General features: G+C 38.6%; 1 protein-coding gene across 2 annotated transcripts; it reads right to left on the minus strand.

Annotated features, from left to right (window-relative positions):
• Positions 1-384: 384 nt before the first annotated feature.
• On the minus strand, positions 385-59,617 carry P4HA2 (prolyl 4-hydroxylase subunit alpha 2). 2 transcript variants are annotated; one of them, XM_070933923.1, is made up of 16 exons: positions 59,544-59,617; positions 58,920-58,966; positions 40,352-40,442; positions 34,035-34,131; positions 32,540-32,691; positions 28,102-28,239; positions 25,987-26,226; positions 23,236-23,438; positions 21,467-21,643; positions 17,759-17,829; positions 17,191-17,290; positions 15,541-15,594; positions 6,475-6,540; positions 3,630-3,698; positions 2,147-2,243; positions 385-783 (listed from the first exon to the last, which is right to left on the minus strand). In XM_070933923.1, exons 3-16 carry the CDS (start codon positions 40,422-40,424, stop codon positions 713-715), a joined length of 1,608 nt encoding a protein of 535 aa, XP_070790024.1. In that variant the 5' UTR covers positions 40,425-40,442; positions 58,920-58,966; positions 59,544-59,617; the 3' UTR covers positions 385-712. The 2 variants fall into 2 exon arrangements, with proteins under 2 accessions (XP_070790024.1, XP_070790025.1); XM_070933924.1 differs by lacking the exon at positions 6,475-6,540 and adding an exon at positions 6,607-6,666.
• Positions 59,618-72,089: the final 12,472 nt, after the last annotated feature.

A 72,089-nucleotide genomic window follows, 5' to 3' on the forward strand; every position in this document is an offset into this window, starting at 1 on the left:
TGCTTGTTTCTCTGCTTGTTGCTGGTTGTATTTTTTCCCCCCACTATGAAATATAGTTCACATGGCTGAATTTTTATGTTTACCTTTAGTTTAGTCACAGAGGAAAAAACCAACAAATACATATACATATTTGTGATATTCGATATATTTTCCAAAGCATGATTTGAAGCCTGCTGACATGTTGCTGTGCACATTCATCTGAAGCCACGATTTTCAGGTTCTTCACCTACATGAGATTTCTTCTTCCCAATTCTGCAGCAAATGATATCTGTAGCTATTATGAAGCCTAAGTCACCTTTGGCTTCCTCTTCCCCGCCGAATAGCTAGTGACGTGGGAATGATCTCAACACTTGCCACAGATTAAGCACACATGACACACGTGGCTTCTTTTTAAAAAGGTTTAATGGAAGTTGCACTTCCTAGAAAATACAGTAACATTTTCAAAATATACATTTTGAAAAAATGTTCTATGACCAATGTGTAATGTATCACGTTGCTGGATGTTGCAGAAACTGAAAGGAGAAGAGAAATGACAGTGTCCACATATAAGCACATAGCACCAACTATCCAAAGAGCTGTCTTGTTTTCCTGTAAGATGCTGCCTTTCTTCAATAAATAATGCTCTCATTTTCATAGTAGAAGTCATTTCTTAGAAATGAACTGAACAACGCAGAAGGCTGACAGCAGAGGAAGAAAATATGGTTGGGCTGGTTCAGTCCACTTCTGTTGTACCACATGGTCTTAAAAATTCATTTCCTCTCTCATGAAACCATTTGTTTGATACTGTTAAAAAAACCAAGATTGTTACACTTATTCATTTATATTAAAAACTTATTTGCCATCTGTCATACAAAGCATCTTCAGCCATTGTATGACTCTAAAAATACACAAATACTTTAAATTATATAAAATGATAAATGCAATCGATATAGTAATAAAAGCAGAACTACCTATAACTTTCCTGCATCGCATTTTAGAGAATAGAATTTTATTTGACAACATACAATTCACATATAACATTGATAATAGTATTTCAGTCTGCTCTAAATCTAGTTTTTGAATGAAGATGCATATAATTGGATATATAATTTTTGGCCATTATATTCATATGATATGCTTGTGGGTGTGAAGCCTTGGAAGATAGCTTTATATACCACCTATCTACCTCTTCATGTTGAATCCTTGAGGAGTTGTGCACAAGTGATTTGTAGCAAAGAGCTTTATTTGACTTATCTTGTCCATTTTCTCCAGCTCCCAAAATGCAGAAGGAAAAATGATTTATTTTAGTCCCACTCAATTTATGAATGGTAAGGAAGGTTTCCAAAGGAGTGTCAATGGGCTACATGTGGCTAAAGAACAGTTTTCACCGACTTTGATAACTACAGATGTGTGAATTTCCAGAATTCTCAGCAATTGCACATCTGGAAAACACTCAACTTGAGGAAAACTCTCCTACAGCTGATGCAAATGAGAGTGTTTAATATCTAATATAACATCCCATGAGCAGAAAGGGAGATGGATCATGATGCTCCTATAAAACTTGAGTTTTAGAATCACCCTTAGTTCATTCTGGCATGATTATATACAAACCTTCCTGGCATCCCTCTCCCCTCGCCACCATTACTTTACGATGATTGCTCCCTGATAGGCACTTTATGGCCCTACGGCATGCATAAAGGTTTTCTTCCTGACAATGGTTGCACTGAACACAATATGCCCACTGAGAGCCAATGCCATCTGAGAAACGTCAATGAGCCTTGTGGGTGGGAATTAACAGGAGTGCTCATACGGGGAGTATTCCTTGTTAAATGATATATGACTGATGCTAAAGACAACTACATGGAACTCTGAATGTTCAAATGTTCTGTTGCTTAAAATTTCATTGAAATGCTACGTTCTTCCTAGCTAGTACTCACATCTTGTCAGTATTATAGCAGATAGCATTTTCTATTTTTCTTATCCTATAAGTGACCATCAAAGTTGTAGACATAAGCTAATAGCAAAGGAATCTTAATGTGGGAGTACATTGTCCAAGAATGTGTCATAGCAAGACAAAAATCCTATACCAAAAATAATCCAGTGTTCCTTAGCTGTTTGACAAACCTTAAATCTTGCTTCCCAAAACAAAGATATCATTTTTACTTACCCCATTTACAGCCTACTAACACTGGGCATGCTGCATGTCTCGTTCGATAATCACCTTCTCCACTTCGGAAGAGGTTATACCAGAAAACTGCAGTCCCCTGAAAACAACAACAAACTTTACTCCTTTAAATAAATTCAGTGTTGAGTGCATTTTCATCTAATTTAAGACTGCTATAAGAATAGAGAGTCCATAGGATATTCATACCTAGTTGTTGTTTTTAATATGTTGGAATTTATTTACAATATTTTCCATTTCCACTTTTAATGTCTTTGAATGTAGGAGGAAAGTGGAAAAAAAGGAAATGTGTGCTTTCAAGATAGCCTTAACTCCTGGTGACTGTCTAGAGAAGTCTCTGCAGTTGTCCTGGCATCCTTTTCAGAAGTGGTTTGCCATTATATCCCTCCCAGGGCTAAGAGAGTGACTGATCCAAAATCACCTAGACCAAAGTCTAAGGGGGTGTTAGAACTAACACTATACGAATTCATGCTCTCTAGAAATGAAGAAATACATAACCAACGATAAGAAAAATATTATTTGACACAGATTTTGCAGATTCTTTTATTAATTAGAATGAAAATTGCAGTTAATTTGTAAATACATTTTAAAGCTGCAAAAATATATGGTAGGAATAATGCAAATTACTGTTCATGTATTAAATCTATTAACTACAAATTAATAACCAAATTATTGGTTATTCTAAATTATTTTAGCAACAGAGTTAAGACAAAAAGCTCTCCGTTCCAAAAATTACACCAAAACATGATACTGACAACTGCAAAATTAAAAACAGGCTTTCTTTGGAGAAAAATTAATTAGGCCCTTTAAACCAACATAATATTAATACCCATATGAACTGGAACTTGGGAAACAGTACTGCTCTTCACTGAAGAGAAATGCATTTATAGCAAACACAAGTATTTCTTGGATGCAGGTTACATTTATTTCAGTGTGACAGAGATGGATCCCCTTAATTTTTTAATGAAAAGTGCCAAATTGGCTGGATTCACTTATTGCATTAAGCTGTGGAATATTATGGAAGACCCATTGCAAATATTAATTAATTTGATTCGTAAACTTCTAGTCTGCTTGAGAACTGAGGGGTTAGAATGGGCATGCAGCAAAGAGAAGAAGAAATCCTATTTTGTTATTAGAAAGTAAAATTATATGGAGCCCTTTAATTAAACAAAAGGATATAATGCTCCTTAAATACACGTTGTAAAACTCTTTCCGGCAAAGACAGATTTAAAATTCTGTTCAATACAGAGGAAGGCTGTCTGAGTAAGGATCAGCCTAAAATTTAATGACTGGTGCTGTCCCACTGGAATATTCTCACTTATGGATAGCAACCACAATTTTCTCATTGCAACAATCTTGTTATCCTGAATGACTAACTAAGTAGAAATTCTGTAGATCAATAGACTCCAAACTTAATTATCACCTTTCTAGTGGGAAAGCATTTGTTACAGAAAAGCACAATTGTTACCTTTTTGGGCCAAATTGCAGCTCCAAAATCTGGGAAAACTGTTGCACCTCCTGCTTCAACATCACTCATCTGAGAAAGAAAATGGGACATCCGTAAGATCTTCCACTGAGTCCACATCAACTCTTTTTTTTTCCTTATCTAGCAACAGTTTGCATCCTTTTGCAGGATGAAGGCCACATCCTAAGAAGTGGATGGAGCCAGGATAAAACCGAAATTTGATTTAATTTACACCCAAATGTAAATTGTACAGATAATACGATTACTGTACTCCTCATATATTTCATAATAAATTTCCCCTTCTGTCACATTAGAAATGTATGCAGCAACCTCTCGAGAGGTTCTGGGAGCCACATTCAAAGTTTTGAAGGCGCATCCATGACATCTTTTAACAGGGAGAGAGAAAAAGCCCATGGACGCAGATTTTTAGGAATAAAAAACCCAACATAAGCATTAAAAATAGTTATTTTAAAAAAATATAATAGAGAAATAAACTTACTTTTATTTGGTATAAAAACAGTTAGTGTTTGATCACAATTGGGACTAATAGCACAAACTTATCTGTACTTAATACAGGTAGAACTCAAGTTATAAATGTAATGGAACCTGCCAATTACATTCGTAACTTGAGGATACGTTGGAGTGAATCACATAAAATGAATGTGATCACTCCCTGCTTTCACTCGCGCGTTCACTAATCAAATGCACAGGTCGTTAAGTGCACATGAGGTATCTCAGGGCGGGGAAGGCCATGGGGTGGGGGGGTGGGCTAGTAATGGAACAGGCCACCTGCTTCAGACCACCCAAGGCCTGCCTGGAGCCACTGAGATATTACATGCTCCCTCCCCTGGGGTCCCCACAATTGCTCCTCCCCATCTTGCCGCTGTCACTTACCTTGTGAAGATCTATAAATTGTCTCCTCTCTAGCCTCTCTGCCTTGGTTTCTTTGCCAGATTGCAGTCTCAGCCCAAAAAGCATTTGCAAGCCGACAAGACTTTGGGGTAACAAAATTGGGTTGCTTCAAGCCTCCCATCAGCTTACAAATGCTTTTTGCACCTTTCCAGACAGAGGGAAGGCCTCTCTGTTTGCAAAGCCTTTTGCTGCAGATCTCGTGCAGGCCTTGGTTCGCAGAGAAAAGAGGCCTAAAGTACTGCAGTATGAGATCATGCAAGATCAGTAGCGTGAGACTTTGCGCTATTGATCTTGCATGATCTAGGACTACTTTAGGCCTCTGTTCTCTTGTGAATGCACCAAAGCAGGTGAAGGAACTGACGACTCGCTAGATTGTCACAAGGTGAGTTTCCACAGGCCCAGTGCCGGTGGCGGGGGGGAATAGGCAGGGGCAAATGTTGCAGTACCTCTGCCATCATTTGTAAATGTAAATGACTGCAGTGGTGCTGCAACATTCTTAACTTCAGGATTGTGTTTTAAGTATTTGGGAGGGTGTTGTTGTAACTTCGAACAGTTGCTAAGTGAACTGTCGTAACTAGAGGATTACCTGTATATGGCTTGAAGACTGCAGCCTTCATCTCTTCCTGATTTTGGGGAGATTACATTACTAATCAGAGAATAAAGACTACTGTCTTCTGGTCAATGCATTTGCTTAGTAAATTGAAAAATTGCCTTAGCTCTAACGATACTGCTTAATTCTGTGCTTCTCTGAGCAATCTATTTATGAATTTGAAACACTGCAATGAAACTAACACAGCTTTATTTTGGTTTAGCCACAGATGCCACAGAACACAAGCATTTGTATCTTACATAGTGCATTTACTTTAAACTAAGATGAGGAGTTACTATTTTTGTGTAATAGTTCTGAATCTAAATTGTGTAGAGTAGCACCTTCCTCCTCGATTTGTAGATCTACATAATGTAACTCTGTTTCTAGCACTAGTATTAACCTCAAAGTGATACAGGCAGCTGCAGCAGAAACAGAAGGGCAATCATATTCCATTCTGTAAATTTTGTTCAACTGATGGAACATATATTTGGATTCAAACTACCATGTTTTAATTTAGGGACAATAAGGCCCCTCTAAAGAGATGCAATCATCCTACAGGACATGGAATTTAGCAAATTTTAGGAAGAAACTGAAACGCTGAGATGGTAACTGAACGTGAAATACCCTAATCTTTCTGGTTCCATGCTACTTTGGAGATTCTACTGAATTGCTTTATCATTGTTATCTTTAAGCACATGTATCTTCCAGTTAAAACGGCAAAATATGACTAGAGCTGGATGTTGGCTACAGCAAGCAGAAAGATATCAGCAATTCTTTCTCTGGATCAATGATTTTAGAAGTCTAAGTCTGAATGAATGCCCACTAGGTTTAATGAATGCTCCATAATTGCTAGACTGCAGATTAGAAGTGATATTCTAATGAACTAGTAACAGTAATAATAACTACACTGCAGGCACATATCTGGAATAAATTAATGACTTTTATTAGTCATTTTCTAATTTCTAAATTTCTAATTCTAAATTTCTTTAAAAACTGAGATCCTGATTTAAATAACTGCAATATTTAACATTTTCAAGTCATGGGAAGTAAAATGAGAACAGATTCTGTGGCTGCACAAATAATAATGATCGAATGGGTTCCCAAATCAGTTCTCACAAAAGCTCCACTGTTAAAAATGTATTTTAGTCACTAATTTCCTTTGCACAATTAAGCCAAACTTCATAGTGTACATGAAGAAGAAGGTGGAAAACTAAATCTCCACAAATACTATGACTTCAATTAACACTGGGTCAACAATCTCTAAAAAAAATCATGCAATTAATTCCATTTAAGATGGTAGCATGAAAAAACAAGTCTTACTCTACTTTTCCAAGACTTTATACTTACATAGTTCAAAAAAGTGGCCAAACGGTTCCCAGTCCCTAAATGCTTGAAAACATCAGGTTCCTCTTTCTACAAAATTAAATAAAAGTAAACTGCAAATTTCAAGCACGGGGACAAGAATACAAAGATACTTACATAGTTAAGAAATGTTGCTAGCCTATTTCCTTCCGTTTTGAGTGTGAAGTCAAAGGGTCGCTGAAACAAACAACAACTTTAACCCAACTTCCAAATTGATTGCAGGTTTGTTGCTTTGGAAACAGGATGTGGAGGTTGCCTACAAATCTTAATAGAAGGAAGGCGCACCCAATTGTTCCAGGGACTTTTTCTCAGGTGTATATGAACAGGGTTGCAGGTTTAAGTCAAAGTCTCAGATGCAATAGCATATTAATTCAACATATTCAAAAAACATGTCTGCAAACGAACAGTTGTTTTAGTCCACACTCTGTGCTAGACCATAGTTTATTTACAATAGTGGCGAATATCTGTTGCTCGGGTATAGGATGAGAGGTGAAGGTTTGTTCTCTGATTTATTAGTCATTTTCTAAGAAATTTCCTAAAAATCTGAGATCCTGATAGAAAAAGCTGCAATATTTAACACTTTCACATCATGGTTGCCCACAAGCTCGGAGAACGAACCTTCACCCTCATACCATGGCTTTCTGAATAAGTCACAACTGAGATTATATGCTGAGACTGTACTGTATGTCAAAGTTACAAACCACCATGGGTGGCTTCACACAACATGCTTAGCCAAAAATAAACAAAACACATTTTGGTTTAGCACAATGAGATCTCTGTGAACCCTCTGTGACTGACAAGAGTTGTAATACATCAGATATGCTAATAGGTTCTTTTTTTCCACTATTGGATTAGTATATTTGGTAAACCTGTGGCTGAATGATCATTCCGTGCACTTTAAAAAGTGAAAAGTAAAGGGCACTTTTCAGCTAATAGAAATCAAAAGTGCCATTTCCCATTCATGACCAGCAGCCAAGAACGGAAAAATGCTGTGTTACTAAATCCCAACTAGCCATAGAGCAACTCTCCTTATCTTTGTACTTTGTACTTTGTACTTTGTGGGGGGGGGGGGGAAACAGATATAAGAGCAATGAACATTTTTCTATTAAAAGCAAGGTTCTTTCAGGCCTTTATTGATACTATGCTACAATGGATGACAAAAGTGGCAATGCTTTCAGCTAAGTGAATGCTGTTTTTTCTGGAACTACAACGAGGAATTGTTCCTGAAAAATACAGTTAGGATCAATAAATATGTGATATCATGGCACATTAATGCCACAGGAATCCCCAAACTTTCTGATCTGGTTATTACACCTGAAACTTTGAGATCATGTTACAGTAGTAGGACAGAGGAGAGCTAATAGGATAGATTTTTTAAAAAAAAACATTTAAATTTATAAATATAACATGTTAAAAACAGCATAACAGCTCTTTAAAAAAATGAAAACTGGTCTTCAGAATGATTTATGATCAGTACCAAAATATTTTTTATAAGCGTAGGAGAATCTATGATCAAATAAGCAAAGCTATGACTGCCTGTGAATGGCAGGTTAGTGTGTAATAAATCTGCCCGCATCCATAGTTTAATTGTGGATGAGAGAACAACCTGGCATGCATAATCTGGGTAGGGCTAGAGGAGGAGATCCTTCTCTGGAAATATGACCATCTAGGTTTCAGGTTTGGCACCAGCCACAATCCCAGGGAAAGAGATATAGCTCTGGTCATCTGCAACTCATTGAGGGCTCTTAGAAGCTCTGCCTAGTAGATATGTTGATATGAGATTCTCTAGCTTAAGCTCAGCTTTCAGGAACAAAGTTGCATTGATTGCCAGTTGGCTACCAACTGCAATTCAAGCTGCTGTTTATTATCTATAAAGCTCTATATGGCATAGGGCTTAGATACCTGTGAGACCATTTATCTCCAATTGTTTCCGTTCAGCCAATGCATTCCAACAGAGTGGTGTGCTTTAGGTCCTCTCCATTAAATGTTACCGTCTTGTGAGGCTGAGCAAGTATGCTCTCTCTGTTGTGGGTTCCTCTGGAACAGCATCTCCTCTGATATAAGGATGGCACCCTGTCTCCTGGGATTCTGGAAAGCTTTGAAAACTTGCCTCTAGTCCCAGGCCTGAAGTTGATGTCTGTCATTGTTTAATGAACCCAGTTTTCTTTTCTGGATTTTGTTAAGAGTATTTTAGTCTGAGCTGCCTGTTGACTTAATGTTTGTCGTTATTTTTATGTTTTTTAGTTTTGTATGCTGCCCAGAGTTGACCAGAATAGGACAGCTAATAAATTTCAACCAGTCAATCAATAAACAGTTATACAACTGCTTTGGAAACTTGAATTATCATAAAACAACAGCAAACAGATTCAAATTATAACCTGTGCTATATACAGAGCCTGGAGGACCAGTCCAAATCCCTAAGAAATCCAGCTGCTAACTTTCCTCAAATTTGGCTGCTGACAACTAAATTCCAAGCATGACATATCATCCAAGAATGAATATCTTGTTGATTGTTTCATTGCCTCCCTTACACAGATCAGTTTTAGTGAAGAAGCTTTAAGTATCCACTGATTTGATATAACAGATTTGTCCTGACACAGATGCAATCAGATAATAGCTTGTTTTATCATGTCTTTATATAGTAAGACATGATCCCAAGGCCCTAATATACACAAAGGGAAGAAAGGAAAGAAAAACAAAGTCAAAAAATAGTGCTACTCTAAGAAGTTAAAAGTATTGTGAGACTATTTTTTTAATTGAGTTGTTTCCATAATAATAGTTTGTGGAATGCAGCAAAAATAATCTTGACTTTAGCAAAGCATTTCACCAAAAAATTTAAAGATATCCTGATTGATAAGCTAATTAAATGTTTATTAAGTAGATAATTCAGATGGCTTGAAAATCATACTCCGTATTCATCAACAATTTATCATAAATTGGAAAGAGATATCAAGAAAGGTGCCATAAAATGAATCAGTTGGAGACTCACTTCAATTCTGTGTATCTAGAACCTACACACACGCCTCTTTGGATGTTCAGAGATGGGCATAGTTTGTTGCAGGGAATGCTAAATTGTAGTAATTGTTGACCATGTAAAAATTGGAACCACCTCAACAATCTTCAAACTCTATTACAGAACCACTGAGAAATAACATGACTATGATTTCAAAGATACCTCTCAGTTGGAACCTGAACAATGTATTAGATAGACAGATGGTTACCTCTTAATTAACTTCTTCTAGAGACAGCTGAAATAGAAATGTGATCTAATCTTACCAAGTGTTTCCTATCCCCATTTGACTTTATTGGCTAACATGTAGATGGTTGAAAATATACCATTGGAAGAAAAGCCACAGCATTGTTTCTTGATATTATTATTCTCCAAATCATGAGGGAGTTTTTCCAGGAAAAGATGGGCTGGTGAATGACATCTCTTTTTCAAAACACATGTATCTTAAAGTTCTCTGCCTAAACCTCAGACACAGTACAGCTGCCTACTAATCACATCCCTTAACACAATTACCTTCTTTAAAAATAACGATTGTCATTTTATGTTCATATAAGTTTGAGAAAACTACAAAAAATTTCCTGCCATGAGACAGATAATGTACATTTGCCAGGAAAGGGATGGGGGTGGGCATATCTTTTGGGGGGAGGGATGGTGGAGTTCTTTGACATTACACCCAATCTTGGACTAATCACTTACCATTTGGCTTATAATTGAAAGTACTTTATGGGAGGAAATCCTAATTTTTCTAATTGAGAGAAAGTAATTTAGAAAAAATACAGAAGTGCACACAGTGCTTTCCTTGCTCTCCGTGTTAAGTCCTCGACTTACGACGGGCGTCCCTGATTGGTTTAGACGCACGGGCTTGTCGGCGGGAGAATGTTGCCCTCCTATTGGTTGTTTAGTTTGACAGCTACAGTATAAATAGCTGTCAAACCCCTTGTTCTCCGTTCTGTTTATTCCAAGCCTCTACAGCTGTTGTTTAGAAATAAAGAGTTCCTGTTTGACTTAACCTGGTCTCGCCTCAGTTATTGGACCCCGGGTCGCTCTACAGAGCACTGGCGACGAGGATGGGATCCTGGGCGTGAAGAGACAGGTGGTCAACAGCTGAAGTCACTAGCGCTAAGCCAAGGCGCTAGCGAAGTCACTAAACGACGAGACGTCGTTTGAGAAGACAAGTTTCTCACAGAAACAGAACCGTCCTTATCAGGATGGCACCCCCAACATTCGCTCCTTTCAACCCAGCCACAGAAACCTGGAACTCATACGAGGCTAGATTCGAGTGCTTCCTGGAAGCGAACGACTATACAGGGCTGTCCAGCAGCCGGAAAAGGGCACACTTTTTAAATGCCTGCGGTCCCGAAATGTTTGCTGTCGCGCTAGCCCTGCTTGCCCCAGTCCCTGTCCAGACAGTGTCGTGGGAAGTCCTGAGGGACAAACTGAAGAGCCATTACGAACCCACGCCATCGCGGATAGCTCGAAGGTTCGCTTTCAGACAGATCCTTCAAGCTGAGGGGGAATCCATCAACCACTACATGGCCACCCTCAGGACTGCCGCCTTAAACTGCGAATTTGCCCAGCTAGAAGACTCTCTCCTGGAGCAGTTCGTTTGTGGCGTAAAAGACTTAAGAATACAACGCCACTTGTTAGAGAAGAAAGAAATTACCCTTGCGACTGCCATAGAGGAGGCCCAGGCGTGCGAACTATCTAGCAGATCTACCTTAGAAATTCGTAAATCGCAAGCCGCCGCTCCTGCCACCAAGCCCAACACCATCCATTCGGAAGAGGCAGACTCTGAGGTGATTGAGGAGGAGGAGGAGGAGGTTAGCCGTCTCAAAACCTCCAAGGGCAAAAGAAATACCTCAGACAAGGACTTCACAGGGTCTCCCTGTCAAGGCTGCGGTGAAATGCATCCCAGAGCGGCTTGCCGTTTTAAAACCACCATCTGCCGCAGATGTGGAAAAAAGGGGCACCTGGCAAGAGTCTGCCGGGCTAATCTGCAAGGAACGCAGCTGAACGCCTCCAGACGACCGTTTCAAAAAACACCCAAGCCAAGCGGTGACTGTTTTGCTGTTTCAAAGAGTAACAACGCTCCTGCAGTGTCTGCCCGCCAAGCCAGAGTTAGTGCCAACAAGAAAATCTACATGACGATCACCATAGAAGGAACCCCCTGCCAAATGGAAGTCGACACGGGGTCTTCCAAATCTCTAATCTCTTGGCACACTCTAAAACAAGTGACACCAAATATTCAAAAACGCGCCCTTCAACCATGCCAAGTACGCCTTCGGGACTATCAAGGGAATTACATTCCTGTCATGGGCGGCACCAAGCTCCTAGTGGAGCATAAGACCTTCACTGGCAAGCTTCCCGTGATCATCGTACGAGACCCGCTGCCCAGCCTACTGGGGCTTGACTGGTTTGGTGCTTTAGGACTTGGCATAACTGGCATCCATTCAGTACACCCTGATAACTTTGAGGATCTCATGGCCGAATTCGCAGACGTTTTCAACGACGACTTAGGTAAATATAAGGGATCTCCCATCTCCCTCAATTTAGACCCAAAAGTAGCCCCCGTTAGATTAAAGCCCAGGAGGGTGCCATTTGCACTCAAACCTCTGGTGGATAAAGAGTTAGATAAACTTATTGCACAGGGCATTCTAGAGCCCACCGACCACGCCCCCTGGGAGACCCCCATAGTCCTGCCCATCAAGCCAGATGGGTCTATCCGCATCTGCGCGGACTATAAAAATACAGTAAATAAGGCCCTCCAAGCCCACCCTTATCCTGTACCCGTAGTGCAACACTTGTTGCACTCATTGGGCAATGGCTCCATTTTTGCCAAGCTGGACATGGCACAAGCCTATCAGCAACTCCCCGTTGACTCTGCCACGGCTGCAGCCCAGACCATAGTTACCCACAGGGGGGCATTCAAATGCCACCGCCTCCAGTTTGGCATTAGTGTGGCTCCTGGCATTTTCCAGAGCCTTATGGAGCGACTCCTGCAGGGGCTGCCAGGAGTCGTTCCATATTTTGATGACATCATCATCTCTGCCTCCAGCCAGTCAGAACTTAAGGACAAGCTGAGGACAGTCCTACGCCGTTTCCAAACGGCTGGCCTTAAGCTTAAGAAGGCTAAGTGTAGACTTGGGGTGCCCCAGGTTGAATTCTTAGGGTATTTGATAGACGCCTCTGGCATACATCCCACCCCCTCAAAGATAGCTGCCATCAAACGGGCCCCCACCCCTGGCAACAAAACCGACTTACAAGCCTTCCTCGGGCTTTTAAATTTCTATAGCACCTTTTTGCCACACAAGGCCACTGTTGCCGAACCCCTGCACCGTCTGTTAGATAAGAAATCCCCCTGGCGCTGGGGCCCCCGGGAGGCATACTCTTTTGAGGCTGTCAAATCCCTCCTGTCATCTGATGCCGTTTTGGTGCAATACTCTGACAGCCTTCCCTTAGTTCTTACTGCCGACGCCTCCCCCTTCGGAATTGGGGCCGTCTTAAGCCACGCCCTCCCTAATGGCACTGAGGCCCCCATCGCCTTTTATTCCAGGACGCTCTCCTCCACGGAGCGCAATTATGGCCAAATCGACAAGGAGGCGCTGGCTGCTGTGGCAGCCGTCAAGCGTTTCCATGACTACCTTTATGGTCGGCACTTCACCCTAGTCACAGATCATAAACCCCTCTTAGGCATCCTGGCTGGCAACATCGCAACGCCCCAGGTCCTCTCCCCCCGCATGTCACGCTGGGTTGAATTCCTAGCCGCTTACTCGTATTCTCTCATCTATCGCCCTGGCAAACTTCTGGCGCATGCTGATGCCCTCAGCCGCTGCCCCTTGCCCATCTCTGTCTATGACCCCTCTCCTACTTCTCAGGTCCTCCTCCTTGAATCCCTACACCTGCCTCTCTCTGCCTCCGATATTGCTACCCACTCTACTAAGGACCCCATCCTCCGCAAGGTCTTAGACTGGGTGCGCAGGGGATGGCCTCCTGCAGAAGTAGGTCCTGAGTTCAAACCATACCACGTCAGACAGCATGAGTTGGCTGTACAGCGAGGGTGCTTGCTGTGGGGACATAGAGTAGTAGTGCCCGCCAAACTCCAGCAGCGAGTTTTGGAATCCCTGCATGAGGGACACCCGGGGATAGTTAGGATGAAGTCTCTAGGGCGCAGTTACGTCTGGTGGCCAAATTTTGATCAAGCGGCCGCTCTGTGGGTCGCAGGGTGCCAGCCTTGCCAAATGTCCCGGCCAGCAGCCCCCGCCGCTCCGGTCAAAGAGTGGGAGATGCCAAAGTCGCCCTGGTCACGAATCCATGTAGACTTTGCTGGACCTTTCCATGGGCAGACCTTCCTAGTGGTGGTCGATGCCTACTCAAAGTGGGTGGAGATAGTCGCCATGGCATCGACCACCTCGGCCGCCCTAATCAGGGCCTTGCAAAGACTTTTTGCCACCCACGGGTTGCCCGATGTCATCGTTTCGGACAACGGCCCGCAACTAGCATCTGCCGCCTTCCAGGTCTTCCTAGCAGGACATGGGATACGCCACGCCAGGGTGGCACCATTTTGCCCTGCCAGCAATGGTTTGGCAGAAAGGGCCGTGAGGTCAGCCAAAGAGACCCTCTCCCGTTTCACCCATGGGGACTGGCAAGAGAAAGTGGCCCGGTACCTGTTGGCACAGCACGTAACTCCATGCCCTTCTACCAACAGGAGCCCCGCAGAACTTCTAATGGGCCGACGTCTCCGCACCGACCTCGACCGCTTGCACCCAGCCTACTCTCCAGAGAAGCCCCCTGACTCAACCAGTCGCCACCGCAGCTTTAATGTTGGCGACTCTGTATATGCCCAAAACTTTGGGGGCGAACCCAAATGGCTACCAGGAACCATAGAGCAAAACACCGGCCCCTACTCCTACCAAATCCGGCTACCCGATGGCAGGCTCTGGCACCGCCATCTGAATCAAATCAGAGCCCGTTTAACATTCCATCCAGATAACTCGGCCGGCCTGGATGAGTCTGCAACAGTTCCACCCCCTAACTGTACACCAACTGTCCCTAGCTCAAACGCGCCCCCAGAGCCCAACTTACTTGATGAACCTGGCCAGCTATCCGACGACGAGGCCGACTCGGGTGTTCCTGACGAGTCGCCGGGAGTTCCGCCGGTGACACAAGCACCACCTACTACTCAAGCAGCCAACCCTGAACTGCGTAGATCTAGTCGAACGCGCAAGCGCCCTGCGTATCTGGCCGACTACGCCTGCTCCATCCAGGGGGGAAGGGGTGTTAAGTCCTCGACTTACGACGGGCGTCCCTGATTGGTTTAGACGCACGGGCTTGTCGGCGGGAGAATGTTGCCCTCCTATTGGTTGTTTAGTTTGACAGCTACAGTATAAATAGCTGTCAAACCCCTTGTTCTCCGTTCTGTTTATTCCAAGCCTCTACAGCTGTTGTTTAGAAATAAAGAGTTCCTGTTTGACTTAACCTGGTCTCGCCTCAGTTATTGGACCCCGGGTCGCTCTACAGAGCACTCCATTTGTTTCTTCCAAATATAAATGCTTAAATGCAATCCAAGACTAACAAACATAATTTCATACTTTGTAAGAAAAAAATGTCTCCATGAATATAATACTAATACTTGTTCAAAGTCACCCTGTGAGCCAAATACAAGATGACATGGATTCCCTAAAATCTTTTTCTTTACTAAAACCAGCAGCTTTAGAGGGAGGTTGAATAAATCAGTTATGACAGTGGAAACGGAAGGTTAACCCCACACCCAATGTCCTGTTTCAATGAACTTGTTTTTCTTGCTAATACTTTTGTGGGAAATGGAGCAATTTAACTCAGGGTGCTAGTAAGGGACAAATACAATTTCTTTAACTCAATGCTCTAATCAGGAACCATATCAATCCCACTCTGTTCTTGCTTGTATAAAGAAAAAAAAATCTGTTGAAACTAACTAGGCGTTTCCCTTATCTCTAGTTTAGCCTGTAAGGTATAAGATATCCTTAGCAATAATTGGGAAAAGTACCTAAAATATGAAATCTTACCCTCGAGAAGTCAAAATGTGGCTCATATTGTCCTCCCATGCCATAATTAGCAACCTAAAATGTACAAAAGGATAATATATTAGCAAAATTAAAGCAAAACCTTCTAAGCAAAATAAAATATGGTAAACTTCCAAAACACATTTTGCTTTTAAACATCAATATAATGTTACATGCTGAATGTGTATCAGTACACTGCACGTTTCTCTGAACTGGTGAGATGTGGGCAACACTAATTTGTAAGGAAGATTATAGCTTAGAGATCTTATCTTGATAAAATAGTGTGAATGTGAAGTCAGATTGGCTTTGTTGCATTAGTCGCATACTGGTCAAATTTCCTAAAACTGTTCTTACCCAGGGCAAGGAATTCGCCATGTGGTATATGTATATATGTATATATGCAATACAATATTAATATGTTTGGTGCTTTAATTATCACACCAAGGATTGTTTTTATCAATTTACAATTTAACATAGGATAAATCGAGGAAAACAAAATAGTTTTGAGAAGGCAGCGAATTGTCCACAGGGAATGAGACATGAGATAGAAAAAGTAACAAAGTTCTCTATAGAGAAACTGGCTTTTTTATTCTTGAATTGTTTCAATTTTTTTCTTAAGCTGTGTTAAAAATAATAATTGGAGGAGAGCTGATCACCATCTTTTTTGCAGTAGAAATTCTAGTTGTGCAGAAATCTAAAATCTCAGATCTTTGTCAAGCTCTGTCAGTCAAAAACTGCATTAATTTTAAATATAGTTCCTTAGACTAGGTGTTCGCCTGGAAACCAGGAGAACGAGACATCTAGGCCTCTCTAAGGCACGAAAGGCAGCTAGGTGGCTTTGGGCTAGTCACTCTTAGTTCAACCACTTCACAGGTTTGTTGTGGCGGTGAAAATAGGAGGCAAGAATATTAGGAATGATCACCACCTTCAGTTGACCATATTTTAAAAAACGTGGAATAAAAATCCAATAATAATAATATTAATATGTAACCACAACAGGTGCAAAACCGCAACTGGCATAAGTGGAGCAACAAAGTGCTTTGAGGGCAAAACCCGTGAAACTGGTGAACAAGCGAGTGAGCAAGTGGGCAAAACCGAGTGGCACAACCAACAAGACATTTTCCCAGGGCAACAAGACTCTCACTGAGAGCAAGCAATAATATACAGAAATGATGATTATGAGATCCTAGGTTCCTGGGAATAATTCAATGAGAATGGAGATCAACACCAGCTAAGGAATCGGCACCTGAGATTTCACTGTCATGTATAATAAATACTGAAGGGAACCTATTGGGATTTGAAAATGTAGTAGACCTTTTTTTGCTGTTCTAATTTTTAAAAAGCAGCTCTACTGGATTTTAAAAATGGGGCAATGATGGGCAGAGATGCTGTACATATAGTTGAAGCTTCCTTTTAAATGTTATTGGCAGCCATTACTGTTTGTAGAATTTTCAATTATAAAAATCTCAATCAAAATTTGAAGATGATCTCTCTCTTTTTGCAGGATGGGTAGGATGTGGGGTGGGGGGGGGGGTTTCCTGTTTTTTGTTTCAAAATATTCAGGGCATTACACATTCAACACATTTCATACCATCCTGCTTCAAGACAGAAGGCAGAGGCTTGCATAAAGGAGGTAAATGGTAACATGCTTACCTGCAACAATTCAGCTGTTTTGGTAGTTAATCCTGTAATCAGCTCCATTCGATGATTTACTTTGGCAACAACCAGATCGTCCTCTTCCTCCAGCCAGGAACTTGCAGAAAAAAGAGATTGTGTACAGGAATTTACAAGTCTCAACTCATGAAATTTAAAGGCAGGCATTCAGACTCACTTCCTTTCATATCTTCACTCAGCTTTGCAGATGAGTCAACATTTACAGCACTTCTTCAAAAATCAATTTTTAGTTTTTAATCATTAAGCAATAGTTTACATAATAACATATAGCAACTTGAAATTGTAGATTTTATAATTTTTTTTGTAAACAATGATACATAATAATACTGTACATAAAATCTATATCATAGTAGAAAATAGTAAGAACAGCAAAAATACTAAACATTTCAATAGTTCTTCATTCTACATAAGTACGCAATTAAAGGGTTTTACATAATTATTGGTCAAGTTTTGAATGATGTGCATTTCAAGGTTTTAATTTATTATCAATATGTTTTAAAATTATTTTACAAAAAAAGAGGATGAAATTCATTCTTACACAATTTACCTTTTGGAAACCCGGTAGTTGGCTACTGTAAGCACACCTGTTTTAGGGTCCCGGACTGTAGCTCTTGCCAACTGTATCAAAAGATATGCAAGATTTAGTAACTTCAATAATATATTAAAAAAACATGTCAACTTGCATTTTTATTCCCAAGCATTCCAAAAGATTCTTGTAAGAAATATTTTGTGCAGTATTGCAGCTGAAGTTTATTTTATATTCTGGTATTGCATTAGTGGTAAATAAATTCATCACTTTAAATATTGTTTTGACTCTTCGGGGTTTAGAAATAGGAAAAGCTGGCTTTTCCTTGGCACACAGCTCAAGCTCATACTAGAGGATTGTTTTGGTAGGTGGAGGAGGGGTTATAGATGTTACTCACTTATATCAGTCCTCAGTCAATGACTGCTTGTTTAGCAACCATTCAAAATTAATATGCCGCTGAACAAGGAAATTTACAATTGATCCTTGTAGATGTGGTCATCAGTGTCCACACAGTCACATGATTGTCATTTTCCACCTTCCTGCTGGCTTCCCATATTATTATTTCATAATAATAATTATACGTTGGTGGTCCCAATTAACGTTATTAAGTGAGAATTTGTAATTCTGTAAAGTGCTGGTATATGCTATAGGATTCCTATCTGTTCTTCCTGCTAGAGTTAAGTACACTTAACCCTATATGGATTAGTAATGACAGTGAAAGTAATGCAAAAGCACTGTTCCAACACTGGAAAGCAGGCCATAAAGTATGGAACTCAGAAGATTTTAGGGAGAAATGGGCAAAGCCCAGTACAACAAGCTGCTCTATATAAAGAGCCAACAACACTCACTTCTTGTGTCAGCACTGATAATGATACCTAACCTTGTAATGAAACATCTGCAGGAGGAAAACCAAGATCAGACAATATCAACAAAGCTGTGTCGAACTTTGATGATGACATCTTTCATTAGCTGGTATCTACTGTATTTTTCGCACTATAAGACGCACCTAGGTTTACAGGAGGAAGACAAGGAAAAAAATATGAATACGGAGCGCCGTCTCACTGTGAATATGAAGTGCCAAATATGGAGCAGCAGTGTAGTGAGGGCAGGAGGCGGAGCCTGAGAGGACCACAGATAGGTGTCCTCTCATGTGCCAGCTCTGCCTATTGACTCCTACACTGCGGAAAAGAGACAGAAGAGGCGGGCAATGACAAAGACAGGTCTGTGACACAATAGTCGCTTCATAAGATGTACAGACATTTCCACCCACTTTTTTTGGGGGGGGGAGGGGAGAAGTGCGTCTTATGAAGCGAAAAATACAGTAATCAAGGCAAACAAAGACCTATTACAGAATTTGTAAGAGAAATGGTATTATATTAGGAGACAGGCTTGAATTTATCCTTAACAAAAGTAAGAATCCACCGTCCCCTTGGTGATCCTCAGGGGTCCTCTTGGCATCTCCTCCCTCCCTAAGTGGTTTATTGCTGACAAATCTCTTGAACGTGTAGATGCCAAGAAACTGGCACTATGAAATAGCATCTCTGAGCACAAAAACGGATACCGATACACTGGAAGAAAAGAACCCACTGAGAGCTTGTCCCTTGCCAGAACTCCCTAACGTTTCTAATATATTCATACAACAGACTGCATCATAAAGAAGTGATTAATTTTTACTTAAGATCCTTGAGAAACAGCAGCATATAGTGAGCAGAAAGTTAAGAGTCTTGAAGTCTAACATCTTACCGCCTGAGGCTAGCCCAGAGACAGATTACTAAAGGAAATGGGAATGATTAGGAAAGACTTTGCTAAGAGTTTAGTTTGGTTGAACCAATCAGGTCCACATGACCACAAGTATGCCTGTCATCATGGCAGTGTAACTGCACCTTAATTGTGACACAAATATTTATTTAAAACAATGCCACTTCACTAATATGAGTTCTATGTATTCTAATAGACAACACTTATTCTCTTTGTCAGCATGTTTCTTCTCATGCTTAATTCATTTTTTCCATATTATTTCTTTGATCTCTTAATATCCCTATTAATTATCATGTCTTGACATGTAGCTTTTGGCACAATGAAATGCCAGATTTCTGACTCATGTGCTATTCTGTTGTAATAAGCTCTTGCTCCAGAAATCAGGATCAGAAACTCATTTTAAAGTATTGCTTGAAGTGATGTAATTCTGAATTTCTAATATATGTAATAATGTGGCTACATTTGTCATTTGTCATTGTCTTTAAAAAAAGCAAGAAATTAAAATGAAATATTCACATTAAAGAGCAGCAAGTTATCGCCCCTCTTTTCAGTTTGGAATTGGAACCACAAAAATTAATATTGCTGAAGCTAAGGTTAAAAAAGAATGAATTATTCGTGTAAGTTACAATTTCTGTTTTGTTCCTTCTTGTTTTTGTTCAAATCCTGGGCATAAATTTTACCTTAATACCACCACCAAGAACTGATCTGAAAAACTCTTAGATCTGATAGGCAACTCAGGGATAAATATATGTTGTCTACAACAGTAATAAATTCTTATTTCAAACTTTTTAACATCACAATATGGATGAATATATCTTTTGATTGCTAATCAATTGCTGTATTACCCAACTTTAGCCTATCCTGGAACCTAGTGTGTATTTGAATCAGTGATTAAAAATGGGCAGCAACTGACCTCCCATAAAACTATGCATCTGTATTTCAAAGGGAAATGGTTTATACAGCCGATGCAATTAATACTGCTAAATTATGAATTTATCTGATTATTTTCATGTATAAATACAATAAAACAGCTTCATTTAATGATAGTCCAAGATTGTAATTAGCAAAACATTAGAGCAACTTTTATTTATCTATCAGATCAACATCTAAAGAATCTGCCCTTCAAATAAGCAGATATTCATATAAAGCTTTGTTCTTTTTAGACATCCTGCAATGAAATGAAATAATCATGCTTTCAGTTCAGTCCAAGAACTAGAGAAAGTAATGATAAATCATCAGAAAAATTTCTTCATTGTAGAAATGAAAGTCATGAAGAATATTAAATGAGGTGAAATAATGGATGAACAAGAATTATGACTTCAGAAACATTTAAAATAAATCCATGTTTTTAAAAAATCCTTACTCAACTGCTACATTTCTTAACCTCATTAATTAACATAATTACTTTTTTACAATTTCTGATCATTAACTTACTCTAATTATTAATTAGAGGAGGTAAAGGAAATAATTACCAAAGTACAAGTAATTGGAAGCTTTCTACTATTTAAAACACATGAAAAATCATTGCCTACTAGAAAAACCCAAGTTCCTAGGCTCAGTTCCTGCTATATTTTCTAAAATAGTTTTTAGATAAGATGAAATACAGTATAATCAAGGTAAATCAGCTTTCTCCAGATGTGCTCATTACATGTTCCATCATTCCCAGTCAGCATGGGTAGAGATTGGGCAAGTGAGCCACCATTCTTCTTCAACAACCACAGTAAATATACAGGTTTAGAATTAAAAATAAACCTTGGACAGATGTTCTGCTTTCTTCTTTTCCAGGAGTGTTAAAAGCTTTCATTTCCTGCAATTTATCTTCATGTTAAATCGGACAAACCATTACGTATGTATTGTTATATGTATGGAAACAGCCAATCCCAGTTAATTCAATTTCACTTTTTTATTCGCTTATATTAATTAATTGAAATGCTGATATAATTTCAGCCACTGAATAAAATGAACTCTTACTTTTGGTTTAGCCAACTCTTTAATCTTCTCTATTTCTTCATCAGATAGGACTTCATGATATCTGACAATATGTGGGCTGTCCCATTCATCTTCTTCTTTAAAAGGTGCTATAATTAAATAAGGATTTCGATTTCCATTGTGGTATCTGCAAAACAACCTCTTCTGTCTTCGAGGCGTCTAGGAATATATCCAGATAAATACAGTAGTTTAGATTTTGAATTATTGGTCATCACAATACAAAAAAGATGCTGAGAAAGAGTGCAGAGAAGAACAACAAAACATGATAAAGGGCAGAGAGGCTAAATTCTATAAAGAACGGCTAAAGGAACTAGGTATGTTTAGCTTAACAAACAGAAGACTGAGTGGAGACAGAGACACAACAGCAGTCTTCCAATACCTGAAGGGCTCCCACAGGAAAGAGGGCATCAATTTAGAAGCTCATCAGAGGAAGATCCAATCTGGAATGGAGGAATTTTCTGACAGTGAGAACTATTAAGCAGTGGAAGAGCTTGCCTTCCAGAGTTCTGGGTCTTCCATCACTGGAGTTTTTCAAGTAAAGATTGGACAACCATTTGTCTGAGAATTGAGGGGGCTGCATTAGAAGACCTCCAAGGTCCTGACAGTTTCCTGACAGAACAATTAATTTTCTGACAGTGAGAACAATTAGTGGAACAATTTGCCTCCAGAAGTTGTGGGGGCTCCAACACTGGAAGTTTTAAAGAAGAGATTGGGCAACCATTTGTCTGAAATGGTATAGCGTTTCCTGCCTGAGCATGGAGTTGAACTAGAAGGCCTCCGAGGTCCCTTCCAATTCTGTTATTTTGTTATTCTGCCCCTTCCAACCCTATGATTCTGTAAGCAAGGGTAAGTTGAAATATGACATATTGTCATAATTTTAAGCATTTTCTGAGCTCATTGTTACCAAGCAAAATAAGCTTGAACATTACAGATGAGCAAGTACATGCAATTCAAAGGAAGAACTATTCATTATTCATCTGAAATGGCAACTGTTTTTCGAATTCTGAAATGGTATTTTTGTTCTCATTGTTTTGTAATGGAGGATATAGGTTCTTGGTGTAAAAATTAAGTTATCTTGCCACGTGAAGTTACTTATCGACTTTTTCTCTCTTTTAGCAAGTTAAAAGCAAAGATGAACTTACTTGTAAAATGTGGTCTTAAAGGAAATACTAACAATATGAGAATTTAGCCACAGTGGTGCAGTGGTTAGAGTGCAGTACTGCAGGCTACTTCTGCTGACTGCCGGCTGACTGCAGTTTGACAGTTCAAATCTCACCAGGCTCAAGGTTGACTCAGCCTTCCATCCTTCCGAGGTGGGTAAAATGAGGACCCAGATTGTTGGGGGCAATATGCTGACTCTGTAAACCACTTAGAGAGGGCTGTAAAGCACTGTGAAGTGGTATATAAGTCTAAGTGGTATATGAGCCTGAGTGGCGTAGGAGGCTAATGCCTCCTACTAAGGCAGCATTTAACATCCAGCTGCCTGCAATTACTGCGAGTTCAATTCTCACCAGGCTCAAGGTCGACTCAGCCTTCCATCCTTTCTAAGGTGGGTAAAATGAGGACCCAGTTTGTGGGGGCAATAAGCTGACTTTGTATAAAATATACAAAAGTATGAAGGTTATTGCTTAACGCATTGTAAGCCGCCCTGAGTCTCCAGAGAAGGGCGGCATATAAAAATAAATAAATAAAAAAAAAAAATAAGTGCTACTGCTATTTAAGCTAGTAATCTTTGGCACTTTTTTACTTACCAGTTTCACACCTTCCCCTCTGCAAAGGGCTTCATAGGTCTCACGCTCTGGCAGGTAGTCCTGAGGCCTTTCATAAATGCCATGGTATGTTTTGGGCTCACTGGGGTTCACTGACGATTTATTGATTTGGGTTCTTTCTTTTTCGCTCTCCAGCAGCTTCTCAAAGTACTGCATATTGCTGCCGGCTCTCTCATGACCTGGGTCTTGGTTGGAAAGAATCATAAGAGAATCAACAGAAGATTTTGAAGTCTTCAGCAGGCCACCCCGTTACATTATTCAGGTCAGGAGCCAACCTCCCCAATTTCCAATTAGGCTCTCTGTGAATTAAAGATAGGATCTTTATTGGGCTTGAAATGTACAAAGGCAATAAAGGAAGAGTGTGATGTATTGTCTCAAAAATGACATACCATGTTTACCAACAAATGGCTTTTCTCTACATTAAAAAGAGCACAATTACAGGGTTTTTTTAAAAAAAAAGCTTGTCCATTTTTTATTGAAATTGTCCAGCAGTCTAGCCTAGCCAATAGGAGAACAAGCAATTTTGGGTGAATAAGTAATGATTCATAGTGGAAAGGCCTGAAAACTAAAGACTCTGGATATTTTTTGGGTGGGGGGGGACTGAATTGGGTCAGCAATTAAGAGGGAATAGTCTTACATCAACATTCAGCTCTTTCTGATACAATTTTAACATAATATCATTCTTATACAGATTAACATCAAACTTGAGAGATACACCCCAACCTGAGGCTCAGATGGTACAAATCAGCTCCTGATGACTTCACAACTATGTTCATACTTTGTTACAGTATGGAAGGGTTTGATGTTGTTTCTTTCAGAAAATATTCAAACTTTCCAGTCCAATCTACAGGTAGTTCTCACTTAACAACCGGTCACTTCATGTCTGCTCCAAGTTACAACAGACCTTCGAAAAGTTACTTATGACCTGGTTCTGGAGTTCTGACAGCTGAACACATCCACTCTTGTGGCCACATAATTGCTTTTCAGGCACTGTGCAACTTGGCTCATCTTTACAGGCTTTCGTGCAGTTATGACTGATTTAAAAGGGTTGTTTTCTGACCTTTTCAGCTGGTTTCCAGACCAAAAAAATACCATCCATAGGAATACATGGATTCACCTTATGATCATCACAAAAAAAGATGTAAAATTGAGTCTGGTCACCTGGGTACCTCGATTTACAATTGTCATGACTTATGACAGAAATTCTGGGTTTCATTACAGTTGTAAATCAAAGACTACTTATACAGTTCTGATATTCCCAAATTGTCTCCCTATCAAGTGCTAATCATACTCAATCCTACTTATTTGATTGACTGATCGATTGATTGAATTTATATGCTGTCTACTGCACTATATAGGTGACGTTGAGTGGCTTAATCACCTAGTTTTTGATTTCAGACAAGGTCATTAAGATTAGCACCAATGAAGTTTGAAGGGATGAATTACATTAATTATTTTAATTGCTGAAAATCTAATACGTTCATGGTATTTTTGTTACCATGTGCATCTCTGTGTGTGTATTGAATGTAAGCATGCAGAAATGTTGGAATAAAACGTCGAACACCAAAAAAAAACAAAAAAAAACTATTATATAGTAACTTGAAACCTTTGATTTTATTTAATACAAGACTACACCTGGGGAATTACTGTCAAACTTCTTAGTAACAACAAAAGGAATGAGGGCACGAAATTGGGAAAAAAAGTCAACATTATACAGCAAGGTAATGATTTTTGGCAAAAAGAAAATGGATAAACAATCTAATAGAAAAGAGAGCACTGAACAGCGCTTATATATTTAAAATATATTCGGAGGAATAAGAAGGAAAATTAGCCATTAAAAATAAAAAAAAACATTCAAGATTCCACTGTAGCTTTCAAGGCAATCCTGACAGAAATAGATTGGATTGTCATTTTGCCTTAGATAAACTTCACTATAATCCAAGCAAATAACAGCACTGAGTAGTAGCAGATGTCTTCGGTTTCTGGAAGTTATTATCAATCATTTTTATAGTTAAGACAGAGGGAAACAGAGCAAATAATCTCACTGAAGAAAAATTAATGAGATGGTATGGTCTGCTGAGAATTTGGAAATCTGGATTAAAAGATCTAAAAGTCAGCATTAGTTTCACTTTGTCTCAGCAGAATTCAGGATAATTTAGCACTGTCTTCTTTCAAAAGTACAGGAGAAGCAGTGTAGGGATCCTATGCTGTCAAGTAACAGGGATTCTTATATCCAAACTGTGGTGATCACAGAACCCCCACTTTTATACTTTTGGGGCACCAATGGAAATCCTTCATCTGGAACCTTTCTAGGCAGGCCAGAGAGGCTTCCCAGATCAAAAATTCCATAAGCCTCTGAGGAAAAATACATCACTTGGGATGTGCAGCTATTTGGATCAGAGGCAAAAAAAGTACTTTGCAGGAAATGGGGACATATCTGCTGGATTTGTTGGTGCCTCCTTAAAGAAGCATGGAGCCATGTGCTCTCAAGAAAACAAATGTTTGATTTAAAGATCAATAAGGGGGCATAGACTCAGTGATACAATCTTCTCCCACCCTCTGGGCATCTCCTTACTTCAAGCATTTATCTTCCAGGACCACATAGTTGGTTTATGGGACTAGGAAAAGGTAAGGCTTCTTTTAGGAGATGCCAACAAAGGCACCCACATTCCCTTTAAAGCATCTTTTCTTTTCTGCTATGGATTGGCGTAAATTCTTATTGCTGTTTCTTACCTAGGATGACCAACCGTCTTGTAAGCTCTATTGCTCTGTGTAAATCCCCGAGCTGAAAAACAGCATAGCTGAGGTAATCCAAGATGTCAGCTTTACTGATGGTTGTCTGTTCACCATTATCATGCTGTTTTAGGGCTTGCTGCATCCACAGCACGGTGTGATAATAATCCCCATCGTTGTAAGCTGTTTTCCCCATACCAAAACAGTCATCCACTGTCAAGGTAGATCTGTACTTTGTGCCTGAAATGAGTAAAGCACACATTAAGTACATCTGGCAAACCTGCCTAAGCTTTTTGTCTGATAGAGTTCTACACAATGAAGGCGTGTGAAAAAAAAATTGATTCGATTTTATTATTCCCTTTGTTTTTAGATGAATGCTGTTCTTGTGGACATGGTTAAAAAAAGTTCCAGAGATACACAGAAAAAGGATAAATTTTTCTAATTCCCTCCTGCCTATTCACAAATCTTCCAAACCAGATACAAATAATCAGTCCACCTGCTGCTTTGAAAATTACATTCCTGGGTACCACCCCCGTCAAGAATTGGGTTGTTGATGTTCCTTCATCTTCTTGCTTTCCTGTCTTTAATCTAGAATCCTACCAGGGTATCAGGAGATTCAGGATCAGATGACAGACTTAATTCAGTACATGACCTTTGAGTTCATTCCCTCTTCTCTCACCAGGAATTTTTAAATTGCTAAGGGAAAAATACAACCAAACCCAAACCTACATTGAGAGTGGGAATAGCCCTGTTTTTCCCTCAGTGTGGAAAGATGCCAATTTTTTCTTAAAATTTAAAAATAGCTTGAGAACAAAAAGCAGAAAACCTCAGTCCTAATTGCTCATTGGTATTGGTATGAATAGTGGAATTGGAAGCTGAAGGGAATTGAGAGATTAAGTCCCACTCTCTTTTCCTGAGCCTCAAGGAAAGCCATATCTATATTTTTTGGTTAAATGGAAGGAGAGCTGGAATCAAAGAACAAGTATTCTAAAGTATTTCTTTCCAAGTCTACTATCTCCCTTGTCACACCTCCCCAATATCCTTTAAAATCCAGGATGGGGTGGGGAGTTGCCTTTTCAAAATGTAAAACTGTCAACTGTCTCAGACACTTTCACTCAAACTTGCTGTCTTCCCCGTCCAGTGGAAAAGTTTTCTGTGGTTAAAAGGAACACAGAATTAAGCAGATGCATAGCATAGCTGGGCTTCTGTGGAGCCTCAATTTAGACACAAAAACCATTGAGAACAGTCTAGTTGTATTCTATTACCCAACATCCCTGCTCAATTGTGTATTTGATTTACCCCAACAGAGTCATCCAGATTCTGGGACAATAGAATATATTGAAGTATACCTTTAACTCCAGATGTTCATCATGCCTAGTTGCCAAATGAACTGATCCATGTGAAAAACTGGAACGAATCCCAGGTTAACGTGAGTCAAGAGCCAAATACTGGGTTTTATTAATGGTTTATTCTACTGAAGTTTGTTATTCAAATGTTTTTAATGGAGGCCAATTTCCGAGGATTTTATTAGTAAATGTGACTGAATTAACCAAATATTACACAAAAATATTTATAGTCACAAGAAGCCTGTTAAGTTACTTAGCTTGTTATTAAAAAATATTTGTGAGGCCCAAAGATCACATAAGTAATCTGTGAAACTAAGAAAACTAAATAATTTGATAATTTTTGTTTTGCCTGAAATATATAGTGACCTTAAACTACTTTATAGACCAGCACACTGATCTCAAGCAGAATCATTCTGACAGTGCTTTGCATTAGCATAGAATTCAACCAAAAGAATGGAAACTGACTGTGTTTGTTTGTTTAAAATATAACTCAATCTAGACAACAGCACTACATTTCAAAGCTATTTCTACACCCTTACAATAATGCTCGGCATGCTTCTCTGAAATCTAGTGAACCATTGCTAACCATAATTTTGGAAATAACAAAACGAAAACTGGCACAGAGCCACATAGACACAGGATAAGGCACAGCATACAAATGTATGGTTTCGTAACTTATTCACTGGTTTTTTTTATATATATTCAGCAGGGAACCCAATTCAAAGAACAATATGCTTCATAGAAACATCATGTAGATTTCAATCATCACCTGGAAATTCTCCTTTTGATATTGTTTCAGAATCCAGTTTGTATGTGTCCTGCAAACGCATTAATGCCTTGGCAGCTCCAGTCTCATCTTCTTCATCTGGGAAAAACTGACGCTGAACCGTCAGATTTGTAATAAAGCCTTTATTTGAACAAGACAGAAAGGGTTAACCCGGGTGTCTCAGAAGACTATAATCAATAGCAGACTGATTTTCAATGAAAAACATCTCTCCTGTTCCAGAAAATATGATATATTGGATCCAAGAGTTGAAATTGAAACAGAAATAAACTATGTTCTCATCAGACTCTCTCAAATTGCAAAGAATATATTGCTATTTACTATTTGGCATGAAGATAAAATCTCATAAACGAAAGGCAAAAAAAAAAAATTGGATGAAATGGATCTGATCCAAGCTAGCAAATGAAATGTAAGCAGTGAGAAAATAAGGGCTCTCACTCTTATTGGTATGGTGAGTCCCTTTTATAGGGACTGAATCTAAAGAAGAAGCAACATTGATTGGTCATCATATTTTGGTCATCGTGTCTACACTGAAGTAATTTAATTGTCAAAAAACCAGACTGATGAGTTGCACTGAACTTCATATTTGGACATTCCCTCTCACCACTACCCTCCAATTTCATAAGTGTTCCTGCAATGCTCCAATCCATTCCTTCTCTTTCTGCTTTGAAGAAACCACCTTCCCTTTATATCTGAGCAGCCTATAGTTAGCTTCTTAAAAACAATTGGAAATCTACTTCAAATCATCATTTCTAATTCTGGTTTCAATATACGCTGTAATTTGAGTAACCCGTTGTCTGCCCTTTGGGATACAGAAAAGAAAGACTGGAGAAGGGAGAAAAAGGCATGAAATTGAGGCTTAGTTCTGGTGGCCAACTCACAGCTTTATTGCTATACCTCAACAAGGGCAATGATGCAATGAATTTACCATGGGTTCTTCAATGTATAAATTCTAATGAAGCGATCTGATAGTTTGAGAAAATTATTGAATCCATCTTAAATATGTATTTAACCAGGCATTTCTACAAAGATTGTTTGAACTGCAAATGACACTTTAAAAAAAAAATCCCAAAAGATGTGCAAAAAATTAAACCCTGGCCATTCTGCCTATAACAAACCAAAGTGCACTCAAATGTATTCTATTTAGTAGATCGTACCATATTTATTAATATGTACAGCATTCATGACACTATAAAAGAACAATTTAGCTATGTTGCATATGGTTATCAGAACAAGAGTCTTCAAAAGCCAGTAAGCACAATTTAACAAAAACACCAGATATAGCTAATTGAAGTCAGAACACTTAAATAACAAAGTGGAGAATGGGTCTCACCAATGAGGAATTCCTGACATTCTTCATGTGCAAGGTAATTATGCAGATCTACCAATAAAATAATAGAACTACAGGGGATGCTACAAAGAGTATTTTAACAGAGTAACTAAATGTTCTTGGGATTTAAAATGATTTGATTAAAAAAGGCCATATTGCATGGTTTTTAGCTGTTTTAGCTGAAATTCAGAAATAAATGACCAGGAAGAAATCTATGGTACACTCCCCCCCCCTCTTTTTTTTATAAATAAACAGTTCTAAGTTTTGTCCTTTCCAACATCCTGATAATTGTGATCCAACAAACGATGTATTCATACATATAGCTTTTAATCACTAAAAGAACCTCTAATCTAACCCACCCTACATCCAACAGTGAGAGTGATGTGGTTCCACTTCCAGTACTCACTCACATATGGCCAACATATTATAAGTAATGCAGACACAAAGTATAAACAGAAATGTGATTGTGTTCCCTGAACCCTTTTATAGTATGTATACCCATCCTTTGCCAGTGAAGAGGAGGTCCTCTTTTTCTGTCCTCGCAAAGCTTCAAGAGATAAGGTCTCGTGATGTACTGTTAAAACATGAGCTGCACGCCTTGGCTGAAACACCATACTTCACATCCTCTATGCTTTTAGCATAAAGCATAAGCACAGTGTTGCCCTAAACCATATGTGGTTGATTTCTGAGAAAACAACGTTTCCTCTTTAATACTAGTAGAGCATTCAGAAACAACCTTTTCCTGTCAAAAATAGTTTTGCAAAAAAGGAGGAGAAATAGTTGTAAAGGCTAACATCTAGACTTACATCTAGAAAACATTTTCAAAGAAAGCTAATGAAATAAATATAATTGCCTGTAAGGCTACATTTTAAAACAAGATTACAAATCATGATTCCACAGAGATAAAAAATTCTTTAATTCTTGTTCAGATAGCCAAATTTAAGCATATGATTTAATGTGGTCAATAACTAAAAACTTCAAAGGCTATTGGTTCTAAAAAAGGAAAAGTGATTTATGCAGTTTATCACATCTGAATAGCAGCCTCCATACTGCAATACCAGATGTGGAAGGAAAAAGAAATTTCATCTTAGTAAAAATCCTATGTTTGACATCACAACAGTAGAGAGGAAGAAACATTTATAGTTTTACTTGCTTATTGACAGAAATCTTATTTAATCTAACATATTTATGAATTTTTCTGATTTTCTAGACAAGTGATTCCCATTTCCTTAGTTCTGGCTAGTTTGCAAATTATGAGTTCTAAGGATAACTCAAAGTGGATACCACTTCCAAATAAAGCAATATATTTTTGCCACCTAATGACATATTTAGGGAGAAAATAGGTCTTTCTTTACTGTCGTCCATTTATTTCTAAAATATGTCTGGAGTACATTGCTCTCATCCAAACTTTAAGAAGCCAAAGACAATTCAGTTTTCAAGAGAAAGCTTTTATTTTTCAAGTAGCACAAGAAATTCAGAAATAGGAAATGAGGTCTCCGGCTCTTAGACCCTGCCTGAGAACTGGCATGATGCAGTGGTTAAACTACTGGATTAAGTGAGCGGAGACAAGTTCAAGTCTTCCCAAGGACAGAAGTCCTCTCTGTGACCTTGTGACAGCCCCCCTCTCTTAGCCTAAGGCTCTGTGATAAGCTGGCTGGACCCCCCTCCTATTGCCTTGTGCACTGAAAAGGTTTCCTGGAAGTATAGTGGAAAACAAGCAGATAGAGCAACTGAATGCTAAGGATGAATGATAAGAACAACACCACCCTTAGAACCTGCAAGGTGAAATAGCAAACCTGGATGCAGGAAATCCTTACTGCCATTCCCTATTCTTCCATTACGAAGTTTCCTTGCAAATCTTATTGGGGTGAAAAGAGATTCTGGTCTGCAGACAGATTTGAAGATGTGGAGCGGGTTGATGCATATACATAAAATCTTTTTGTTCACATATTACATTGCAGTGAGCATACCACTGCCTGTTAATTAATTGTGCCTCCAGAGTACATCCCCAAGTCCTTTTCGGCTCCCATAGTACATGCAGGAAACCACAGTGCTGCTTATCTCTTTATCTTAAATACCCAACCTTCAAAAGTCAAGGGAAAAAAAAAAAAGAACACTCTCCCCACCGCTTTCTCTGATGACATCATTATATCCCTGTCATGGTCTTTAGTAGGCCAAGGAAAAAGAAGTGCAGCTCCAATCACAAAAATACGACTCACTCCTTTAATAAAGCTGAGACGTAACTCGCTGTTCTCTAATCCACATTTCTCAGTCGCACCAACCACTCAGCGCTGACTAAAACATTTCCGATAGGTTAATTATAGGTTGTATGCAAATATAAATTTTAGAGTTGAGATGAGTCAAGATTCTTTCCTGTAGAAAAGCAGCTCCAGGAATGAACCAACTTAACCCTTTTCTTTGCTTCAAATAACAATGATTCAAAAGCACACTGAAATAATTGTAACCTAATTTGAAGAAACGATTCTGATGGGAGGAATCATATTGGAGCAAAGGGGAAAAGTTAGGCAGGGAACTTTTTTCCTCTTTCCTTTTCTATAGAAAGAAAAAAAAGCAGCATGGAGACTTGAATACTACCTGTTTTTGAAAGGAGGAGTTAAATGTGCTAAAGTCATAGGAGATACGACATAGCAGAAGAAGAAGCACCAGTCCATTTAACCAATATCTTTGTGCAGTCACAACTACTGAGAACAGGTCACACTGTTTCTTTCACATTTTCTAATGTTTAGGCACAAATTCCTTCTGTGATTTATACCATCAGTGTGGTATACACAGCCTACAGTTATATCCTATCAATGGGATTTTGCAAACACTTTCCTGAAGATATTTGGCACTTTACTGCACAATTCAGGGAAGTGCAAAAACCAAGAGATAATTGCATCCCATATTCGCACATTAGTTCAGGGAGTGCGTGAATTAGCTAGATGATTATGATTATGGACAAAGAGAGAACGACCTCGCTGATTAAAAAATTACAGATAGAGTAATATTACTGACGAAGGAAACTGGTTGATAAAATCTCCCGAACAATCCATATGGATTATATTACATTTGTGATTCTCCAAAGACTCTCACCTTTGGTCATGTCCTCGAGAACCAGATTCTCCAGCTCCAGCCATTCTTTGTTGAGGCGCTTTACTAATTTATAAGCATTGACAGGATGAGCAAGATAACCTTCTGGATCAGAGGAGGATTTGACTGTTAAGGATTCCATTGTCTCAGCCCAGCTGGGAAATAAAAGCATATACATATATTGACTATCATTTCAGCTTATTAGCCCTGAATAGATAAGAATATGACAACCTCTCCTCTTTTATTTTATTCTCAACCTCTCCTCTTAGAATCATCTATGTCCTTTAATCTTGGGTTGTGGAAATGAAGTAAATATTGCCATTATTTCCTACCATTTTGAATTCTATTACTTATACAATACCTTTAAATTGCAAAGATTTATATGACCAATTCTTTTTAAAAATGTTTTATTATTTCTTTGTTTCAGGCTGATATTTAAATCATTAAGATGGGTAAAGGAACAATTAATAAAGTTGTATACTAAAGCATCATCTATATCAAGGAAAATTATAAATTTACCAGAAAATTATTAAGATACCAAGGTAAATCCAAGCAAGCATTTTAAAGATAAGAAATGTCTCAGCAGGTGGCAGCATCTAACCTATCCTGGCTGTTCTCAGAAGCTAAGCAGGATTGGCCTTGGTTAGTATTTGAAGGGGAAACTGAAATGGGCAACAAAGCTCTGTATCATGGCCAATAGAACTACATGAACACAGTTAGCAAGAAGTGAGTTCAGTTTTAAAATGTCTTTCCAGCTACGTAATAATAACAGAAATAGAGCCCCATCACAACCAAACCCGGATTAGGCAATTAAAAACAAGTGTGCAGGAAGAAATAAAACGTTTATACATGAAAGGATTCAGAAACTTAATTCTGAGAATGCACATAAATTCCAGACTCAGCCTAAGCTCAGACTCAAACTCTTCCCAGGTTCTCTTTATATGCTCACCTACTAAAAGACAGTCTCTGTCTCTGACTGTACATTCATGTTACCCTACTGTAAACATGAAATTACCAAGGTTTGGGGTTACATGATACAAAAGAATTTAATCCAATGACTATCCTAAGAGCTACTTTTCACATTGGGTTGCATTCAAATTTGTCAGTCCACTGACATTTTTTTTTTTGGGGTGGGGGGAGGTGGTAAATTCTTGCTTTTGTAATATAGAATATTATATTATATTATGCTAAGGTATGGTCAACTTTTGGTGATTGCGGCTACATTCTACATAGAATGTAGAATGAGGGTAATTTCTACTGAAACATTATATCACTTACAGCAAATACCTTACTGAATTTAATGGGATTTACTTTTAGGTAAAATTGCAAATATTTTCAGCCTTCTCTCTCTGCTCAAATGTAAAAAAATAACAGTGTAACAATGTCCAACTGCTAAGAAAAGTAAAATATATTAAAATAAATATACCTACCTACCTACCTACCTACTTACCTACCTACACACATACTTATATAGTACATACATAGTCTCTTCCGTTACCTTTTTATTTTAGAAAGTTTGGTTTCTTCCTCTTGAATATATGCTTTTAATGACTGTACCAGATCTTTTTCCGCATGAATCAAGTCTGTCATCTGGCCTTAAAAGGAAGAAAGTCAAACATTGTTACTTCAAATGGATGATATCAGAGCATTATGAATAAGACAGAGACACAAAAGCTAAAGGACGTGGCCAGGCTGAATACTGAATTCAGCTTGCATCACAGAAATTACCAGAAGAGAAACCTGAGGAGATATGGATTCAGGTTGAATTAACTGATCCAGAACTGAGCTAGTCCAGATCACGAGCCTAGCAATACACAACAAATTTAAGAAAAGGAGAGCAGAGTAAGACTATCCATTTAGTTGAAAGAAAGAGGTGTAAGGAAATATTCAACTGAGACAAGAGCTATAGAAGCGAAACTACAGCTTGACTGATCCTTGTGGCAATGAACCTCTCCACCACTACCATCTTGCCTGCAATTCTGTTTGTATGCTTATCCTTGGTTCATCCAACTGAACTTTGCTCTTCAAACTGAACAGTCCAGGATAATTTCTGAATGGGTGTTTTGTCTTTCTCTGAACTATTTGAAAATAAAGCTTCATTCTCTAAACAGAAAGTCTACCATTTGAATCATGGTGATGTTATAAAAGTTAAGGGTTGCACTTGAGGTTGCATCAGGAACTAGCAATATGTGTAACTGGCAGCACAAAACACAAATAGATGCAGCAAGTTAAGATATATAGGCTGATCCAGTTTAATGTATAGAAACTATCATAAAGTCCACAGAAGAATTAATTTAAACCTAGAAAATTAAATCTGTCAATATTATTACTGGAGCTGCTTTTCTATAATTTCAGTATACAGGAATATAATATTAGTTTCAGTTCTTTACTAGGATCCTCTGTGACAATATTTCTGAAAAAAATAGGGCAAATTAATAGGCTTATTCTCTGGACTTGACAGTATACAAAATGATGGATACTGACTTTCCAGAAACATCATATTCATTGGATAGTTCAAGAAAACATATTTACTTTATTGCCCTTAACATGATCCCATACAGTGAAAAGAAATATTATCTTTTGTCTCCTTTCATATCCAGTATGTATTTCCAAATATTTGGAAGAAATCAATTTTTCATGAGCTCAACTCAGATGAATTCTTTTTTAAATGAAAATATCACCATAGTTAAGCTACTAATAATGCATGGACTTCCAAATAACTGACTGCTAATGAAATTGCTCCCATTTTATTTTTAAAAGTATGTGCATATTCAACTGTTAATTACATCTCAGTATTGAGAACTGAATTCAAGAAATAATTACAAGGTCATCTTGCCACCCTCCTTGCCTGGATTCTCTTTCACACACACCATTTTTTGTCAACCTGTCATTCTTCAGATAGATAGGAATGCAACTCAAACAAATCTAAGAGGTCTGGCACTACCTTGGCGGAGCCATGATGTATTGTCTAAAGTATAATTATTGAAATATTTCATTCCTGTAAATCTTCTGTTTAGATTCTTTTCTTTTGTAAAGACTTTTGCCCATTGGCCTGTTTTAAAACAATGATACTTTCTCACTCTATTTAAAACTTTGCTTCCTTTTACTTAAACAAGATCAGCTTCAGTTCCAGCTTTCTAATTTTTGCTGGAAAAAAATAGTTGATATTTGCTGGTTTGCCAAACCTTGTTCAGAAAGCAGCCAAGTTCTCTGTGTTATGGCAAAAAGTCTTATGTAACCAATACTTCTTAGTTTTATATCACTTATTTATGAAACGAAAATAATTGGCAGTATATAAAAATAATACACAGGATTTATGGGAAAAAAAACATCTTCTGATGTATTGTCCCTAGTAGATGTTAACTCGTGATAAAAGTTTATTCAGACTTTGTATGTAACGTTCTATTGGAGTCTTCAGATTTAATTGCCAGATTAAAATTATTGTTGAAATTTCAAAAAATGTTCTTTTGGGAAGAGATTTGGAAAAACAATTCTTTACTTTTTAATGGTTCAATCATATTTACTTCTTTTTCACTAGAAATAATTTTCTTCTAGGCCAAAATAGTTTTTAAAGCCATTTATTAAAATCATAACCATTTTTAAGCAGTTTACTCATTGGATATAGAGAAAATATAATTGAATCAGATAAGGTATTTAAATTATATTGTAATAGAAAACTGAACTGTACTTATCTGGTATTAATCAGTTTCAATACAGATCGGGAAGTATATGCATAGATTATTATTATGTTGGTCATGTAGTCAGCCAGATATTTAGACTGGATATGGCATTTTTATCCAACCTACTGTATCAAGTTCTTCCCAAGGCCCTGGGATAGATAGATGCTGTTGTTTGAGGGTGTTAAAAGTATCGTTGCAGGATGTAAGCTGTTCCAGAAAAGCTGCCTTTTGCAATTGATTGAAGATGATTCTGTTAATGCCAATGGTGTTCAAGTGGTGCTCCAGATGTCTTGATATTGCATCCAAGATGCCTATTACTAGCTTTGTTTTCTTTTGCCACAGTTATTCTACTTCTTCTTGCCGGCATCTCTGTGGCAAACACAAGTAACAGTGGATGGATTGCATCAAGGAAGACATGAAACGCATGGGTGTCACCCCTGAAGATGCCCTGGATGCCAAATGGAGACAGCTTTGCCAACAAGCGGACCCTGCCATAGTGCGGGAATAACACTAGAAAGAAGGTGGTGATTCTACTTCTTGCAGCAGTTATTATTATTACTAGTATGGATTGGACAAATGTGCCAGTCTCACCATCTACAGGGGGGGAAATGAAAACTGAAAGAATCAAGATGTCCTACAGAAATAACATTAAGAGTCTAGATAAATAAGAATATACAAATATCTGGGCATTCTTCAAGTGGATTGAGGAAAAATTCAGAAAAAATATAAAATAGCAGGACTTGCAGATCAAAGTTGAACACTTATAGAAAAAAAAAACCTGATGTTATACCAGTGTGATGTCTCCTGTGGACGATGGCTCCTCCACATCTTCCTGAGGCCTTGAGGGAGAATGAGATCATTCCTGGCATGTCTGGTATTGCTGACCCTGAACTGCCGGTAGAACATGCCTCGGCTGGGGAGAACTTGCAGGCCAATGAGGAAGAGGGGGAGGAGCTACCGGCCTTGGTAGATGCTAGGGTATGCAGGGCAGAGAGGTGGAGATCTGCCAGATTGATGGGGAAAAGCCCCGCCTCTCTTAATGAGCTGCACTGGGAGAGGCTTTTTAGCAAGGCAGGCAGAGGGAGGCGTTGTTGGAAGCAATGTGTGTGGGTCGTGGCCAGATGGTTGTTTGTTTCCGGGACTCTGCAGCTCATGGATTTAGTTCAGTTGAGGAGAACGTTTATGTTCATGTTTGGAGCAACTGGTTATCTGTCTGGTGGACTAACTGGCCATTGCCTGGAAGGTTAGTCTGGAGTTTGTTTGTGGCTGGCTTCGTTAAAACAACCCCCTGAACTCCTAGCTTGGACTATTCTGTGACTTCTTGCAAACCCTCAAACTCGGACCACCTGACTTGTTGACAAACCACAGTGGAGGCCCCTAACCTTGGAGGGGATTTTGGCTGTTTGTTTTTGGAACCTACCCAGGCAAAACCTTTATTTTCAAGACTGTTTCTGATTTGGCTGCATGTTTGTTTTGCTTTTGGTTATCTACTTGGGTCGTGAGCCAATTACTGTGCTAAGCTTGCAGCTGGGGGTTAGCTGAAAACCTGAAATGGAACTGTTGGGTGAACAGACTGAATAAAGCTCTCTACACCAACCCTGACATGTGAGTGAGTGGGGGCAGCACAACCAATCATGTTTGGAGCCTTTGGAGCAATATTAAAAGCAGGGGTCTCCAACACCCCAGGGCCATGCAAGCATGTGAAACTTCATTAGCATGTGAAACTTCATTTGCACATATGTGGAATTAAGATTATATGCACGAAACCATCCCCTCCTTCCCCGCCACTGCCGGTTGTGGACCCAGAAAGGTGGGGAATGCTGATCTAAAGGACTTTCTGGATATCTGGAAATACTGAATTTATCAGACCTGAATACCCTAAACACAAAAAACCATCCTGTTTGGAACTGCCTATATTGTTAGATTCTACCCTAATAATTCTGAGGGCCTTGATTTATTGAAGTTTTCACCAGTAACAGATTGTGAATCTAACTCACATAATTGCTATTCTAAAATGTATTTAACCAAGGTTAGTATATAATGTAGAATGTTTAATTAAAAAAGATCACATGGTCAGACTGAGAGCCTGAGGGAAACTGCCATGGAAATGTATAAACTCACGTGAAGGAAATGCCTTCCAGTTTAAGTTCTTATTAAAGACAGTCATGCATAAGAATGGGTTATTTCCCCCTTAAATATGTTCTGAGGATTATTAAGCCCATAAAATTATACTGATGTGGCCAAATTCTATGGAAGGATATCTGTCATCCTTTCCATTTTGTACAAAGAACTCTCGTCTTTCATCAAGCGCTACATGCTGAGTTGCAGTTCTTGGAAAGGAATACTGTAAAACAGATGCCAATAGTTAGATTTCAGACAGAATCCAATTTAGGGATGCAGATGTCCATTGGATAGTGATATGCTCTATTCCTCCTCCCTCCTGCAATGCTCCTGCTCCTACCAATGTTCTTCGCAAAATTCTTCAACACTCCAAAGCAGGTTGATGTTGACTGCAAAGAACTACGGAGGAAAACCATCCTTTTGATTTCACTAGTGGGATGTATTTCATGAGCAAGAATCCAAATGATAAATTTATTTAACTTGCTTTGAATTTCCTATGGGAATATAATTTTCTATACCACTTTCAGTTACAACTTATTTGTTCTGTAGGAAAATACATGAGCTTGTCAGAGATTCATACACTCCAGTCAATAATGTGCAGGCAGAAGAGTTAGAAATGAAGTTCAAGCCATTGAACATCAAGCCATAATATCATTTCAATTTTAATGCAAAAATAAACAAAACGCAAGCATTCATGACTTGGAAAAAGTTTAATCATTTTAAAATTTAAACATGTACTAGACATTCAAAATATAGTTAAAACAAAATTCTGAAAAACAATATGGTTATATAGAAGAAATTACAAATTTTCTCTTGTCTGTTGTAAAGCACGTAAAACATGTCATCTGGAATTTTTCCAATCCCTTTACCAGGCCTGGCCATCTATATTTTCTTGTGTTTAATTAAATTAATGTGTTTCATCTTTATGCTTCAATTTTCCATTTGCATTGTGCCCAGGTATGTGTTTGTATAGGTATGTACTAGGAAGTATGGTATGGGCTCCATTTATTCCATGCTGGGTCATGTGACCATGAGAGGGAAGGGAGAGCGCTTAGAACAGAGCAGGCAGCAATATTTTGAGCCATTGCCCAAGTGTCACTCCCATTGAGCTGCATTGGGGAATTATTTGTTTCCCTTGGAATTTATTTTGCTATAGCCCCAGCCAGATTTTCAAATTCAATTTTCCTTCTGATGACTTCTCTGCCATTATCATTTTGGTCCTGTTCAGTTATCTTGATGTTCCAGGATCCTTAACACAAGTTATATCCAATGTAATGTAATGTAATGTAATGTAATGTAATGTAATGTAATGTAATGTAATGTAATGTAATGTAATGTAATGTAATGTAATGTAATTGTAACCTAACCTAACCTAATTAGCTACTCATCTCACATATGTGACTCTGGGTGGTTCACACAATTAAAATAGAAAAAACAGAGAGAGTAAAAAAAAAAAAACCAATAAAAACTAAACAGGTGAATGCAATCAGAATCTTACATATAATACAGCTATTTCACAGGCTCTACATTTCTATTGGGATCTCCAGGCCCAATGGCAAAACCAAGTTTTTGAGACCCTCTGGAATCCAATAAGGTCAGGGTCGATCTCACCTCAAAGAGAATGATGTTCCAAATGGCAGATGCTACTGCAGAAAAAAGTCTTCTCTTGAGTCTGTCAGATAAAACTCCTTAGTAGACAAGGCCTGTAATATGCCTCTTGCCTCACCTGATGGGACAGGTGGATGTAATGGGGAGAAGTGGTCCCTCAAATAACTTGGCTCCATAAGCAGTACCCTGAATTAAACCAGGAAGCAAAATGGCAACTAATGCAGCCTACAGAGGAGAGGTGTAAAATGTGCTATTTCTAGGGACATACACACAACTGCCCATGTGGCCCAATTGGGTTTGAAAGAATGAAAACAACTAGAGGGTGGAATATATTCTCATTCATAAAAAGACATGGTTATAAAAATAATTTTCATGATTTTACTATTTTGTTTAAAATTATCCATACCTATAGAAGTGAAAAATTCTCCTTTTATGCATCCCAGGCAGATAAACAGTAATAGCATAATCCACTGTGCCATCTTCAATAAAAGGAGTATCTGCAGGAAAAATAAATATAAAGAGAAAAACAAACTTGAGAACGTTTAAAAGAACCAACATCCATAATAGTATTGCTCAATATTATCAGACTGGAAAAATCTGGAATCAAAACTACCGTGCACAATACATCTGCAGTACAGCATTACATCGGAATGCATCATATGCTATGAATAATTATTGTTTTACAGCAACTCTAAATAAACATTATACTGGATTCCATTCACGGTAATTATGGATTGCTTTAGTTCTCATCTTAAAATATTTCAGTAATACTGGCATATATTTTCATATGCTACAGCTGTTCAAATTTTTTTTGACCATAGATACGCCAAGCAAATGGGAGGAGCAAGACTAGAGGCCCATTTTCCCAATTGCCACAGAACCATTTAAATCTTCCTATTGCATGTTCATAAACAAGTCTGCTACTGAGAATGAAAGGTATGATCGTAAAATTGTTCAACTGTTTATAATAAAACTGTTCCTTATGTTTGTGCAACAGCTTGTCTGCACTCCATGCATTCAATTCCAGTGTGATGCTATTATTATTTCAGCTTGCAAACACCAACAGTGCAATTCTATACATGTACATCAATAAAGACCACAGAATGGGAAGAACAGAACAGAGCTTCTTCTCATATATGCATCAAATTGAAATTTAACTGTCTTAAAAAGATTTTCTGATGCCTCATTTCCAGCTACATCTTTAACATGCAATCAATCAGTCTAGGCAGACTGACTAAGAATGAGACACAGAAACAAAGCCTAATCTACGGACTGGAGGCTGGGTGAAAAAAAATTATTTATTTATTTAGACAAAGCAATTTGTTTATGTTTAGACATACTTTGCTCTGTTCTTCTTCTAAGACTTTATTTTTTCTAAAACTAGCTAATAACACCACTTTTTTTGGAGTAGTACCATAAAATTATATATCAATGGAAAGATAATTTAATCAAGAATGTAATGCAATAACTTTTATGAAGGATTTGCTATTAGAATAGCAGTTATAGTATAAAGAAGAAAAGTAAAACACGTAGAAAAAACGAGATAAACAAAAATTATCACCATAGAAAAAACGAGATATAAAAAAATTATCACGTCAGTTAATACTTAGTTGGGTAACCTTTAGCATGAATTACGGCCTTACAACGTCTTCCCATGGAGTGAACCAAGTCTTTTAGTTCTGCAGCTGTTATAATGTGAAACCAAGATTGAATGATTGCTTCTATTAACTGGGTTTTATTGCTGGGTCGCTTCTGACTAACAAGTTTCTTTAGTCGGCTCCATAGATTTTCAATTGGGTTAAGGCCTGGACTATTCCCAGGCCATTCCAGCAATGTAATATGATTATCTTGAAACTCCCACAAAAAAGTGGTGTTATTAGCCATCAAACCTCAAAAATACACTTTTCCCAAAAGGTTTCCACAATTTTGGCCACTATTGTAGCATATTTCTTTTCCTAGTTTGGAGATCCATAGGCCTTCTTTTCTATCATTCTCAAAGATTTTTGGTAATAAATTAAAAGGTCTAAATTTTTGTCTAAATCAATGGTCTCAAAGTGTGGTCTAGGGACCACTGAGAATCCCTGGGAGCCTCTCAGGGAATCTATGAAATAAATTTCATCAGTTTTAATTTCTAATACAGTAAATATTGATAGATATAATCCATGTAAATCAAAGCTATTTGAGATCTATCATTTTTAAGAATGTAAAAATGTTTGGGAATGACTGGTTTAAATGAGCTGGATTTATTTGCTCAGACCTTGTACTCTGAGCTCCTTTAGTGAGAAAAAGGACTAATAAAACAAATAATCCATCCTCTAAAGTAATTCACAAGTAACTTGAGAACCTTCTATAAGCTAGTGGCAAGTGCCATGAATGGGGCCTGCCAAGATTAAAACCACAGCAAACGATAAAACAGAACAATGGAGCAAGCCAAAAGAACTCCAGGGGTGTGTATATTTGGACAGACTAAGCCATGACAGTCCCTCTGAAGTGCTTGTTCTTGTTTCCTGGAGACATCTACACGCAGCTTGGCTAAGTGATTATGAAGAAAATTTCCATTTAAAAGATCAACCCTCACCTCATCATATCCCTTCTTTCAGGATATCTGCCAAGGCAAAGAACATTGTTTACTTCATCCAGCAGTATTATTTTATTTTTTATTTTTTTGCCACTTTTGCCTTGGCTATAAGAAAAAAAAAACTCAGTAAGCACAGAAGATAGCTTTGATGTGGAAAGAGAAGATACTTGGGCTATGAAATGTTTAATTGGCTTGTTTATTCTACAACAAAACAAAATGACAAGTGTTTACAGCTTCTTGCATTTTAAAGCTTACTTGTAACAAATGTGAGCAGAGAAAAGGAGAAACACTCACTCCACTGCCTTCTTCCTATAAAGGCCAAACTGCTGAAATGGGATCATACTCAGTCTAGCAGGACATGCAGGATCTTTACATAAGGTCCAGCTGTGGAAAATGAGGGTACTATAACAGCTAGTGTTCAGGGACAGAAGGGATTTCCCCCTTCAGACTTTCTGACTTAACACAAAGACCGTGATAATTTTGGATACATCATCCCATCCCCTAAAATGTCTCTTTGAGGTGCAGAATAGAAGAGAGTTCACCTGGTGTTCTCTTTTCCATTTGTTATGCCAGTATTAAACACACGAGAAGGTTAAAGCTGGAATCACCAAAGGCCACTCACTCTGTGGGACTAATTAGGGATAGTATTGTTTTCAAGGGCTATGGAAAATTCTGCATCCTTTTGATATAATGTAAATTCTTGCCTATTGTTTATGCCTCTCTCTAACTCTCCAAGATACACAGACACACACTTTAGCCTGCCTCTTATCCTTTTTTTCCCCTCTAGTCAACTGTTTTTAGAATTGCTGATATTTAATAAATAAACATCAGGCTATATTTTGGTAGCTGCACTGAATGACAAATATGCTCTTTCTGATTTGGATAGAGGGATTCACTGGAATGTGCTGGGTACAAACTAAACTGGAAATTACCTCTAGTAATCTTCCAATAATAATAACATCAATCAAACAACAGAAAAATGCTAAGTTTCATTTTCATTGATCATTTATACATAACAATAAAAGTGCAGCATGCATTTTTATCTAATCAGTTTTTATCTAAGCCGCATGAATGAAGTTTGATCAACAGGCCTGGAACAAAATGAAAACCATATCTATAGATACGTTCATATCTAGCAGGATTTAAAAAGAAATTTGCTAAGTGAGTAAATGCCTCATTTTCTGTGAGTGGCTATAAATCTCACCTATTTAATCAGTCAGGGAGTTAAAAAATGTCCAGCAGCGAAAAATCCCTCATATCCCTCCAAGTTCAAGGCACTGTTTAGCATGTGAAATATTATACATAGGTTGACCAGATAATTGAAATAAACATCATATTCTAAAAAGCTGCCTTGATCCCATTTGATGTTTTACGTCTATTGTTATACTTTTAATAGTTTAAAGACATCTATTTTTTTCAGTTTCACAGAAATGCAAGGGAATCATACATCAGAGGAAGGCTTAGCCATTTCCCAAAGACCAATGACCAAAGGAAACCATGCGGTATACACTAAAGACACAATTCCTCTTCACCCTGCAGCACATTTTAGTCAACCTCTAGAAATATGTTATCTACCACAAACCAATACTGTCTTGCTTGTTCACTCAGCATTGTTCACAAATTAGCCCTTCACATAACACTATCCAATCCTGAGTAAGAGTATTTTTGTATGTTTTGTATTTTTGAACATATGTCCCACAAGAAAATTATGCTAATGACTTTATTGTGAGATATGAGTAATTTACAGCTCCCCTGCCTTATATTCCATCCCCATCCCCAGCAAAACTGCTTTAAATTCAACAGACGAGAGAGACAAAAAAGAATAGTAATAAAAAACATTGAATATTTACATGTAAGGGCTAAAAATGTTTCTTCCTGAACAGCTACTGATTTATTATATTCACCAAACTTATATGCAACCACTTGGGGAAGCGAGTCTAGGCGGTTTACAAACATTGCAAAGGGTACCTCCTGAAAACTTCTGGTTTCTCATAGTTTATGATACGATGGCTGTTTTCTGCTGAGTAAGCAGAGGCTACTGCAGAATCTGTATACAGAATATAAGGTAGATAGTAGGGCTGCCTAAAGCTTTAAATTTGCTCTAAAAGAGTGGGTGGGAGCGCAAATGGGGCACCTGTCCACAACTCATTAAAGCAGAGACATATTTTCCCACATGACTAATTCTGCAATCATAGAGGCAAGTTACTGTAATGAATAGCACACATGCTGTGTTTGTATTCCCATATGTTCTGAAATAGCCTTTTCATGTCAAATGCAAAGTCCCGTAATAGCTAGCTTCCAATTATGAGTGCATATGAAGTTTGGTGATGGAGTTCAGGCAGAGTTTAAGGAGGAAGTTTCTAGTACATGTTCACTCTAACTAGGCAGTATGTCGCTGGCTAATGTGAGAACTAACCAGGAAGCCCAAAGAAATAGAAGACTTTCAACATTAAGAAATATAAATAAAGCTAAATTTACTGGAATCCCCATTTCTGGTCTACAATATTTTTAGCATATTTATATTTTTGCCAAAAGAAACCCAATATAGATTTGAAATAAATGCAATTGTGTAATAGTGCTTGAAGAAAAAGTCAAAGAGCCAGAACAAGTCATCATACTATAACTCAGAAAAGAGAGTGAAGATGTAGAAGACCAAACAAATTAAGCCTTTAGTTGGAGTTGATAGAGGAAAACAACTCTCCATTAGCCAGCAAACAAAGCAAAGGAATAAATTTAGTGGGGTTGTATATGCAGCATTTTTTTGGAATTCCCAATGTAAGTGCTGTCCACATATACATGTGTGCAGTCCCACAAAAAGCCTTAGAAGTATGCAAACCAAATTTTCAGAAAATAAAATTGTTTTAACACCAATGAGCCTTGTGGTACATTCTTTGAATGTTTCACAGAACCCTAGTCTGATCATGTCTGATGCCCCGTGCAAAGTACTGATTCAGAGTAAGCATCTGAAAGAGAATCTTGGTTTGAGGATTGTGCATCAGAAAAATAGGGTTTTAACTTTCAGATGGATTTCAGATAGACTATGGAATCTAAGCTAAAGAAAGCACTAACAGCATCATATACATTTCTTCCCATTATTGCTAATTTATTCTGAATGCATTCTTTGCAGTTAATATTCTGACTAAAACAATGACAGTCCCTGCCAAATGTGGAATTATCTTAATCAATTTCAGTTAACCAATGGCTTTTGTAGCCTGTTTTATTTCTTAAAGTCTGCTTTGGAGCAGGCTAGGAAAACCTCTGAAACAATAGAGGAAACACTGAAATTCCCACCACCATGCACACAAATTACCTCCTTTTTCTGCAGGGATATCCCCGAGTTTGATATTAGTGCTGTCCTTTGATTTGAAGAAATCTAGTTAGGATAAGGTTAAGGTAAAGGTTCCCATCGCACATATGTGCTAGTTGTTCCCGACTCTAGGGGGTGGTGTTCATCTCTGTTTCAAAGCCGAAGAGCCAGCACTATCCGAAGACGTCTCTGTGGTCATGTGGCCGGCATGACTAAGCGCCAAAGGCGCACGGAACGCTGTTACCTTCCCACCAAAGGTGGTCCCTATTTTTCTACTTGCATTTTTTAGGTGCTTTCGAGCTGCTAGGTTGGCAGAAGCTGGGACAAGTAATGGGAGCTCACCCCGTTACACGGCACTAGGGATTCGAACCGCTGAACTGCCAACCTTTCAATCGACAAGCTCAGCGTCTTAGCCACTGAGCCACCACATCCCTCTAGTTAGGATACAAACCATTAATTTACATTCTATTTATCGATTGACTGTACAAATTTATACCCTGCCCGTTTCACTATCTAAATGACTGAGTAGTTTACAATAAAGAGGGCATAAAATATTTTCAGCAACAAAGTTAAAAAAAAACAAATAGAGCACTCAAGCTACCAACCATGTCCAGGAAGGTATATCACTATTGGATGCCACACTAGTTAATAGAACCCGGCCTTAACACTCTCCTGGAAGGCCAGAATAGTGGGGACCGGCTTCACCTTAGAAGGCAAGATGTTCCATGGGATGGGGGCAATGAGAGAGAAGCTCTCCTCCTAGACCCCTCCAGTCAAAATTCTCTAGCCAACAGGGTCCGTAACATGCCCTTTCTGCCTAACTGGATAGTACAGGTGAATATAATAAGGATGTGACAGCTCCTTAGGTAACCTGAGCCTATGCCATGAAGGACTTTCAAGATCATAAGCAACATTTTGAATGGACCTGGAAGCAAACCAGCACCCAAGGCAGCTCATGCAGCAAAGGTATTACATGTATGTATCCCTAGGACTGAATGGACAACTACATTTTGTGCTTCTGGATATTTTTCAAGGCTATCTTCATGTAGAGAGCATTGCAATAGTTCATATCGGAGATGACCGGGGCATATGTGACTGAAAGAAGGGCTTCCCAAACCAGGAAAGGGCACAACTAGTACAAGTTGAGCATAGGTCCTCCTAGTCACGACTGTCACCTGCTCCTCAAGCAGGAGGTGTGAGTCTACCCTCAGCCCTCCACCCTCAGCCACTACAGCTTACCAGTAAGTTAAAGTGGAAGCAAATGCATTCCCTCTTTCTCAAGCTAGTTGCACAGATGGAAAATAGATGTCCTTCCAGAAGCTGTTGAAGAATGATTCAGCATTAGTCATACCAATTACAAATACTGAGAGTTGGAGATATACAGAAGCATATCAGTTCCTCATTTCTGATACAACACTTCATTAATTTTAGCCCAAATGAAAAATTGTGTCTCCAAGTTCATATTGACAAAGGGTAAAAGTCATAATCACAACTCTATGCCTGCCACATGAAAAGAAATAATTTAACATTTTGAACATTCTGATTTTATGTTGCACAGAAGGAACTTATCATACACTATTAGCTAGAAACTAATGCCATTTCTTGATGACAGTTTCTCAAAAGGAGTTTAAGAAGCTGTACGGTTTCTCAAATCTTAGCTATGGAAACATAAACATCCTGAAAGTTCATATGTTCTCCATATGTCTCTGTTTATTTAAGTTCACCTGTGACTTGAGATTTAAGGACAAAGTGCACATAAAAACACTGAAACTCTAAAATACTTAACAGTTTAATCCACAAATACGCAATTTTTTCCTGATTGAGGGGAAATGCTCTATATTTTAAAATTTTAGCTGCAGACCATACTCCAGAAAATAGAGCCAAAGCAAAAAAAAAAAAAGTTCTGATTTGGTCTAATTAAAATTACTGGCAAAAATATAGTTAATGTACTTCATCCTAATGTTTTTAAAACTTTTTCCTTTCTGACATATTAAAAAATTATCACTTTTACCACTGAATCCATCCCAAACACATTAGGGACACCGCTTGCAACTCTGATCCAAAACTTGGGTGTCCCAATTCAATTCCCCTCCCAAAAGGAAAAGAAACTGGCAATCTTTGTCTATTAAATGCCATTATATAAGTCTAGCACGATTTGAAGTTATCTACTTCATTTTAGGCATAACTGAGTTGGAGCTAAATGAATCAGACTTTACCATTAGAAGTGAAAAGACTTCTGCTTATTTCAAATTCAGGGTGACCATGAATTTGAAAAGAACATGAGCCTTGACTTTAACAAATAATATAAAAAGCAGTCTTAAAATAATATATGGATAGATTTCCTGGGACTTGCCTTTGTTATTCTCTAATAAGAAGCAGGTGAGTGATAGTACTGAAGCCTGAACTCTATAATTCACGCACACAATCAATGTTAAATTTATCATGTTCAATGGTGGCAGAACACTTCATATATTACATTTAGGAGCTAAGATGAAATTACTTTTGACTATGGGATATTAAAGCATGTTGGAGTGGGAATTTAAGAAACCCATACGACACCATGGTTAACACTGTGGTGATGGGTAATACCTGGCAATTAAGGATGGGGATGTGTTTAGGGAAGTATTCATTGCAATTCTATTCTCCAAAGCACCTGAGAGCAGGACAAGAAGCAATGGATGGAAACTAATCAAGGAGAGAAGCAATCTAGGGCTAAGAATAAATTTCCTGGCAAAATAGGGAATAGGTGGTTAAATAGGGGAGAAAGTGGTAAAAGAGAGCATAAATGAGAAGCAAGAAAATAATATTGAAGGAAAAGGAATTGAATGCAAAAAGCAGTTAGATGATTTCACTGGGATTTACAGTGGCAAAAAAAGAGTGGATGGGGGGAACATCCCCCAAAAAAGAATCAATCAAAGGGTAAAGAGGGAAATAGTGGAAAGACATTAGGAGAAAGCTTGGGGAGAACTATATCTAAAAGTGAGAAAAAGGATTCAGAAGAAAAGATATAATAAATATAAAAAGAAAAAGAAGAAAAAGAAGAAGTTAAGAGAATGGGATAAAAGGAGAAAATTTTCAAAAAGTGGAATTTTGGAGAGACTAAGAGAAAATGGTTAAAGAAGGGAAGATTTGTGGAAAGGAGGAAGGGAAATAAGATACACATTAGTAGATTTAAGGGAACAGTATTAATATTATTAATTGTGGATGGTCAACTAAGTTAAAGTGTTTTTATATAAGATTTGAATATGATGATGTATATTGCCTATAGTAAAACAGAATAGCAGATGAAATGTGAAATGGCAATTTGGTTTAATTTTGAAGACAATTTAAACTAAGAGACAAAGTTGAAATGTTAAAATGGGATGGGGATTTTGAGAAATATATTCAGTAATGGAGAAATAAGATAATTAATTGATGTTACTGTAAGAGCTTAGGAATTAAGGGTGGATAGTGATATTGTTTATGTATTAAGAAGAAATTAAGATAAGATAAAGAACTATGGAAAAAGAATATTATGGCTGAAATTGGAAACATGTAAAATGGACCTGAAAAAAAAAAAGAACCATATGGCAGAAGCTGAAATAACAAGATATGGTGAAAAATTATTAATTTTTTATAAAGGATTATATAAAAGAGATGAATATGGAAAAAATGGGAAGATTGGAATAGATTATAAAGATTAATATGTATAAGATGTGACCCAGTCAACACTCTGTTCATAAATATGTATGATGAAAGAAAAATTCTAATAAAACTTGTTTACAAAAAATAATAAATAAATAAATAAATTTCCTGACAGTTAGAACAATTAATCAGTGGAACAACTTGCCTCCAGAAGTTGTGAATGCTCCAACACTGGAAGTTTTTAAGAAGAGATTGAACAACCATTTGTCTGAAATGGTATAGGGCAGTGATGGCGAACCTTTTCGGCACCGAGTGCCCAAACTGGAACCCGCGCATGGGCGACGGAGCGATGGAAATCCGAAGACTAGCTGGCTGGTGCGCATGCACGCGCCAGCCAACTGGTCTTTGGGATTCTGGCAATGCCACCCTGGAAGCCAGAAGAGCAGCTGGCAATGGCGTGCGTGCCCACAGAGAGGGCTCTGTGTGCCACCTCTGGCACACGTGCCATAGGTTCGCCATCATGGGTATAGGGTTTTCTGCCTGAGCAGGCGGTTGGACTAGAAGACTTCCAAGGTACCTTCCAACTATTCTATTCCTATTCCTATGCTATTCACAGTAATTTTTCTGTAAATTGTTTCATTGTCAAACAAATCCAGGCAAATTGTTTCGGCAGGTTACTATTGGTGAAACCTGTGCTTAAATGGAAGGAATACAGAATAATATTGAAATAATAAAAATTTCATTCAAACGCTTCCCTGACCACTTCCATTGCCCTTCTAAAGGAGAAGAGTGCTACCTAACTGCCACACCTTCAGATGCTGTTCTTTAGCAGTCAAGAATGGCACACTCATTCTCTCCTCCTCTCAGTGATAATGCCTGAAGAAAGTTACTATTTTAAGAGCAGCACACAATATTCACTTACACATGGATTCAGAAAAATCTTGATTGGGTGAAAAGATCCTTTACAAGGAGTAGCAATATTTTTCCTTATAATTTATCTTATTGCATCAATGTCCAAATAACATTCCAAACCTTTAAAAGAGTAATTATAGTATGATCAAAATCTTGCTTTTGCATAACCACTACTGTGTTGTCAATAGAGAAAAAAAATACCCAGATAGAGGGAGCACAGCTGGATAGCAGCAGAAAAATATGTGTTTCTCTTGTGTTTTCCATCAAATGAAAAAAAAAAACAGAGTAAGAATTCTACATAAAACTCAAGAGTATAGATGTAAAATTGTCAAGGATTCTGGAACAACAGAAAAAACATTTTCTTCTGTTTCTTTTTTCCAGAGAAAGAAAGAAAATGGGCAGCAGGAGAGACAATAACATTTAAGCATTTAATTTACAACACCATTGACAGATATGCTTTGTTATGAATTTACTTTAAATATTTTTGAAATAGTGACTCATGCTGTAGAACTTTTTGTTGTGCCTGTTATGTTATTTTTGCCTGCTTATTTAGAAACAAGCAGGTAAAAAGAAATAGCAATAAAAACGTGCCATCACCATTGTACCAAGATTGCCCCCGGTTCAGAGCAGCTCCACCCACTGACCCGGACGTCATCATAAGTGATCTGCGCATGCGCAGAAGAGTGCGCGTGGGCACAATGTGAACCAGTAGTAAAGGTAAGTAGAACCCACTGCTGAAAGAAAGGTATTTACTTTCAATTTGTGTCCAAAAAGGAAACACTAATAAAAAAGTGGTGAAGGAATATATAGTATATTTGGCCACATGAAGTAAATAAAGCAACATAATTTTTTTTGCATTTGAAATACTGTAACTACCAGCCATTTCTACTTGTAAAATCAATCTTGTTATCGATTTTACAGATTTCTGGAAACTAATTTGTGGTTCTTTACCTCTTCACATACTAGCCTTCTTCATGATTTGATGAATTTCAAATCTCTATTTTGCAATTGCTCTAATGACTTTCTGGCTTAGGTGTCAACAGAAGATTGATTTAAAATGTAAGAGCTCTTACATTAAATCAAACTAGTCTAAATATTATCCAATTTATACAGTAACTATCCAAGCTTAAATCCTCAATTTGTTGCCAGTTACTCAAGCCCATTAAATCTGAGGATTATTTTCTCCTCATTCAGCAAATCAAGCTCTTGGAAAAAATATTGAGATTGATCTACAGCTTTAACATATTTTTATTTAACTGACATTTCTAATTCTGATATTTAAAATCTAATCTAAAACACAATGTTTTTCACTGCATTTAAATATACAACTATGCATAACCAGTAAAAGCATCCCTGTTAAATGATTACCGTATTTTCTGGCATATAAGACGACTTTTTAACACATGAAAATCTTCTCAAAATTCGGGAGTCGTCTTATATGCCGGGTGTCGTTCTCCTGTAACCAGGCAGACCAGCCCGAAAAGTTCTGACGAGCCTTAAATAGCTTTGGCGATCCAAGCTCTGACGATCTGCTAATCAGGCAACTCAGCTGGGATCGCCAGAGCCATGGAGAAGAAAAAAAGTTTTCCCCCTCCAGCTTGCTTACCTTAGCTGCTTGCCTTGCTTCGCTTGCCTTGCTTCACTTGCCTGAATCCATTCCATCAGCAGGCAACTCCCTGCCTGCAATCAAGCAGGCAGGGAATTGTGGACTTCAACTCCCAGAATTCCTCAGCCAGCAAAACAAAGCTGGCTGAGGAATTCTGGGAGTTGAAGTCTACAAGTCTTAAAAGTTGCCAAGGTTGGAGACCCCTGTTCTATTGGGTAAGTTTTTTCCCCTTTGGGAGCTTTAAAAAAAATAGTTAATTGGGGTTTTTTTTAGTTGTTCTTTTTTAGACCTAGCCATTTAAAGTTTAGGAAGTTTTAAATTTAGCTTTCATATAAAAATAAAATAAAATAATATTTGTGCAGCTTTCTGAGATTTAGTGTGTTTTTGTAGTGTTTCACTCTAACTACACAAACACACAAAATCTCACAAAGCTGTATGTGGAATTTTGTGTGTGTAAAGTGTGAAAGTTGGGTTTTTGGGCTTTTTGTGGCTGTGTGAGGTTCCTGCTTGTTGCAGGGGCCATTTTGGGTCTAGCACAGCTGCTTTTACATTGTGGGTGAGCCAGCTGTGTTGTGTTGTGTTGTGTTGTGTGTGTGTGTATAAAGTGTGAAAGTTGTTTTTTTGGGTTTTTTGTGGCTGTGTGAGGTTCCTGCTTGTTTCAGGGGCCATTTTGGGTCTAGCACAGCTGCTTTTACATTGTGGGTGAACCAGTTGTGTTGTGTTGTGTTGTGTGTGTGTAAAGTGTGAAAGTTGTATTTTTGGGCTTTTTGTGGCTGTGTGAGGTTCCTGCTTGTTGCAGGGGCCATTTTGGGTCTAGTACAGCTGCTTTTACATTGTGGGTGAGCCAGTTGATGTTTTTTAATTTTTATTTGGTGTGCATTGGAAGAGGGGTAGTCTTATACGGCGAGTATAGCCCAAACCCTATATTTTAACAGGAAAATTCGGGGGTCATCTTATACGCCCAGTCATCTTATACGCCGGAAAATACGGTAAATGCCAGACCCAAAATCACAGGTGACACATAATACTGGTGTCAGCATTCTGATGCTGCCATAAAAAGACGAGACTTGACTTTTCACCTACTTATTTCTTTGTAGATAATATCCCCTAGGAGATGTAGATAATATCCCCTAGGAGCTCCTGCGCGAGCTGCACTGGCTCCCGGTGGTCTTCCGGGTGCGCTTCAAGGTTTTGGTTACCACCTTTAAAGCGCTCCATGGCTTAGGACCCGGGTACTTGCGGGACCGCCTACTACCACCAATAGCCTCCCACCGGCCGGTACGCTCCCATAGAGAGGGGCTCCTCCGGGTGCCGTCAGCCAAACAATGCCGACTGGCGGCCCCCAGGGGGAGAGCCTTCTCTGTGGGGGCACCTACTATCTGGAACGAGCTCCCCCCAGAGATACGGAGGATCCCGGATCTGCGCACCTTCCGCCGTGCCTTAAAGACCTTACTATTTCACCAGGCCGGCCTGGCCTAATTTTCCCCCTCTTTTATAAAAGATTTTTAAAATTTTAAATATCTTTTAGTATTTATATATTCAATTTTAAATTGGTTTTAAAAGTTTGGGGTTTTAAATTTGTCGGGGCCAAAATTATTTAATTTGATTTTATTCTATTTTTTAAATTTTGTATTGTATGTTTTTATTGTTTGGCTGTGCACCGCCCTGAGTCCTTCGGGAGTAGGGCGGTATAGAAATCTAATAAAATGAAATGAAATGAAAAAAAAATGAGATGGTGGGGGGAACATTCCTATGGAGTGAAGTCAGAAGCTGAGGAGACTGACTTGGAAGATGATGAGAAGATGAGAATTGGGGAACGGAAAGGGAAGGGTTTGGGGGTCAGAGGGTTAGTATCGGCTACGACTAAGTCGGGGCCAGGTCTGTCATACTCAATAAATGGAATACTTCAGCAAAGATTAATTGTTTGGGAGTGCAATTTATTTGAGATGACATCGAAACCTGACAACTGGTTTCAAGGGTATAGTCAATATTGATTCCATGAAGAAGTGCTTGCTACATAAACAACAATTTCAGGTTACATGAGTTTAGAAGCCTTGCTCTAAGCTTCCACACTTTTTTAAAAATGGAAGCAGCAAGTAGAAACAACTTCATTCAGAAACTACACTGTGGCTCATGAATTCTTTATTTTATTCTTTCACTTATACCTGCCTTTTGCTTCTATAAAGTTCCAAACCATAAAATAAAAAATGTGGATGCTCTGAGTTTGTGCAGCTCCAGTGGAAAATAATCTGATTGCTTAGAAGAAAACTCTGCTGAATTCAGTTAAGATTTACTCCTATATAAATTACACATAGAATTGCAAACTAAAAGACGTTTCAATGGAATGTGCAGTTTAAAAGATACTGTTAACGCCTTATGAGTAATTAAAGTGAGAGGAGATAACACTAAGGATAATTGATATTGCATAAGAATGCTGTAAACTGAAGAAAACAAAAGCAACAATAAATGTATTCTGAAAATCTAAAACATTGCAAAATTAATCTTTGGGAGTCTCAAAGAACAAATTGATTCTTTTTAACTAACTTTGGGGCCACATTTGAATGTATTGCTCAGCACTGAATATTACAGTATGTCACAGAAGTGAGTACACCCCCTCACATTTTGTAAATATTTAAGTATATCTTTTCATGTGACAACACTAAAGAAATGACACTTGGCTACAATGTAAAGTATTGAGTATACAGCTTGTATAACTGTAAATGTGCTGTCTCCTCAAAATAACGCAGCACACAGCCATTAATGTCTAAACAGTTGCACAAAGAAATTAACAAAGTTTGCTAAAACTGAAACTGCAGTTTCTAATAATGCAATCATAAAGTTATAGGATCAGAGACTGTATCTTGTTAAAGAGAAGGGTCCTCTTGGTGCAATTTTAGATGCACAACTGGCAAGCAAAAAATAAATCAGCTTAAAAACCAATAGCAACTAACAATGTGAGACCATACCTCCCTCTCTCTCCCTCTCTCCTCTCCATCTCTTTCTCTCTCCTCCATCCATCCATCATCAGAAGGCACTGGCCTTTCCCAAAGTCTTTAGAATTTACAAGCTGTTTAGCAGCATACCCACAATTCTTACTAAAACCAAATATCTGTGCTAATCTCTTAAAGCCAACAGCTTTACTAAACGTTTCTCTTTCCCCAAGATTACTGTCTTCCAGCTGGCGTCTTGCTCCAGAATTGAACATTGCATCTCTAAAACACTACACTCATCCTTTCCGCATGCCTGCATCACCACCTCCCATGCCAAAAGTTTAATGCACATCTGCAAACAATTAAACAACTAAATGTTAAACAAACATTTAATCCTTTTGTGCTTTTTAAAATAAAAATATTAGGGTATGTGGTGTCTCAAATGCTTTTTCGAATACCATGGAACCATATACCAATCATCTTATGAGTTAAACTTAATAAAGTTAGTAACCTTGTAACTTCTTGGCCCTGCAACTTTAAAAATACTAACACTGGATTAGTTCTGGAAGACATTTTAAAGCGGCAATAAGTTTTTGTTCTGATGACTTTAAATTTGATTGTTCTATCTTTCTCCTTTCCCAAAAGAAAAACTCCAAGACAAATATATGAAGAAATCTGGTTGATTCAAACTGCAAGTATGAAAAGGAAGCTAGTCGTGTTCTCCATCTAGAGCTAGCCAAAATTTTGGAGAAGTAGATATGTAATTGCACTTGTTGGTCACAGTCCAGTGCAATATTCTATCAGATATGTCTATAAATTACTTTGGAATATTAAAAGATTTTCAAGAAAATCATATTGAAAATCGTTCTGTAAAATCTCAGCTGTAAAAACTTTGGAAAGACGTCTTAGCTGAAATAAGTCTGGTTTTAATCTTTTCCTGAACATGGAACCCTCTAGGTTACTAATAGTAAACAAGCTAAAATAGAGGAGACTGATAGAATGACTCAAAAAAAGAATACTTTCCATTTGAATTTCTGTGTATTAATATCAAATACAAAAATGGCATTCTTGTCATGCAAAGAAGAATGCAATAATTACTTAGGATATTAAGCAGTCTTGAAATGATAATCAAAATTCGCTTCAGCTTCCAACATTATACTAAGCATAAATGGTTTCAAATCCTAGTGCCTAAGCTCACATTAAGCCAAAACATTTAAAAAATATGTCACAGCCTTAGCTGCTCTTTGACTGGTCATGGAAGTCTAAAATATGGCACACTTCAAGGGTCTTATTTATCTGCAGCTTCCACTCTTACAACTTTCTGATACTTTAAATCCAATTTTAACCAAAAACCGCAAGGCGGCAGAAATATTTATTCTGTATGTTTATAATACCAATTAGGCCAGGATTATGCATTCTGCATCTGAACTGCAAAAATATATGGTTAACAGGAAAAATAACAGGAAAGGCATGAAAAACTACAGTTGGATTTTTGCAGTAGACATATAGTATATTCAGTTAGAAGTAACAGATTTGATGAATTGGGATATAAAAGGGAAACAGATTGAAATCAGAAGTAGTAAACAAAATAAAGAGGAAGAAATATGCTTTGGATATTTGCATATTTGCTTACTCATTAGAATCTTACAATAGAATAGAGCTGGAAGGGACTTTGGAGGTCTTCTAGTCCAGCACTCTGCTCAAGCAGAAGACTCCATACCATTTCAGAAAACTGACTGTCCAGTCTCTTCTTAAAAACCTCCAGTAATGAAGCGCCCACGATTTCTAAAGACAAGCTGTTCCACTGGTTAATTGTTCTCACTGTTAGGAAGTTTCTCCTTAATTCCAGGTTGCTTTTCTCCTTGATTAGTTTACAGTTAGTTTAGTTAAAGCAGAACCTCTATGTCAAAGTTTGAATCTGTCTATACTGTAAACTTACATTATACTTCAACAAATTATTGTTAATCTATCAAATCATATTTTACTAAACAAATTTCATTTTAAAAAGGTTCTAGTTCTGCTTTAGGGATAAAGTCAGCTGGGTAATTTTGGATAGTCAATCTCTCTCAGCCGTGGGAAGGAGGCAATAACAAATTTTGAAAAACTATACCAAGAAAATTGCAGTAACTACTCCATGCAGTCACCAGGAATCAACACTGAATTAAAGGCATATGCACGTACACACAAACTCTTTGAATTTCACCCGTTGACGGAAGTTCCATAAACAAGTAATGTTTACAAAAAGCTTTTCTTAATAAATAATGTTTGTTTGTTTTGGAGCTGACACTGTTAATTTTTAATCCTGACTTCATGTTTTTGGAATGTAGGAAAGGCAAAAGATAAATCTGACAGTGAAATATGCCATCTGGATGATATTCTAATTCACGGACCTCAAAAAGATGGTCATAAAAGGGACACAGAATGTGGTATCTTGTAGCACAGCGAAAGTCTCTTCCCCAAATATCATTAAAGCCATTATCTTGTATGCAGCTTTCCATACCCAACAATTAGATCCTAGAAATGTATTGACTAGCTTAGTCTCAGCTCAGTACTGACGTGCAATACCAGATTGTAAATTGTTTCTATGGAGTTATATAACGTAATGAAGTCCTAAAATGGAACTCAAACCTCCACGTTCATAAACCAAAACTCTGCTGCACAGAGCAATTGTTAAACCACGGTGATTTATGTGTCATGGGTCACTGAATAAACCATAGCTGGCTGCACACATATTAAGCTAGAATCATATCCTACTTGGGAAATCTTAATGCAACAAGACACCCTCTCTGAAGCACTTCAGAACTGGAAAGTGGAAAGCGGAAAAAGACACACACCTCACTGTGATTGTCAGGATTTCTGGCTTTCCCCCTCTAACTTCACTTTTGACATTATCCTGCAACAGGGGTGGACAACTGTGGCCCTTTTGCAACCTGTGGACTTCAACTCCCAGAATTCCTGAGACAGCTTGGCTTGTAAAAGGGCCACAGTTTCCCACCCCTGCCCTACAAGAACTCCAGAGACATAATGTATATACCTAAGAATAACCTTCACCTCTGCTCAGATTAAACATAATGAATAAATTAAAGCCACGGAAGGAAAAAGCCTTTGTATCGCTACCGCACCAGGGTTTCTCTCTAATGTCCTACTTTATTGGAGGAATTGACAGAGGAAAAACCACCATTGCCCTGAAAGTCCCAAAGGTGCTTTCTTTTTTTCAAGAGGCAACTGGACTTTCTGGTTTTTCTTTGAAGACGTTTTGCTTCTCAGCCAAGAAGCTTCTTCAGCTCTGAGCTTTCAAAGAAAAAAACCAGAAAGTCCAGTTGCCTCTTGAAAAAAAAGAGGGACAACCATGACCTGGATGACTGAGAATCTCCATAGGACATTGCCTTGAATTCCTTTCTCTTTCCCAAGGCACAGCTGATAAATCCACCGCCTTTACTGTTTGCTTAGATTAGGAATTGCTCGTTGCAAGGGCAAGACCATTTGGCTGCCTGCCTGCCTGCCTTCTGGAACATCCTTCACAAATTGGGAGATTAAATAGGACCCACTTCTTTTCTCTCTCCTTCCTAGATTACCATGTTGCTTGGCCTCCAATGTCAACTTGGCTCCTGAAACTTGGCTTTCCGCCTCCCCCCACCCCCTCACCTTCTGCGTTGTAGCAAATCGAAAACCTCAGCCTACGTGCGGATACACACGACTATCCTCGGGCAAAAAAAGCCTTCTGAAGCGCAGCCTGGGTCAGGGCGGGTTGTGGTTGTTTTTCCCACTCAGGAAAGCGGAGAGGAAGAGAAGCGACCACCTTCCCTTGGGCTAAGGCTCTTGAGGGCGGCAGGACTTAAGCCTGTCCCCGCGCGGTTAAAAAGGCTTTCCCAAACTTTGGACTTCGCCTCACAAGTCCAACAACATTCCCCGGCCGAGGCTTTTCCAGAAATATCTTTCTTGCCGCCGACGCCTTCTTCTTCCTCCCTCCTTCTTCCCTCCCCGACATCGCCCCCGGGCAGCGTTTCCAAGCGTTACCTGGAGAAACCACCGTGGCTCGCCTCGTCCGTTCTCCGGCCTTTTACCTGAAAATTAAGTTAAGCAGGAGTTTTTTAAAAAAATATTATTATTATTATGGCGCGGAAACATTGCAAGGCTGCAGCCGGGTTCGGCGGATGAAGTCATTTTTCCCAACCCCGCCGTTTCTCCGCTGCTCCTAACCAAGCTACATTAAAAGCGTCGCCGGCAGCTCGGGGGGTTTCGCCGGCGCGCGGTTTCTATAGCTTGCCATGCAGGGGTTTGCAAGAGCCATGCAGGGGATGGCTTTGGAGGCATCCTCTAGACACGCTCGCCTTGGGCGCAAGTGCCGCCGCTTCGCTCAGGGGTAGAGAGAGAGAGACGGGAGGGGGAGGGTGTCTTACCGCTCGGCGGGCACGTATAGGATCGCGCGGCGAGCGCCTCGCAAGGGCAAAGGAGTGGGGGGGGAGGAAGAGGGCGCATGTCAGCTGGGGACGGGTCAAGTAGGAGCCGGGAGAGCTTGTGGGCAAGCAGCAAAGCAGAAGGAGAGCTAGGGAAGCGTGGGAGCAGCAACAGCTCCGGGGATGGCGGAGGCTAAGGCGCAAAACAAACGCTGAGTCTGGCGATGCGACGGTCGCAACGTACAAGGAATCCCACAGGTTGAACCCTGAGCCCGGGGAGAAGAAGCGGCGTCCGCGCCTAAGAACAAGCAACGCGACTCTCCGCGCTTTCTAGAACAGACCACTTCTGGTCCCGCCCTCCCTTTGCTGATGCACTTGGCGTTCTGGGCTCCTATTGAGCGGTTGCCACGTTGGAAACCCCGCCTTCTCCCCCCCCCTCCCCACCACCACCCGCGCTTCTGGCACAAAACCTAGGAAAGGCTCAGGCGGTACCGTAATGCTTCCAAGAATTGCACCCTCAACTTTCGAAACAGCTGAGCCGGCTGGGAATATAGTTCCACCATCTCGCCTCGTCTTGCAACTGTTTATCTACTAATGGACCCGTTTACTTTACAACGTGATGGTTCGATGTACCTAAGAACAGAGGTGGAATTCAGATTTTTTTACTGCCGGTTCTGTGGCTTGTTGCGCGCGGCAGGGGAAGGATACTGCAAAATCTCCATTCCCACCCCATTCTAGGGGGAAGGATATTGCAAAATCCCCATTCCTACTCCACTCCAGGGGAAGGATACTGCAAAATCCCTATTCCCACCCCACTCCAGGGGGAAGGATATTGCAAAATCACCATTCCCACCCCACTCTGGGGCCAGCCAGAGGTGGCATTTGCTGGTTCTCTGAACCACTCAAAATTTCCGCTACTAGTTCTCCAGAACCTGTCAGAACCTGCTGGATTTCACCCCTGCCTAAGAACTCTTATCGACAACAGACTTTTCCGCAGAAGAAATGGCGAGAAACAACTAGTGGAAATCTGAGGAATAGGCCTATGTGTCTGGGTTCAAGTATGCTCCTAATGTAAGCATGACTTATTGAATGAACTGTTGTCCACATCAGTCTAAAGTGCTGTTTGTTCCTCAAGACTGGCTTCATCTGTCATACTAACTAAGCCATAATGTGGTTGAGTTGTCTTGCAATGTATGTACCGTAGTAAGCCACTGATTTTGTTTTGTTTTTTAATAATTTTTATTAACGTGGTTTTCAACAGAAAAACAATTTAAGTTGAATGTAAAAAGAATAAAGAAATATAGTAAGGGAAGAATAAAAAGAATTTGAAAAGAAAGACAAAGAAACAAAAAGAAAAGCTTACAAAAAACATGATCTGGATTTTCTGGACAGTGGTTTTTAATGCATTTTTTAATTCTCTCTCTAATTTCCTTTTTTTCATAATCTACCATTTCTAATCATCAAGTCCAAAATCAGGAGTTCCTTTTTTATCTTTTTTCAGCAAAAAGTCCATAACAGTTTTCCAATCATTAATAAATGTAGAAGTTGAGCTTTCTCTAAGCAGAAAAAATCCACTGATTTTGAACTGAAAGGTATGCTCTTAAATAGACCTCTGTTCTGATGGCTTCAAAGCAATTCTTCCATTTTAATATATACAGGCTACAGTATTAGTAATGGGGATTGTAAAACCTGAAACAAAAACTTATCTTCTGAATGTATGCACATCACATTTCCTCTGCAAAATATTTTCAGAGAAATGAAAGGAAAAAGAATCCCAAATGTTAAACTGTAGAATTGTAGTTTATATCTCAAATCAGAAATATACATGTGGAAAAGATACATTCTTCTTCTTGATTTATTGGATAGATATCAAGAGATTATTATTGCTTGGGAAAATATCATGGGATTTTTATTCTTTCTGTCTTACCTGAATAAAAAATAAGACACATACAAATGGTTTATTGCCCCAGCCCAGATATCTACTGTATACCTGCAGCAATTATTTATGATATTTGTTTTTCCTTAATGGGTATTAACTTTTGTCCTTTAAATCTAAGTTGGAGCTGCACAACTGTTTGTTGTTATAATTAACATTTCTGCCTTGAGAAATTTTGGGTCTCTAACTCTAGGGTGGAAGTCAGACAAAAAACAAAACATGTATTATCTCATGACTCAAAATCCACAATTGGAGATTTGGTCAGGTGCAGGATGCAAGCATATAAGCAGAGTACATATCACAGCATCACATGTGGGCTGGATGACTGTGGTGTGTGCTGTGGGCCATCCCAAAGTTGCCTCAGCTCAGAATACTTTGGGCAGCACTGGGAAAGAAATCTGAAGATTCTCCTCCTGGCTGGCTTGAAGCAATTTGCTGCCACCCAAATTACTTTCTGACAGTGAATTGGAGGTTTGCTTTGATTTAGCGAAATTAATCCTGTTGCCTCCATGTAGCACTGAAATCTACTCACTTTGCACAGGCTTAGTGAGCTGAACATGAAGAATTGGAGACCACAGAACAATTAATGATATGATCTTTCCAGTCATAGTGTACTGCTGTGAAAGTTGAACATTGAGAGTGATGGAAAGGAGAGAAAAGAATGAATTATAGATCAGATAGCTACTATCTGAGTACCATGGACTGTCAAAAGACCCAAGTGATCCATCCATGAGCAAATAAAGAATGACTCCTCTCCTTCCTTCCTTCCTTCCTTCCTTCCTTCCTTCCTTCCTTCCTTCCTTCCTTCCTTCTCCAACTCACACATAGTGACTCTGGGCAGCATGCAATATTAAAAATCCACAATTAAAAATCATGGACTTGCAGAAAAGCAACAAGGTGGAGGCCAATCTTATTTCTGTGGGAATGGTATTCCAAAGGGAGGGAGTCACCACAGAAAAGATCCTTTTCCTAGGTCCATCCAGGTGTAGTTGATAGTGGGAACCTACAACATGCTCTGCCTTCCTCCTCTGGTGAGCCAGATAGATGGAGTTAAGAAGAGCTGGTCCTTCAAATCACCTGGCCCCAAGCCAGACAGGGTTTGAAAGGTGATAACCAGCACTTTAAATAGCACCCTGAAGCAAATCGGTAACTGGTGCAGCTCCTGCAAAAGAGTAGATGTGTGTGCATGCTTGGACTTGCATAAAATCATGTGGGCCAATGCATTTTGAGCGGAATAGATGCCAATAGAAGCTTCAGGATGCACTTCAAGGGCTGCTTCATGCAGAGTACATTACAATAGTTCACATGGGAGACAGCAAGGAATGGGGTGACTATAAGAAGGTCTGTTGGTCCAGGAATGGGCATAACTCGGGTGAAATCCAGCAGGTTCTGACAGGTAGTGGAAATTTTGAGCAGTTCAGAGAACCGGTAGCAGAAATTCTGAGTAGTTCGGAGAACTGGCAAATACCACCTCTGGCTGGCCCCAGAGTGGGTTGGGAATGGAGATTTTGCAATATCCTTCCCCTGGAGTGAGGTGGGAATGGAGATTTTGCAGTATCCTTCCCCTGCCATGCCCACCAAGCCACGCCCACAGAACCGGTAGTAAAAAATTTTGGATTTCACCACTGGCATAACTGGCATATAACATGCAGTTGTGCAAAGAATATTCCACATATTCTCCCACTGTTCAAGCATTACATTATATCCAAAATTCCTTGCCCCACTGAATCATACAATGCTTTACTTGTTCATTTTCCAGATTTAAATTCAATAACACTTTAGCAATAATATGTTTATCACTACCACACAGTAGAATATCCAGTTCATTTTTAACGAAGTTAAACCCATGATTCTTTTTATCTAATTTAAATCTTTCTTTCAGTTGTAAATATGTAAACCAATGACAAACATGACCACCTGATTCTACTCCTCCTTAGATTTGAGAGTAGGGTCCCCTAAATTAAAAGATATTATTTTACCATAAGTCCACCAGGTTGGCCTCGTCACCATTTCTTTGCTAAAAAAAGCTTCCTGTGGGGAAACCAAAGAGGCACCTTCGTGGAAAACTGTGTTTTGTATTTATTCCAAACTCTCAAAATAGCACATCTGACAAAATGATTGTTGAAGTCAACACTTACTTTAACTTTATCATACCATAGGTAACCGTGCCAACTAAATCTTAATTCATGGCCTTCTAAGTCCAATAGCCTCTTATTCTGAAGATTTATCCCTTAACATTCCTGAAAGGGTTTTGTCAAGCTTGGATCCCAGCCATGTCCAATTTTGGAGTGTGAGCCTAGGTATGCTATGCAAAACCCAGTCCTCCAGCCAGTGGAATGTACTCCTCCCTGAGTTGTAATACACAAAGTCTTGCTGTATTTGCATAATTGCATGTTCCAGGAAATATAGGGTTCTGTTGGCAGAGTTTTGGAAGTAATTTGCCATCACCTTCTTTGCAGAACTTGTTTCAATATCCAAGGCTAGCCTAAAGGCCTGATAATATTCTTTACCTTCCAAAACCAGCCATAATCAGACAGGTGGTGCCACTTTCCTGGAATCAAATTAAATTTCCAATTCTAATATATCAGTCACTAAGCACAAGCACAGATTTTTCAGCAGGAGGAATACACCATGAAAGTTGCCTGCAGGACTATAATTAGCATGCTTTGATTTCTGGCTTTTCTTCCTGATTATTTCCACAGATGCATGTTCATTCATGAGAAATATAAAAGAAAAGCTCAAATTTCCACTCAAATTACAAAATAGAGTTTATTCAAGCTATACAACAGCCTGCTTAGTTAGTGAAACGGTATTGGAGTTGGTGGAATTGTTCATATTCCTTCCAATATACTTTCAAGCAACAATTTAATGACACAAGTGAAAATAAAAGTGCATTTCTATATACCAGTAACTATTCCATCTGCCAGATACATGGATTCATTGACAGCTGAAGGATTATATCTTCCTTTTAAGGTGTGTATTTAGGTTCAAACTTAAAAATTGTCTATAACTGGTATTTTGTATTCATCCTTGATCTGTGGTTTTATTGTTTATATATTGAATATTTAATCTTGTTTATTATTATTATTATTATTATTATTATTATTATTATTATTAATTTATTAATTTATTTATTTTTAAATTGTAATCTATTGTTCATCTGTTGAATTAACTGTGTTAAATTACAACATGTGAAGAACATGTGGTGTGGAAATTAGCTTTCAAGCTGGCGGATTCATTTTGGATTTTGAATGATTTGGAAATACTGACCTTAGAACCAACTGGTTATGCTGAATAATGTATAAACTATGCTCAGCACCATTTCCATGTTTCCAGTCCTTTAAAAAAAAATATTATCCTCTTACTAAGCCATCTTCATTGTCTAAACTTTTGTTTTTTTAACCTCTTCTGTCAAACACAAACTTGTCTAATGTCTGTTTCAGTTGTCTCTTCCCTTGACTTCTGCATCACTGCTTCTAACTTGTGAGTAAGCTTCCACTTCTTGGAGATCTATCAAGATCATTCCCTTTGCACTTATTAGTCCTTCCTCAAGGCTCCCATGATTAATAACCCTTGAACCAATCTCCACCCTCCTTTCAGCCAATCTGTAATTTCTAATTCACCATAACAAAGACATTAAACACTGCTCAATCCATTCTCAGAACCTATGGAGATGGAAGCCATCTCTATGTACCAGCTGTTGCTAAGTGTTGGTCTTTAGTACCAACTTTAGTAGTCTTTAGTAGGTTTTAGTTTAGTTTTATTTTGTTTTGCGTTCAGTTTAACATTCTTAGCATCCTTAGACTCTTCCAAAGATGGGGTTCTCAATTATACAGAAGATTGAAATTCTTTCATTCAACAGTTAAAGACACTATGTTCAGACTTTTTCATTCAGCACTGTGTTATAAGCTGGCAAATGAAGGAGACAAAGCTACTATATGTGTCCTCCTCCATTCATGGAGAGCATCTGAAGAGATTCCCATGATCCCTCTTCTGACTCTGTGTTACCCATCATTTCCTTAGTGAGGGAACTGCTATTGGACCCATTTGTATTATCATATACTGTGTTTATGCAGCTGTTAGGTCTATTTCAGTGGTGGAATTCAATTTTTTTTACTACCGGTTCTGTGGGCGTGGCTTGGCCATGGTGTGGGTGTGGCTTGGTGGGTGTGGCAGGGGAAGGATACTGCAAAATTTCCATTCCCACCCCACTCCAGGGGGGAGGATATTGCAAAATCCCCATTCCCTCCCCACTCCTGGGAAGGATATTGCAAAATCTCCATTCCGACCCCACTCTGGGGCCAGCCAGAGGCGGTATTTGTCAGTTCTCTGAACTACTCAAAATTTCCACTACCGGTTCTCCAGAACCTGTCAGAACCTGCTGAATAGGACCCCTGGTCTATTTGCAATGTCCATGCATTAAATATGGATGGAAAAGCACATAGACTTTACATAATTTGGCTTTTTCAGTACTCCAAGTATACTGAATTTCTGAAGGAGGAAAAGCTTTCCATAGCTGTCTATACCTAATAATGAGCATTAAAAGTTCAGCATTTTGTATGTCATTGCATAAATCAAATCAAATAATAAAAGTAATCTTCAGTGCATTTCCTTTTCTAATCTTCACTATTAAGGGGATAGATTCCTGATTCTGGACTCAGATCTGCTCACTGCCCAGAATCAATGAGAATTAGGTCATATGTAAATGTAATAAATACATCTGGTGGCTATTATCACTTTGTTAATTTGCCAGATAAAGATCTTATTTCCCACATGACATGTATGTGTCAAAATAGAAAGAATTATGTTTTTAATTGTACATTGCCCAGAATGTTCTGTGAGTGAGATGGGCGGTTTCTAAATTAGATAGATAGATAGATAGATAGATAGATAGATAGATAGATAGATAGATAGATAGATAGATAGATATAGATGGATGGATAAAAAATTGGGAAGATTGTAAGTCTGGCATCAGAAGCCCCTACTCTTTTTGTACTTTTATGAAATTTCAGTTTCACATGCCTGAAGTTTCAAGGCATTTTTATCTTGAGAGAATCCTTTGGTGCTTGATTGCTTAATGTTTGTTTTATTGACTGTTTTTATTTTGCAATGTTTCAATTCATTGCATTATACTTTTTTTCATGAAGAACTAAGAAGTAGAGGAAAGACAGGACATACTTGACATTTATAAATGTGAAAAAAATAAAAATTCTACAAAATGGCTGCAAGATGTTTATTTGTTTGCTTGTTTGCTTGAGTTTTGTCACACAACTTCAATCCAACTCTGGATGGTGGCTCATAATGTAAATAAAACAAGATAAAAAAAATAAAAAAACTAAATTAATAAAACGGGGAATCCAGCTATACAACAGTAAAATATACAGAAAACATGCAAAAACATCAAGCAAGGGACTCCATGCACTCTAACCCAAGGTCTAGGAAAACAATCAAGGCTTTAAGGACCACCACCAGTGTGGCAGCCACCCAGAACTCAGGGGTGCAGAAAGCAGATGCTGTGACAGAAAAAGCATAGTTGCAATTAAAAGCTTCTGATAGATGGTACAGATCCATTAAGAATGTTGAATACGTCCACTATTGTTATTATTAGCGTATAGCATTCTTATATTAGCCAGAAGACCACTATTCTATTGCAGAGTAGTAACTTGGCTACCAATCTATCAGCTCTGTTGTAGGACATGCTCGTGCACTACCCAAGTCCACCACAGGATGGCGAGCTGGCTTCGCACCAGAAAGAGGGATGCTTTTCCCTGCAGCATCATTCTAGGCCCCCTCCCATCCCCAGAGCCACCTCATAAATGGGCACCACAACCAGGAAGGTCCAGAGCCAGCAGGAATCTCACTCCCTGCACAGAGCACCAACTCGTCTCCCCACCAAAGTGGTACCTATTTATCTACTTGCATGGAACATGCTTTCGAATTGCAAGGTAGGCAGAGGTTGAGACAAGTGACGGGAGCTCACCTTGCTACACATAGTGCTACAAGATTTGAATCGCTGGAGCAGAGACTATCTTCAATGTCATTAAGCCACTGAGCTACTGCGCCTCTCAATACATCCACTACGTCAACTCTAACCGGTTGGGCATAAACCACTGGAGATAAGTAGTCCTTCCAATAATTGAGCCTTATGCTATTTAAAGTTTTATAGATAATAACCAGCACCTTAAATCACATCCACAAGTGTACTGGCAACCACTACAACTCACAAAGTAAGGTGACACGGGCACACTGCCTACTCCTCACTACCTGTACTGCTGAATTCTGGACCAGTTGAAACTCTTGAGTAGTCTTCAAGGGTAGCTTATAATAGTTGAGCTGAGAAATGATAAAAGTATGAATAACTATTGAAAGACATCCCAATGCAGGAAATTATGCAACTGGAGCACCAGATGAAACTATGTAAAGGATTTCTTTCCCAATGCTATTTGTTCTTCGAGCAGGCATTGTGAATCTCAGCAGATGGACACTGCTCTCGAATAAGGAAGTGCAACCCTGTCCAAGAATAAAAGCGAAAGATCCCCATATTTGGTGGCCTCAATATCCGCAGACAGGAGTCTGTGAGTGTTAGTCATGCCTTAGATATAAAAGCTGGCTGGATGACCTGTGGGCCAGTCACTCTCTCTTAGTCCAAACAGTATACAGGATTGTTGTTGTGGGGAAAATGGGAGGAGGAAGGAGTATTAGGTATGTTTGCCACCAATAAAGGCAGGATAAAACAAAATCAAATAATCTAAAAATATGTCTCTACATGTTGTTCACTTTTCCAAGATTTGAAATAGTTTTATTTTACTATTTTATATCCCTTTATTCTTTTTATAATAATACCTTCTCCCTCCTATTTTCCACACAACAACCCTGTGAGGTGAGTTGGGGAGAGAGAGAGGGGGGGGAGAGGGAGAGAGAGAGAGAGAGACTGGCCCAAGATCATCCAGCTGGCTTTCATGGTTAAGGCAGGACTTGAACTCATGGTCTCTTGCTTTCTAACATGGTGCCTTAACCATCAGACCAAACTGGTGGTTAAGTCTTTTCTAGACAATTTCTCCGGTGACAAATATATCATTTTATTAAAAAAATTCTCTTTAAGGCTGGAACACATATTTTTCCATCTGTCCATTTGTATATTGTGGGCAACATTTTTAGCCGATTTTATAGTAACTTCTTTCATTTGTTCTTCTTGTGTCTCATATTTCAGCAAAAGTTTATGCATTTTAGCAATAACATGTTCATGATTACCACATAATTCTATTTCAAATTGAGTCTTATTTTGTTCAAAAACAAAGCATCTTTTATTTGCTTTAAACTTTTTGCTAATTGTACATAAGAAAACCACTGACTTGAATATCCTTCTGTTATCAAATCTTCTCCTGATTTCATTTCACAAGCCCCTTAAGAAAATACTGCTACATCTTGGAAGGTATTCCACTGTGCATCTGTTCAGTTTCTGTTAATCAATTTGAGCAGAGGATTAACACATGCAATCCAACTGCTCTTTCCAATTAACAGTATGTTCACAACATAATATTGGAATTAAATTTCCATTACAAATACAAATAAATGTCAGGGGGATGCCTGATTACAAGAGGGATGCATTTATAAGGTCTAACAACTAAAATAAACACAGGTGGGCAAACAGGTGCTTCATTCATGACTCAAATCACAGGTTGGGGGGGGAAGGGAAATTTAAGAAAATGATGTTAGTGAATTAGTTCATACAAAATCTTGATATTATTCTAAATGAGTTACTTCTTTGGCTTACATGTATTTACTTTCTGAAAACTAAGTCACAAAAGACCCCTTTGTAGATCTGCATCACATGTAGTTCAGAATTTAATGCAATGTGATTACCTTCCTTGGAAATTCAAAAGTACTCATGTATTATATATAAGGTGACCAGATTTTAACATTGGTAAAGAGGGACATTGTGGGCGTGGCTTATTTTGTGGGCGTGGCTAGCTGGTCATGTGACTGGGTGGGCGTGGCTATGTGTATAGGGTAAGGTGAACAGATTTTAACATTGGTAAGAAGGACACCATTGTGGGCGTGGCTTATTGTGTGGGCGTGGCTTGGAGGCCATGTGACTGGGTGGGCGTGGCTAGCTGGTCATGTGACCGGGTGGCCATGGCTATGTGTATAGGGACTACTCAGAGGGCTGAAAAGTCATTTCTGACAGGTCCTCACACTTTTGACTGGTCCTCACACTTATGACCATCCTCACATTTATGCCCGTGCAGCATTCTTAACAACCATGTCACTCATTTCAGAACTGCTTCTTTTCACCATGGTGACAAGATAGGGCAAAAACGTAAAATGTGAGGACAGTTGTAAGTTCGAGGACTGGTCAAAAGTGCGAGGACCAGTCAAAAATAACTTTTTCAGCCCTCCGAGTAGTCCATATGCACAAAAGGACTAACCAGAGGGCTGAAAAAAGTCATTTCTGACAGGTCCTCGCACTTTTGACTGGTCTTCACACTTATGACCATCCTCACATTTATGCCCGTGCAGCATTCTTAACAACCATGTCACTCATTTCACAACTGCTTCTCTTCACCATGATGACAAGATAGGGCAAAAACGTAAAATGTGAGGACAGTCGTAAGTTCGAGGACTGGTCAAAAGTGTGAGGACCAGTCAAAAATAACTTTTTCAGCCCTCTGAGTAGTCCATATGCACAAAAGGACTAACCAGAGGGCTGAAAAAAGTCATTTCTGACAGGTCCTCGCACTTTTGACTGGTCCTCACACTTATGACCATCCTCACATTTATGCCCATGCAGCATTCTTAACAACCATGTCACTCATTTCACAACTGCTTCTCTTCACCATGGTGACAAGATAGGGCAAAAACGTAAAATGTGAGGACAGTTGTAAGTTCGAGGACTGGTCAAAAGTGCGAGGACCAGTCAAAAATAACTTTTTCAGTCCTCTGAGTAGTCCATATGCATTAAAGGATACAGCAATAGAGAGGGATGAAGGAATGGAAATTAGAGTAGGAGTGAGGGTAAGAGAGGGAGGAAGAGAGGAGGAGAAGGAGAAAGGAAGAGGAAGTAGGGAGGAGAAAAAGAGGGTGGGGGGAAGAGAAAGTAAGAAGGAAAGAAAAGAGAGAGGTGGTAGGTTTGAGGAGAAAGATTGCTGTACAATAAAAAAGATGAAAGGGAAGAAAGCCAACCCCAAGCAAATATAAAGATATTAAGATAAAGAATGAATTATTAAACTTTAAAGAATAAAAGAAAACAAATATGAATAAATAGCAATAATTAGAAACACACATACAAACATACAATGTATTTTCTTTGAACAGAATATTTGGCCGGTTCACAAATTTAAACAGCTTTTAGTCATTTCAATTAAATTTACAATTTCTATATTTCCTTTTTGCCATATTTATTCCTCATCTATTTTTTTAAAAAAACCAATATTACCCTTCATCCTCATCTCTAATCTTAATCAAATTCAATTTTTCCCTTCTATTCTATATTATACCCCTTCCCATTGTCATCTATTTTTATATCCATCCTCACATTGTTTAATTATGTAATTATGTAATACAGTTGTTTAATACAAATTCAACATTTTAATATAAATCAATTAGTTATATAACTATCTTTTTTGTATATTAATCAATATGAACATGAATATTCCAATTATTTCCATGCAATCCAATTTCTTACAAATCAATTAATTATATTTACCAATAATAATAAACCAAATAATTTCCCCCATATATTCCTCCAAACCACAACTTAACCATTTCTGCTTTCAACACTATATACAATTATTAATAGTATCTCAATTATTACAATTCCCTAGTTAAACAGAGCTTTTTTTCTTTTGTGTTTTAAAATCTTGAACTCTCCTCTTTTGCCCTAAATTTCACATTGTTTGCAGTTTTTTGCACCTACCTTTTTTGGTGAAGAAAAAGAAAAAGAAAGAAATCTCTCTCTGCCTCATTTTGTCACGTTGCAGCTTTACTTTCGCTTTTGCCTTTGTTTTCAGCATAGCTAGGGGGAAAAAAATTGCTCCAGGAACTTTTTGCAGCTAATTAACCTAGCGGAAGCTGTAGGGACTGTTTTTTCTATTTTTGCAGGCATGGGTCTACTCATTTTTTTTTTAACACTGATCAGCTGTAGGTCGGCCCTTTGAAGCCCTGCGGCAAGAGTTTAAACAGTTTTTTTTCCCCTCTAGCCATCAGCGGGGACTCAGGAGGCAGAATGAAAAATCGGGACTTTTTTAAAACGCCGTGGGACGCGGGACAAATTGATCAAAAGCGGGACTGTCCCGCCAAAAGCGGGACGTCTGGTCACCTTAATATATATGTCATGTGCATTAGACATGTGAAAATGTTTCATTTTAAGCCACATAAAACTTCATGAAATGCCCCGTTTCAGTGAGAAGGATCTGTTCCGAACAGTTTGACAGTATTTCAAAGTTGAAAGAGAGCCATTCAGAGTTTGAATTATTTTCAAACTTGCTTGAAACAATCTGTTTTGCACTGGAGTTGAGATGTTTCATATGGTTTCATGTTCAGAATGGTTGAAATGAAACATATAAAACACCCTGGCATTCTGTAATACACACACACAAACGCACAAATATGCGTGCGTGCATATATCTATATAGTCACATACATGCACAAGTCAGTGATTTGTGTTAAAGCCATAGAAAATTCTGAATTTAGTTGTTTAATAAAATTATAGTCCCTCTTGACCCAAATTAGATGGTTGAATAACAACAGCAACAATTTTGGGATGAACAGGAATAGTTTTTTTTTAAAAAAAACATGTAAACGTGTTTAAATTGAAAACAGAAACTCTGAAAAACTGCAGCTATGAATCTGGTT

Source organism: Pituophis catenifer, unplaced genomic scaffold (genome assembly GCF_029215685.1).
Source record: "Pituophis catenifer annectens isolate HBS135680 unplaced genomic scaffold, rPitCat1.0.hap2 SCAF_2, whole genome shotgun sequence".
NCBI lineage: Eukaryota > Metazoa > Chordata > Lepidosauria > Squamata > Colubridae > Pituophis > Pituophis catenifer.

Excerpts from the sequence above, each read along its gene's own strand:
- P4HA2 (XM_070933923.1), bottom strand. The coding sequence starts at position 40,424 with ATGGCACAGTGGATTATGCTATTACTGTTTATCTGCCTGGGATGCATA. Across the intron at positions 34,132-40,351 it reads AGAATTTTTCACTTCTATAG|GCCAGATGACAGACTTGATT; the intron begins GTATGGATAATT and ends CTTCCTTTTAAG. Across the intron at positions 15,595-17,190 it reads AAACAGCTGAATTGTTGCAG|GTTGCTAATTATGGCATGGG; the intron begins GTAAGCATGTTA and ends TGTACATTTTAG.